At 29.8% G+C, this 72,089-nt stretch overlaps 7 protein-coding genes across 9 annotated transcripts; 2 read left to right on the forward strand and 5 right to left on the reverse strand.

The window, feature by feature from the left end:
- Positions 1 to 21,018: 21,018 nt before the first annotated feature.
- LOC116769040 (WD repeat-containing protein 36) lies at positions 21,019 to 25,437 on the reverse strand. The gene is made up of 8 exons (XM_032660017.2): positions 24,370 to 25,437; positions 24,106 to 24,275; positions 23,793 to 24,029; positions 23,449 to 23,631; positions 22,820 to 23,015; positions 22,626 to 22,704; positions 22,133 to 22,289; positions 21,019 to 21,721 (listed from the first exon to the last, which is right to left on the reverse strand). The coding sequence occupies exons 1-8, from the start codon at positions 25,314 to 25,316 to the stop codon at positions 21,024 to 21,026; spliced, it is 2,667 nt and encodes an 888-aa protein (XP_032515908.2). The 5' UTR covers positions 25,317 to 25,437; the 3' UTR covers positions 21,019 to 21,023.
- A 2,470-nt stretch (positions 25,438 to 27,907) lies between these two features.
- On the reverse strand, positions 27,908 to 31,623 carry LOC116769122 (splicing factor 3A subunit 3). Its single transcript, XM_032660140.2, has 11 exons — positions 31,390 to 31,623; positions 31,245 to 31,292; positions 31,016 to 31,174; positions 30,664 to 30,736; positions 29,933 to 30,024; positions 29,550 to 29,771; positions 29,307 to 29,467; positions 29,099 to 29,227; positions 28,655 to 28,847; positions 28,222 to 28,423; positions 27,908 to 28,088 (listed from the first exon to the last, which is right to left on the reverse strand). The coding sequence occupies exons 1-11, from the start codon at positions 31,483 to 31,485 to the stop codon at positions 27,955 to 27,957; spliced, it is 1,509 nt and encodes a 502-aa protein (XP_032516031.2). The 5' UTR covers positions 31,486 to 31,623; the 3' UTR covers positions 27,908 to 27,954.
- Positions 31,624 to 34,611: 2,988 nt separating this feature from the next.
- Positions 34,612 to 36,682, reverse strand: LOC116769011 (glucosidase 2 subunit beta). The gene has a single exon (XM_032659984.2). The coding sequence runs from the start codon at positions 36,571 to 36,573 to the stop codon at positions 35,002 to 35,004; it is 1,572 nt and encodes a 523-aa protein (XP_032515875.1). The 5' UTR covers positions 36,574 to 36,682; the 3' UTR covers positions 34,612 to 35,001.
- A 277-nt stretch (positions 36,683 to 36,959) lies between these two features.
- On the forward strand, positions 36,960 to 40,201 carry LOC116768958 (ATP-dependent RNA helicase DDX18-like). Of its 2 annotated transcripts, none has more exons than XM_061529480.1 (9): positions 36,960 to 37,446; positions 37,521 to 37,670; positions 37,849 to 38,013; positions 38,087 to 38,225; positions 38,457 to 38,619; positions 38,803 to 38,955; positions 39,259 to 39,423; positions 39,652 to 39,829; positions 40,114 to 40,201. In XM_061529480.1, exons 1-9 carry the CDS (start codon positions 37,197 to 37,199, stop codon positions 40,143 to 40,145), a joined length of 1,395 nt encoding a protein of 464 aa, XP_061385464.1. In that variant the 5' UTR covers positions 36,960 to 37,196; the 3' UTR covers positions 40,146 to 40,201. The 2 variants fall into 2 exon arrangements, with proteins under 2 accessions (XP_061385464.1, XP_032515783.2); XM_032659892.2 differs by having other exon boundaries at positions 36,961 to 37,446; positions 40,111 to 40,201.
- Positions 40,192 to 45,647, reverse strand: LOC116768959 (probable ATP-dependent RNA helicase pitchoune). Its single transcript, XM_032659893.2, has 11 exons — positions 45,417 to 45,647; positions 45,174 to 45,260; positions 44,960 to 45,100; positions 44,383 to 44,643; positions 43,887 to 44,036; positions 43,608 to 43,772; positions 42,786 to 42,927; positions 41,801 to 41,960; positions 41,372 to 41,524; positions 40,845 to 41,015; positions 40,192 to 40,610 (listed from the first exon to the last, which is right to left on the reverse strand). Exons 1-11 carry the CDS (start codon positions 45,517 to 45,519, stop codon positions 40,287 to 40,289), a joined length of 1,857 nt encoding a protein of 618 aa, XP_032515784.2. The 5' UTR covers positions 45,520 to 45,647; the 3' UTR covers positions 40,192 to 40,286.
- Positions 45,648 to 46,212: 565 nt separating this feature from the next.
- Positions 46,213 to 49,271, forward strand: LOC116769251 (probable ATP-dependent RNA helicase pitchoune). The gene is made up of 9 exons (XM_061529479.1): positions 46,213 to 46,660; positions 46,791 to 46,943; positions 47,091 to 47,252; positions 47,449 to 47,590; positions 47,770 to 47,932; positions 48,019 to 48,171; positions 48,536 to 48,703; positions 48,864 to 49,038; positions 49,119 to 49,271. Exons 1-9 carry the CDS (start codon positions 46,417 to 46,419, stop codon positions 49,211 to 49,213), a joined length of 1,455 nt encoding a protein of 484 aa, XP_061385463.1. The 5' UTR covers positions 46,213 to 46,416; the 3' UTR covers positions 49,214 to 49,271.
- LOC116769008 (zinc finger and BTB domain-containing protein 43-like) lies at positions 49,194 to 53,429 on the reverse strand. 2 transcript variants are annotated; one of them, XM_032659979.2, is made up of 5 exons: positions 53,308 to 53,429; positions 52,998 to 53,225; positions 52,751 to 52,896; positions 51,351 to 51,930; positions 49,194 to 49,974 (listed from the first exon to the last, which is right to left on the reverse strand). In XM_032659979.2, the coding sequence occupies exons 2-5, from the start codon at positions 53,200 to 53,202 to the stop codon at positions 49,676 to 49,678; spliced, it is 1,230 nt and encodes a 409-aa protein (XP_032515870.2). In that variant the 5' UTR covers positions 53,203 to 53,225; positions 53,308 to 53,429; the 3' UTR covers positions 49,194 to 49,675. The 2 variants fall into 2 exon arrangements, with proteins under 2 accessions (XP_032515870.2, XP_032515869.2); XM_032659978.2 differs by lacking the exon at positions 49,194 to 49,974 and adding an exon at positions 49,996 to 51,038.
- Positions 53,430 to 72,089: the final 18,660 nt, after the last annotated feature.

Here is a 72,089-nt window from a genome sequence, read left to right on the forward strand (position 1 = left end):
TTTTGGGTTTAATTTTTTAATAATAATCCCAATAATAGTTTTGTCTCGCATATTTTCAATGTACAAAGAGCGGTTAGTTTAATTACATTATCAGAGAATATTATATTCTGATAAATTGATTAACAAATCAAAAGTGACAAGAGCACATATCAACAAAGTTTATACAAAAGTTTTACCCTTAATCTGTATTTGAAATTATTTATTCAGAATAAAAGATTTATTTATTTTCAACATAATATATATGAGTTTATACTATAATTAAATAATAAGTCTCAACGCGAGAATGCAATCTCTGAAGAAAATTTCAGTATTTAAATATACTATGTTTAATTAAAAAAAAGTTTTTGTGTTTCAGATTTTTTTTTAACAAAGTATAACGTATTGGATTTAACGAAGAGATGCTATTAATGATGCTTTAATTGCCGGTTTAACAAACACCACAGTCGGATTTTCCAATTTAATTGCAGTTGCGGTTTGACAGCTATCAGAACAACCAAAATTATTGTTCAGCAATTTTAACCCAATAAAGTCTGTAATTCGGTTTACATTTGTGTTGACTGTAGTTATTTTTTAATTGAGTTAAAAGTGCTAAAGTTATTATCGTTTTTAAGTACGCAAAGATTGATCTGTAAAGACAAATGAAATAAAATTTTATATTTTACGGTTTCTTTGTCAATAATGTTGTTGAAATTCATATGTATGTGTAGTTTCAAATATGTGGATAATTCATATTCATATAGTTGCTGTTCTGGAACAACGTAAATATCCCTTTTCCCAAGTTTTTAATGACGTATGACTTGAAATAAGTAATTAATATTTAAAATGAAGTCCTGTAGTTATAACCGATTACAAATATTTATTTTATAAGACTTTTAAGCTTCAAAAAGTTTTATATATGTGCAATGCAAATATTTAGCAAGAATTTGAGATAATTTTTTTTACATATGACCAAAAAAATCACGTATAGACAGAAACAATTACCCACAAAATGTATACAGGTATTAACTTTCAACATTTAAATAATATAGATTATACATAACTGTCTGAACTTATCAATTTAATGAACTTATGTTTAATGGAAGCTATGGCGCAACAAATACGTTTTATATGACAGCAGTTGGCTATATAAGTATGTTATTTTGTTCATAAAAATATATCAATATCCTTACAATTATTCCTGTTATGCTGCAAAAGAAGTAGCAGTAACAGATTTTGTAACATTATTCATATATACTCGTATTTTTTAAATACTACTGCTACTTAAATATGGCAATCTTTTTTTATTCTTAAGGCCTTAAGGTATGAAAATTAAATAGTAATAGATACTATTATAATACTAGGTATATTTGAATTCAAGTTTTATAATAAAAATATAAATTGAATTGTAACCAGATTGAGTCAATTTGTTGCTCAACAAATTTTTCCGAATTCTAACGAACAGTTATTTTTTTTTTCAGTTACCAATTTTATCGCCTTAATAAATTTTTCAAACTTATAAAAACTGATACACATTTCAAGTTTATTCAAAGAGAATAAATGTCGAAATTCTTCGTAACGTTCTTGTTGTCTTTTTTAAATATTCAATATCCGAAAAAGTTTATATATCACAAATAAAATATATTTTTATAATATATGACCTAAAATGACTTCAAAAAATTATTTAGTCTCTGAAAGGTTTCATCGTAATATTCGTAAACTACTAAACTACTAGGGTTTGGGTAAATTAAATATACTATTATCATTAATCACCAAGACGACACTATAAATAAACTCAAAGTCACAGGTTAAATCTAAGATAAATGTTTTTAAATAAATCTTGCGTGTTTCATTTATCAAGCTGTATAAAAGCTTTTTATATTCCTAATAAAATATATTTTCATGATTTCTAGAACATAAAATGGGTTGTTTAGTCACGAAAGTAAGCCTTCTAAAGAAAATTAGTCTTTTCAAGACCATATCGAATATAAATGCTTTCCTTAAATTTTATGATAATCATTTCCTTAAATATAAAAGTATACAAAATCAGTATAAAAAATATATACTTATATTGATATTCAATGACAATCTTAAAAAGTTTCCATAATAAAACAGAACATGCTTATTGCAGGCCCTATTTTTAATATTTCCTTTATTAAATAATAAAACGTTCCTCTGCAATAATAAGAAGTTAATTGTTTACAAAATGCGGTTTTAGGGACATAATGGATCCCTGTTCTTAAATCAGAATAAAACATTCACTCAAAGAATCGTGTATTTTAATTGAAATAAGTAAAATAGATACAATAAAATAAATTTTTCACGTGTTATCATTATGATAAAGGGCTCCAGTGCACGTATTCTAGAGTAATCAACACACATCGAAGTCCATATCCCAGGTATCCTAATCCATATCCCACATAAAAAATCCGAATCCAACTTAAAAAAACTTCTACACATCTCCAAATATTCTACACTCTGATTAAGTCACTGCTTTTAACAGAATTAAAGATCGACTGACCTGGAACACTCCACAGTTTTTCTCTTTTTAACGAAATAAGAAAATAAATATCAATAAACCAAATAAATTTTATCAATGCTAATGTTTATAAGGTAAAAGGATACTCAAAATTCCCATGAAGAGGTGAGTTTTTCGTATAGAAATAACTTGATGAATTAAATTAATTAACTTAACAGTAATATTGCTGTTACTGTGAATAATATAAGAGTTTTACTTTATTGTTAAAATACGTATGGTTGTCTAGGGAACATAGGATAGCAGCAGTAGTTTTTTACAAAAACAAGCACATTAGTAAAAGTTTCTTGCTGAATCTTAAAAAGAAAACTGAGCAGGCTCAGTCGCTATTACAAACAAGTATAGAAATAAAACAAGAAAAATATCATTAACAAGTATTAAACTTACATTGGATATAAAAACTATTTTACTTGTTTTTTATTTTATAGATATTATAATGAAAAAATATATTTAAATATATACAGAATGAAAATTAATCAGTATCGTAAACATATATATGTATGTGTAATGTATATAGTGTAAAATATATAAACTCACATCTATGTTATGAAAAATAGTCAAACAAAACGAAAATCTTTTAAAACTTATAGAAACTAAAAATGATTTACCAATCGTTTCATTGACTGTCCGTATTGATTTTGAAAATCGTTTGTATACTAATATCCGCTAGCTGTAATAACTTCCAGGAAAACGTTTGAAGCAGTATTCAAATAAATAATGTATTTATTGTATATACATATGTTATAAAGCCAGTTAGTGTTTTTTCGCAATATGTTTCTGAGACAAACAACAGAGACTTCAATCGTCTATATAAATTATAATCTTGTATTTTATAACATCATCATATGCTATTTTAAGACATATGTAATAGTTAAAGTCTGATTAGGTCGTCTCACGAATTAAATTGTACATAAAGTACCACATCTATGTCTTCCTCCCAAAGCCAATCTAATCCTACTCCCATTTAATCACAGTGGAATGCTGGCAAGTATTGTAATTGGTTTCAATTATCAGTAAAATATTACTTCAAGAACGTTATCCGTGTTAGCAAGTCCGTTCTTAGCAAGTTACGATTTTCAACTTACTATACAAACACAATAAGGTTTATTGCACTCACGAGTATGAGAAATGACGTATTTTTAATTAAAAACTACAACCACACAAATATTTTATTTGTAGTAGGCTTTGTTATAAATAATTTAATTGAATAATGAATGAAAAAAATAAACAAAAATACAATTTCAATAAAATTTTTACGATCAGAAATTAAGTAACTAATAAAAACATTTATAATCATCATTTTAGTTATTTCTAATGAAAAAAATAACGTTTATACGGTAACAATATTAAGAATAACACAATAATGTACTTAGCTTTGGCTGTCACTAGCGTGTATGTTTGTATGTGTGTGTTTATCTGAAAAGCATCGTAACTCTCAAATGGCATGACCGATTTTGATGCTGTTTTTAATATCGGTTCAGTAGTGTACTGTTGGTTGTCCAGATAGATGTAAGGTCCATAATCATTCTATTAAGTGCTTCTCACATGTCAATATAATTGTTTATTCACATTATCATTCTACTTTTTACGTGTTATACATATTTCTTTGTATGTAATACATCGTTACCATTTCATATTTATAATAATAGATTTATAAATTCTAGGGACTATATCGTATGGACAAACAAAAATTCTTGCTGAATAAAGAAAACTAGCTGTAGTAACGTGATATCTTTTATATTATTTTAATTCACTTAATTTAAAAAAAACACAGAAACTATCAACTAATCGTGGCAAATTGCTTACGCGGAATTTCATACCAATTCCTTAGAAATCATTAATTAAAATTAAAAAAAAATCAGCAGCCCTATATTTTAACGGTTAATCTTTATTCTTATATTGCGTGTATGTGATCTCATTTTAAATGTTATCCTGTCCTGCAAAATAGGCGACTGGATGCTTCCAACTGTGACAATGTAAGATTTATTTTCAATTTAAAATTTATATGTACCATAAAATTCCTAGAACAACTTTTTTTAAATCACTCAAAAAATATAAATGACTAGAAGTCATTTCCAGTTTTTACGTGTTCGAACACAAACTTCAAGTATTAAATAAAAATAAGTTTAAAATAATAATAATATTAAAACTCATCGCCAAGCAAATCTTTTTAATCCAGCTTATATATTTTAGTTCGCTTCTTATGTAGTAACAGTTCTCTCCTGAATATTAATTTAAATGAAATATTAAGTTCCAGAGATTAGCTATACATATATCGTATAGAAGCCGAGATCCCCGTCTTCGACTTCTTACCTATAATTGTATTGGATTAGTTCCCAGCATTGTAAAAATTGATTCACAAAAATTAACGACTAAATTTTACATTACTTGCAGTTGCCGCCCCTTAACACTAAGTTTGTTGAATATATAGGCTTTTAAAACAATGTATTTTCATCTATAAAAGAAATACAATTGAAATTATAACATTATGATGGATAGACCACTGTCCATTGAGTAGTTTCGCTTCAACTTAATTCAATTTAAGGTAACAAGTAAAAGTAAGAAATAAATCTGGTGTCCCGTTATTGCCAAAATAACTAATAGCTTTTTTTCATGTAGATAAAACAGGGAACCTGTGTATGAAGACAGCAAGATAACGCGCCGACCGATGTTTAATGAATCAACTTAAACCAAGACGCAAATCTTGGCTTATGTTGTCTTTCAGGTTAATATAGTCGTCAGTCCTCAGTGTCTGTAGGAAAAGACTATCTAATATATATAACATGATAAATTGGGCCCTCTATATTACAAGCGGGAATATATATATGTTTTTTATCTAGTTTCTCCAAGCCAAGTCAGTACTGACTGACTTGGCTTGACTGCTGAGTCACTTCAAATGGCTATTGTATCTGCGCACGTTGTAAAATATATCCAGATAGTGAATGAGTATTTGTCAACAGACTTTTTATTGGTTGGGTTAGGTAACCATTAGGTTCATTACAGTAATTTTTCCAGAATATTTAGAAGAGTTCATAGCTCTGATATGGAGCGAAGATCTTTTAGTTTAATCAATCTGAGGGTCGTGTCTAAAAGCCGATCTGTATATGTGAGATGAAACTCGATTGAGAACTCTAGACGTTCGCAAATTTGGTTCAAAAAGCTGAAGTGAACGCTCAGTAATTGACTCTGTTGCGTGCGTTTGCGACGTGTGTTCTCTCGAACTTACAAGACGGTTTTCAGTATCTACTAAAGAATCCCCGTATTCGTATTTTCATTGTTCTAGGCAACAAACTATTTCTAGAACGTGAAAGCATTTAATTTTTTAGATATTTTTAAATAATAAAAAAGACAAATACTACAACAACTAATATGAAATTATTTACTTACGATTTGAGTAGAAATTAGCCTGATAAGTAGTGCGATCTGTACATTACAGCGATTACTATTTTGTTTTTTAAATTTATAGAAAGGTATGTAGGTTGGTATGAAAACCACCACACTGTGAAAACATAGAAACACACATTCAAAATTTCAACCAAGTCGGTCAATGTCCCTGAAGTAGTTGACATAACGATAGCAACGCCACCTATTGGGTCCAGAAGTAAAATGTAGTCTATATTTACCAGGGATACTGTCGACTTCAATTGGTAAAAGATTTCTTCAAATCGGTCTAGTAGTTTCGGAGCTTTTCATCCAAACAATCAATTACCTCTTTATAATATAAGTGTCAATTAAGCAACTTATGTTATTATAAATTAAGAAGCTCTTTATTACCAAATTATCCTTTAAATTTTAAATAAATAATGTTCATTATATAGAAACTAGATTTCAGCAATGTTGTAAAATAACCCTCCAGTAGCGCAGCTTCAACCTTTAACGTTAATGGGCTTCTCTGGAGAACATAGCTGCAATTAGGCAAAATGGATATCTTACTTCTTGCAAGAGGTATTTTTCTTTCCGTGCAGGTTGAATTAGTTTTATAATAATAAAATACTGTATACATTTCGATTTTATTCTATCAGAACAATAATTAAATTACAATATAATCGAAGAGCTTTGCAGCGTATCGTGTTTTGCTAATTATAACGTAATTAGTGGTTGTTGAGCAAAAAAGCGTTTGTGCCAACTGTTTCATATTTCTTTGCGTATATTCAAATTCCAATAGCAATTACAAATACAGAATCTAATTGATTGATAATAGAAATTGGAAATATGACGGAGGATACTATAACAACTCGTCACAAAATTCACAGTTCAAGTATTGAAGACAATTTTCGATAATATCATTAAATTACTTGGAAAGATCTGATTCCATAACAGGATAAATTATAAAAATAAACCAACATTTATGTCGCAATCTTTATATTTAAATTATATCGTTTACTTTACTTAAATTTATATGGCGCCCAAATATATTAACAAGTTACAGTTGATTTGTTTTTTATATACATTTGTACTTATTCCAATAAAAACCTTAATAAATACATGACCACATAAAGTTACGAGGTTGAACACTTTGAAATCATTTTAAAAGTTTTACATAGAAAATATTTCTTACGAAGTAGGCATAGCAAGTATCTGACTTTCGTGTTGATTCTTAGTATTCAAGTTATTGTTAGGTTGTTATAAGATATAGTAAGCTAAATTCTAGCTCCTCCTAACTAAAACCGGAACACAACAAAGCCATTACCACTGCAGAACCGCTTCTATAGCAGAGTTTAGGCAGAAATCAAACTATTGTTACTTTTGACATGAAATGTTCGTTGTTTGTTTTTAGTCAAATTGAAATATTTTACCTTTCACTGAGTTATACGTTAATTTATTTAACAAGTCAATGACACTATTGATTGTCAGTGATTTATATTTTGCTGCTTAATATAGATGATTCAATATCTACACTGAACTTATCTATAAGTTACTTGTAATAAAATGTAAAATTTTGCGTCATAACATTATACAATTTTATAATCCATTCATTAATAAGACATCATTACGGTACAATTTGTGGTGATAATTTAATCCTCTTATTTTACGAAGTTTTACAACCAAATAAAGTTTCTGGATACTGCGACGCGATCCAGTCACCTCGTTACTCGTTCATTTGTAAAAGTCGATCAAACGACTGACTGACAGATAAGAACGAATCAGTCGATTTGACTGATTTCTGTTCATTGTTTGTGCATCTTCACACAAGCTTGTGTTTATTCAAATTAGTCCTTTACAAATGTTATTTAGATATACGTATATACGTATTGAACAATGTACAGTATACTAAACAGGATTCTTCATTATAGGCTTTATTTTTTTGTAAATAACTGTAAAATTTTATATAAAATTTACAACAATACGATAACTAGGCTTTTTACTATCACATGACTAGCAATAACTTCTGTTCAGATTTACTAGAGAATCAAATCGAATATCATAAGTAGATGTAAGTAAAGTTCGTTTTATTATAAGCATGTGGTAATAATGCAATTTTTAAATATTCTTAAAAGACTTGCTGCTAAATATATACTTAGCTCACCTATACTAGGTTACAGAAAATCATACTATTTTAATATGTAAAAGTTCTCCATTTCTGGAACTTTTGATTAAGAAATTTCAATGAAGGAATTGGCAAATTTCACCTTTAATTTGTTAAAGTGTTATTATCGTCAAAATGACGAACAAATTAAAAACATATATTTATTTTTTAATTAATATATCAATTTTTTTACATATATTTTATGCTCCCGATTGAACTATTTTTACACTTTTAATAGTTTCTCACCACAGCTTCGATCATTTTACCCACAAGTTGAAAGAATTTAAAAATACATTGAAACACTTGTTTAAACAAGTGCCATGAATGTACTTTGAGAGTCAGAAGATCAAATAAAAAAATACATTGAGGTCTTTTTCAGGTTTTCTACAATTATCTCTTAACTGAGATTTCTATACATAAAATACGAATTTAAATAATTTTATTTTCATTAATACACATCCCATAAGGAATGTCGCAATCAATAAATTTAGGTGTCAGATTTTGCACGTAGTATCTTTCAATGAGTTATTAAAATTTTGATATTAATTAAAAATAACAACAGACTTATACTGTACGTACACGTACTTTCGATATAAAAAAAAATATGTAAAAATATTTTTTTATTACTAACATCCAAACCAAAAAATACAATTTTAGTAAAAAATGGACAGAGGCATTTCATTTATACAAATCCTAGTCCGAACTGATTCTGACACCGGTAATTAGGTTAATGAGATTATATTTCAAGTATCGTTTATAAAACGCTTGAAAGCATTGTTGTTATTGACAAGCATTTAGTGTTTGAAAATATTATTAACGGATTAATCCATGGTTTATTTTACGTCATCTAAAATGTTTGATTACAAAATCCAACTAACGCACTGAAGTTTTTTTAACATCAAAATTGAGGGACACGATAAAATCTTATGTTAATTCGTCAATCTTCCTTATAAAAACGAGCTGAATATGAAGAAGGACAATTTTTTTTATTTTTTATTGATTTTTTTGCTTGGAGATGAGCTCTGGTTTACTCCTATGAGTAAAAATGTTAAGAAACAATGAGCTATATCTATAGCCACCAAATGTCTAAACAAATACAACCATAAGTAAAAAACCAAACGAAGAATTATAAATATACTTTTTTTATGAATATCACTCAGACGTTGCGAGATTACAATTTAATATTATTCTCGATGCGGCTACCTGCGGTTCTGTATTGGTAGAACATATAACTACTTTTTTAAATATTTAAATGAAAAGGTATACCTATTTGAGTTTTTAACAAGGTCAAACAAACATTTAGACATTCATCCATACTTGCAAGCTTTTTTTATAATGAGATCTAAGACTTTCGCGACTATTTATTTAATATTTATTTATATTATCACATATTAAAATTATTGTGTCACAATTAATTTGTAAGCAAATTATGAGCCAGGAAAATTATAGTATTAAAATATAACTTAATATAAAGTAATATATTGCATACAACATATTTACATCACTAAAAGCCTTGTTAAACCAGAGAATTATTAGCATACGTAACACAGAACACATTTTCGAGAACTCGGGAAGTCGACTGAGTTTAATGTTTTTCGAATCATACATATTTCATTGAAATCTCTTTCATGCTGAAACATATTTAAAAATGATAATTGGTTTACGCGGGACACAAAAAAGCCTAAAAAGTTATGTATGTATAGTACGAAATGATATTAAATAAAAATATTTATATTTTTTCATATTTTCACTATTTATGTTATTCTAACACAGTAAAGCTTTAATGTACCCTATTAACAACAAATTTCGCTTACAAATCGCTTATTTCAATATTTGGTTCAGATTTTAGTATGCATGATTCATTACAATTGAAGTTATCAGCCAGACTATTTGCATATCATGAGATTTACTGGCATCGGCTCACTTCCACTATACCCATGCGTAATCAATTTCCAAAAAGCTTGCTACATTATTGTATAAAATCATTGAGTCGGCGTATACACGAAAAAGTACTATAGCTTGAATGGTTTCTCAATCCTGTCAAATATTTTATTAACATTTTGATATTAATTATCTAATCCTTTTATCATTAAAGAAAGCTATGCAACAATTATGAATGTATGAAAACTATTTATCTGAAATATTTTATCTAAGAATGAAAAATTAAATAAAATTATGAATCATTCTTTACTAGTTTACTTAATTCGAGATTCAACAGAAACTTACATCTTCGGAGAATATTAATGCAATTTAGTAAACTCAAAGTCTTGACTTCTAGCAAGAGTACTTGGTATTTGTACCTATACAGCTATATTCATATTGGAATTTGGTATTACAAGTTCACTGTGTATACTCGAAATGTCAGCACGTTAGCGTACAAGTTAGAAAGAGGCTATTAGTCTACTTGTCTCAATAGAAGCCGCCAAGCCTCGTATTTCAGATTTAATCAAGGCAGACAGCGTGATTAACGACACCTTTTGTAATCGTGGAAAATATAAATGAGAACATTTGAAACTGTTTCTACCATACAATTAGTGCTCATTCAGAATTTCATACTACACGTTTCGGCTTTTACATAATACATTAAAAATAATAACATAATCAACAAATATTCTGGGTTATTCTACAAAAGAATATTTGCAGTACTCTAATAAATTATTCTTAATTATACGTCAACAGGGATGGATGACATATTACATTTTGTGTAACGTTTTTTCAAAAAGAAGAAAATTTTTGTTCAGATGTGCTTACCATGTTGGTCGAACTTGTTAACAATTATTTTAACAGTCCTTTTGTATTTTGTAATTTTTTTTATATTTTAATTCATTTACTGCAATAAAAATGGGCGCTTTATTTAATAAATTAATAGTGATATAAGAGCACTTTTTAAAATAATTTTAATGAGACTACAATAACTCGCTTCCTTTTAGAAATTTACACACATTTTTAAATGTCACTAAGCATTTATAAAGAAATATATATTCATAAAATATATAACATATGATAAACAATAGTTAATACTAGATACAGCTAAAACTATATACTTTTACTGAGCAACTAATTTTGAGAAAACAGATATTTTCAAAATTTCGATATAACGAAACATTAAAAAGTTTAATCCTAGATGTTTAATCATTAAAACTATAAAAATATTTATATTTAATTATTTAACGTCGCATGAAAAATAAATAGAAAAAATGTCCATGAACTTGCTGAAAAACCTGAAGACACAATTAGCGCGTTCTGTGTGCATCCAAATGACAAAAACCAAGACTGTCAGACACTTTTATGTCGTCTTCTCGGGATCAGAATTGCTTTGAACAGCAACGTTTATTTAATAATATTAATAATGTAAAATAAAAACATACAATCTCTTTTATATAGACGTAGTTATAAAGACTTATTAAAAATTTATCACATAACACACAAAACTATTTGTTGATTGAGGAGTATTTATGAAATCTGTATTAACACCAATTTATGTTGGTAAGTAATATACAGCGCATTTAATACTACTGTTCTATTTATTAAGTTATTCGACATTAAATCACTATATACACTGATAATTGAAACCAATTACGATACTTGTCAAGCATTCCAATGTGATCAAATGAGAGTAGGATTAGATTGGCTTTGGGACGGAGCCATATCCGTACCCTAAGCTGTACCTTAAATACGATTTATCAGATCGAACAATTTATGATGGACATTTTATTTATTACGATCCAATCGGTTTAATTTAAAGCCGGTTTTACTGTTTCTATATATCTATTTAATAATGCAATTAAGATAAATGGTAAGCACAACAGTGTCCGTAAATATATAATGTAATAGAAGGTAAATGCCACACATAATATTACGTTGAGCGCCTTTACATCTAGCTTATCAAGCTATGAAATTACATATTAGCAGCATACATGGCATAAATCAAGTCTACATTTACGGAAAGTCAATAGCGTGCTTTGATGTTTATCAGAATTCGCATTACAGCCTTGATATAACCTTTGGTATATTCGTCCCTCTGTCTGTCCATCTATCACATATACCTTACAGTGATAAATTTGACAGATAGATTTCGTAATAGAAGATGTTCTACCATTCTGTTTTGTAGAAAAATCTCTCCAAATAACATAAGCTATTTTGCTACTGTAAAAACTTTTGGTTAATAATGCTTACATATGTTTGTTAATCTTCCATAATATCCATCATATAGTTATACAGAGATATTTTACGAGTTATTTTTAGATAACAATTTTTCACTTTGAAAATTGTATTTTTATAATCTTCCAACATTTCAAGGGATTTAAATTTTAATATTGAAATGGATAAAAAAGTTGCTTTAGGAAAAAAACAATTTTCCCTTTTAGGAATTATTGTCCCATGAATTTTATTGTTGCTTATTTTAATGTATTTATATTTTTAAACTTTGCTCGCATAAATACTACGTTATCTTTGTTACATTTAAACACTGGTAGCTTTTTTTTAACAAATTTAGAAATTCGCGATTTATATTCAAAAAAATTAAAATCACGACAGTTTGCAATATTGCAATTTTGTATTCTCTCAACATTTCCCCCATCAGTCATTGGCTGGTTCCACAGTTACGTGCATGGCCGCCGGCAATGTGTCCGGTTGAAGGAATTGTATTTAGACTGAAGGTATGTCACTGCTGGTGTGCTGCAAGGAGGCGTATTATCTCCCCATTTATTTTCAGTTCTTATCAATACTGTTTGCTCAAGTATTACTTCTTTCTACCACGTATATGCCGACGATGTCCAGATATATCAGCAATCAAATCTCACTTATGTTTCCAATACCATAATTTTGGTCAATAAAGACATAGTGGGTATTTCTGAACGGAATCAATGTTTTGGCATTAAAACCAATTTTAACAAGTCTCAAGTAATTCGGCTTAAACTTATTGCTCTAAACTTATTTCCTCTCATCTCACGGGTTGTCTGAATTTACTCTATGTACCTCCCGTCTTTGTTGATGTCACTGTTGTTCCCTTAAGTAAAATACTAAAGAACCTTGGAGTCATTTTTGACCAAATTTAGTCCTGGTGTCCTCGACTAAATGAACTGAGCAGGAGGATATATGCGTCCCATAAGAAGTTTACTTAATTTGGTCCCAATTACTAGCAGGAAATTGCTATCTGGACCATAAAGAAGAACAATTAATGAAACTAGAACACTTTTGAAACCCTTTATTCGTTTTTGTACTTCAGAAATGATATATCTGTTTTTTGCATAAAATTAAAGCGGCTACTTATCCGTTTCCATCGGTGCTCTTTACTCTTCTTCTTCTTCTTCAACGGTTCTTTACTCTTTCCTCATCAACAATTCAATTCCATATTATTTAAAAAAACTCCTTAAATTTTTTGTGATTCTCATAATCGTTCTCTTCATTCTGAACAAAACTTCACTCTAAAAGTATCTTCCCGCTCTTCAACGTTTTACACAAATTCGTTTACTATCACCGCTATTCAACTTTGGAATGAACTTCCTTTTTATATTAAAGTTGCAAAGTCAGTAAAGCCAACGCTCAAAGCGTTTGGTAAAGAATCACTGCCTCAACCTTTGGCAATTTGTGACATAACTTAAAACTATTTAATATATATGTAATATTCTTATATTATTTTATATTACTAGGTATAAGATTTATAGTGTATCATTGACGTATCTTAATTTGCATTCAAGCTATTATTTGTTCTTTCTTTTATGTTTACGTCCAACAAATATATCATAAGTATATTTTACTTTAACTTATTTTCAGGAAGAGGTCGCTCTTTATCGACGAGGTCGCCAAGATTGAACATTTTTGTCTAGTATAACTCTAACAGTTGTTCATTTAGAAATGCACAATAGAGTATATCACTTTTATAATTATCATTGCGAAGATTCATAAATAATAAACTGAAAAAGCTAAGTATTTTGTTTGACAATTAAACTTGTAGTATTGATACAGAACTCACTTAGCTGCAATTTAGTAAGGATTCTTTTGTCGTCGGGAGTATGTAGTTTAACATATTAAAAAAACGGGTAGTTTGATGATATGTAATCCGTCTTATTTTAAAGTTTATATTCTTAGAAACTTGCTCTCGTGGAGTAGGTTTAGTACACTTTATATAAATCTTCTTTGCTTTCTGTTATTATGTACTCTTCGTTTTAACTTTAAAGATAATTAAAGAAACTCGAGAAGCGAAATAAATGGAAAATTGCTTACCATGATTTTAATTATTAGGTCTTTCTTTACAGATTTAGACAATGTGCTATAGGTATTAAAAAAAGTATTAAAACAAATCCAATTTCTAGATAATTTTTCTAGGGCGCTCTTGCAACAATTTCTAGAAATTAGGTACCATTAAAATACATTATTAGAGTTTTCCTCAACTTTAATATACATATATATAAATGACAGTTTATTTTTATAGAAAAGAATTAAAGTCTTAATAAGCTTATTTACTTTGTTACTTTGATTTAAACAGTATAGACAGACAATACGTATACTCATAGACCTCTTACAGCATTATGAAGCATATATAAATTCAGAAACGGTAGCTTTCTATAAGTCTATCCGAACTTTGCATTAAGATTAGAGGAGCCTGTACTGATAATGGATTTATTGTGTACTGTGGCTTTAGTTTAGAATGTATTGAAACTTTACTTTGAAATATTCGTGTACTTGACAGATTTATTCTAAAAAAATCTATATAAGATACGCTCACTACACTTATTATAATTAGAAATATTATAACTTAGCTACTGATGATTATCAACAAATTAACACCCAAAAGACTCAAAATACAAGTCACTTAGAAAAAAGTTGTATTTTATTTTATAGAATTTTGCAAATGACTACAAAATTAAATAAAAATTAATGAAAATTTATAGTGCTTTATTAATTAATGCAACTTAAGAAAATTTATTTCCGTTCGTTATAGTTATTTCCGGTTCAATATTCAATAATGTTTAATAATGTTTTAAAATAAATTTGTTTAACATATTTTCAGCGATTTATTAAACATTTACTCATACTAACCAGTAAAATGATAATCTCTTTAACTGTTTCATGCACACATTTTATATTGCCCTGAAAAGCAACACAATCATTTGGCTTGTCCGGATAGCACTGTCAAACCGCAGCAGCGATTAAATGGGAAAATGTAACCGTGATATATTACGCTGGTAATAAAGCCTCATTTGAGCATTATTTTTATATTAAAATAATTGTCAGAAACAAATATGGCCTATATTCTTTGTATCAGAATGTCCTTGTAGGCATTTATAATTAATATCAAAACCATGATAGTCATTGGAACAGTTAAATAATAAAACTATAAAATCAATAATTTCAAGATAAAGATTTATATTCTCTGCACATTTTAGATATTTTGAACCTTGTAATCACAAGGCAACCAAATCTATAGACTTCTAGCACCATTCATGTAATTCGGGAACAAAAAATTACGCAATACAAATATAGAAAAAATACGCAAATATTTACTCATATGTTATTGATAAACTCGCCAATCAACGATTTCTCTCGTATTCCAAATAAATCTTGAATTTATACTTTTATTTTAATCGAGAATGAATTTAGGAAACTGGAATATGGGTCAAACATATTTCCATTAAAAGCTCAGCAACTTTTAATACAAGGTCCTTAACATATTATTTGCATAAATATCGGATCTCGGTAAAATGCTTTTCGACATTATAAATATTTTGTTGAAAATCCCTGCTTCTGGTCCAACACCAAAACGTTTTGTGTACGTAACGTTGAAGTTACGTATTTGGGGTGTGTATTTTTTTGGGATATCATACATTTTTCAAACTCCATGCTCAATGGCTTTGCGTTTTCCTTAAAATTACTTTGGATGATTTAACGAAAATCTCTTCAACCATTTGATAGCAGTGTTCAGTGTTTTTACTATCGAAGAATAATCATATAAATTGACAAAAACATTGATCTCTTAATAAAAAAACAAAGAACATTGTATTAGATATATACATAGTACATTATCAATCATCAATCAATAGATATTATAAAACAAAGTCCCTCGCCGCGTCTGTCTGTTTGTCTGTTCGCGATAAACAGACAAACAGATAGACTGATAAACGGAAAAACTTGTTTGCACTAAACGAAAGTTAAAACCCCTGGACGAGACTCTGAAATGAATAACTAAAACATATGAATCCGTTAATGCCAAACTACCTCACCGTAAGGCACTTTACAGGAAGGTTGATAATTAATAAAAGGGGCTGGAGAAACTTTACATCTCGTGTCTCTTGTTGCCACCTTAGAATATATTTAGATGACGTTGGAAAAATTTTCAGACAACAATATTTACAAGTTAATCTCGAGAGTTATGATGAACTCTCTTTCCGATAAATAAGATGAGCGCTAACCTTTTGATCAAGCTTGAATTTGAAAAGAAAACCACTAACCCATTGACAATTGTTAAAAGACCAAGGATTATAACTAGCCAATATGTCTTGTGAATTGTGCAAAAGCCGTCAGGACCTTTGACCTGGGATGTTCCGGAGGGTAAGCAAAATGCCTTTTAGACAATGAATATAAGTGTAACATATGTATGATAATGCTGCGATTCCCTCGATGTTGATGAAAACTACTTGACATTAGAGTACAATGCTCCAACTATTTCATAAAGGTGGTGGATAGCGATTGGATGCCGTTTGTCCCGTACCGAGAGAATTGGGTCATTTTGAAAGAGCTCTAAACTCAGCAGCGGCCGGCAATAGACCGTTATGACTGATTGATATTAAAAACATGTAAAATTAAAATCTTAGAATAAAACAGGGCAAAAAGTTATTCCAGATCTTATTTATATCGCTATGCAAATCTAACCACTGACCACAACTCGTAGTTACAAAATTGATTTCTTTACTAACTTATAAACTGTCGTTGAATTTCAGTTTAATGGATAAAAAACCTGATATAAACATTAAACGTAAACGTACTTATTTTTAATAAACGTTTATGTCCATACAAGTTTAATACATTTTTTCATTATCGTTTTAATATACTATTGTTAAGTCGTATCTATACTGAAAAAGATATTTCAATTGTGGTTTATATGGTGAAATAAATAAGTCGACTACGAAAGTGAAAGTGCTTTAAGTATATTATGATAAATGATATAATAAAATTTTACTCAATTAACGATTCAATCATTTCTGACTGAATATGTTTAAATGGGGCAAAAATTGGTTACATTCTTTTTAGACATTTTTTTTACTAGTTTCAAACAAGAAACATTCGGTACTAAACTCGAAACATAAATATCAATTCTATGTTAAGTTGAATGTGGCTCGAAAGAAAAGGTAGACCTCAAATTTTCCAGTGAAAAGTCAAAGTTCTTCATTATAATAAATGTGAGAGCAATGCTTTTACGTAAAGTAGGTACCTACCTAACTTTTGAGGATTTAATGTAAATACATACATTTGTACATTATTATGTACCAAAATCACAGCATTCAGAGTACGTCGGGCCTCATTTGTCTAACAGAACACTCATAAAAAAATCAAAATAATGGTTTATAAAAGATAGGTGTTTAGTTTCACGTTGTAAATTACAATTATCTCGTTGTGGTAGGCAGGTACCTGTATTATATATATTAATAATAATAATAGTGTCTTTGTATGTTGTGTAATTTCATTAAAAAAGAAAATTTTGTTACAGCATGATCAAGTTGTTACCTCAACCTATGAACATCAACAGCTGACCGTAGGCCAGTTGCGTGCACAGAAATTTGGCTTAGGGTAAGCAGAATATGTTTGAAAAAAAATACCAAAAATGCAAAAAACCAAAACGTCGGGAGTATGAAGTTTTTAAACATACTAAAATACACGAAGTAATCCGAAAATATTAGTTTAATTTTTGATACATTGATAATATTCGCGCATAAAGTGACAGCAGTGCGATCAAAACGAACATCTATATAATTTATGAATATCTCAACTACATACCTCTGAGCCACGAAAGTACCTTAAAACGATTACAATTTGTTCATCACCGCTTTATAAAAGTTATTTAAATCGGAATATCCAGTGGAGATCCAAACTTTCTTATTATTATTATTTGAAAACAACAAACAAGGAAAACAAAATAACTTATTTGTGTGTACACAACCTGCTAGCTAATTAAAACTATCATAATACTTTTTATTAAAACGAATAACTTTACCTTTCTTTTAGTTCATTCTCAACTGGTCTCAACTGGTAATTTCGATAAACACACATCACCAGCACAGTACTGAAAGCTGTAATTTTCCATATTCGCTAATAAATTAATTCACTATTTACTAATTAAAACTTATTCACTTGTGCTTAGAAAGACAAATGACAATATTCAATAATAATAAAATGGCGAAAAAAATATATGAACAGTTTACCGACCAATCAGAGAGTCCCGTTTCATCTGACAATTAACGACTTTCTACGAAATTTTAAACGAAAAAAGTATACAGTGCTTCTCGAATACAACTCAACATAGATTTTCGCACACATCCATGCAAACATTTCTGCATACAACACGAGATTTGTAGATCGCCCTTGAGTATTTTTGTATGGAAAAAAAGCACCGAGTGGTTGTGCATATCGCCGCTCTGGCTGCATAGCGGCGCTAGCAGTTAGCAGCGGCCACTCGAAAATGTTAGTTTTTATTTTGATAAATGGCACTTTTAACAATTTTTCTATATCGAGACTCAAAAGATATTAAATGTCTGTAAACATTCGTTTTGCGTAATGTATAATTAAAAGTATGCAAGTAAGAATTAAACAATATACGTTTAGTTGTTATATGGCTAGGGTATGCAGTGCTTATTTGCATCTATGGAGTGCACGCCACTGCCGTAGGCCTATCTGAAATCTGCTTGCCGTGTGGCGCGGCGTCCCTCTCCTGGGCAGAGGAGTATAAATACCCAAAAAAGGAAATGCTATTTTCGTAAAACCGCTTTACTGAGCCAAACGATATTTTAAGTTTTGTTAGATCACAATAAAAATAAATAAAAAAAATATATATATATTTCATATATTTCATACTTTTCAAAAGAAAATCACAAGAATAACAATACTAACACAGATTTATAATTATTATTTAGTGCTATAATAAAATCAGAGTTTACTCTCAACAATATAGGGTTGACTTTTATTAGTATAATATTTGATTAATAAGTAATCTTATTAATATCAAACATAAAGTATATAATATATATATATATATTAAGGGACTCATAATCATAAAAGTAGAATGATATTAGCAACATATGATTAAGTAAGCACAAAATGATTTGTTAAATACTATCTGCAAACTTAACTTATTTTGTTAATTTAAATGAAATATTAATTTAATTTCGTTCTACACTTACTTAGATTCAAGTTTTAATGCAAACCTATTTCTCCCGAGAACGTAAATGCAATTTGATAAATTCTACGTCTTACTACTTCCTAGAGATCATGTGTATCCTTAGCTTTACAACTCGAATTCGCTTTTACAAGTATAATACGCATAGTATATTTAAAAATATATATAAAAAAAATAAACTATATAGGAATATGTGAAGCGTTATTTATATATTTTTTTATTATTTGGGGACAGAGCAACTCACAAAAGAGGTTCATTACTTTGGGACGATGACAACAAAAATTACAATCACACCTAACTGAGTGTATAAAATGATATATTTTAACCCACACCTCTTAGTTATTTTCCACTGTAATCTCAGGTTTAATATAGAACGTTCATTCCCAACGGATATAACGCCGACCACGCAATGGTCGCTAAGCTCCCAGTTCCACTCTATGAAGTCGACTTCCAACTGAAAAAGTTAAATGGCTTGGAATGAGGAACCCGTAATAGAAAATGAGACCATTTTATTTCCTCGATCGTGTTTAATATCAGATTAAAATATTATATTACAGAGACATTTTAATATTATAAAATACTGAAGTCTTTTAACTGTATTTTGAATTACGTTTCTCAATGGGACATTAAAACGTGATAATGTTCTTTTTTTTAACCCCCGCAAAACCACGGGGTGTTATAAGTTTGACGTGTCTGTGTGTGTAATGTGTCTGTCTGAGGCAACGTAGCTCCCAAACGGATGATCCGATTTTAATGCGGTTTTTTTTTTGTTTGAAAGGTATATCCGCCGAGTGTTCTTAGCTATGTTTGGTGGAAATCGGTTCAGGTCTTCAAGGTCCTCAGGTCGTTTGTTAAGTGTGAGAGGAATGTCACACGCACAGTTTGCTTACACAGCATATGTGGGATTTAACATTTGAAACATTCACCTTTTGTCATAATAATTACGTACATTTTTTTGGGTCAGCAATTTTATAAAATGAGATCTAAACGAAACGTCGGGATTATGTAGTTTTTAAATAATAAAATCCGCGTAGTAAATCCGAATAATACTAGTTTCATTTAAATTTTATAAAATTTTTAATTTTGTTATGTAACATTCAACCCAAATAAAATTATTTAAGGTTCGTGTATAAGTAAGACAATAAAAATAATATAAAAGATACTATATTCTTATAATGATATACACATTCACAAGATAAGGGAGCGAAATCACATTTTCGTTTCAAAATGAGTTTCCATTTCAAGAAATGAATACTTATTGACTATCGAGACGCTATTAATGAATCTCGGGTGCTGAGCAATAGCATCTTAATTCCTTTGAAAATTATTCAATAAACGTCTCAGAGCGGCTCCACAAAAAGGTAGGTGAGAGGCTACTTATTGGATACGCAAAAATCTTATTAAGATCTGAACGAAAATGAGAACATTTTTTCTAAGTTACGGACATAACCCACTTATTTAATTAAGTTTTTTCCCAAAGCTATGGCCACGATTCTCACGCTAATATAAATTATTCTTTATTATAAAGACGTCAAATTAGTGATGTGACAGTTAATTCATAATTATTAAGGTCTTCAATAATAACAAGCGTAAGATTACATATCCTTTAATGCTTTAACGACACATATGTTATACATCAAATGGTTCTGTAATCTGGACCAAGCACGAGTCGCCGATTCTTCGACCGATTCCAAAGGTTTCATCAGTTCGTCCTCCTGGGCGATAAGTTTAGTGTGCATTTTCAAAAATATACTCAAATAGGATTGCGCCAATTCGAAATCTCGGTTGCTCCTTATTAAAATGTCTAACATTATGAGGAACTTCCTCATAACATCGACAGAACCGCCGGCGTCAGGCGCCATGCTGGTTACTTCAGCTTCGATCGCCGACGCGGACATTAACTTCAATTTCTCAAGACATTCCTTATAATCACTTTCGTTTTCACATGAATTCAATTTTTTTGCAAATGGCGTTAAAGTTGACAATGTATCCGGTATGAGCAACTTTTTCGTGTTTCCCGCCTTTTCCTTTTCCAAATCGAATTCAAGGTCAAGACTTGGGATTGTTGGGAGAAAGAATGGCGCCGATTTGGGAACCGTCAAAGGTATTTTGGGTTTATTCCTACGTTTTATTACGTCCAAATTGAGCAAATTCAGCCATCTTGATGTAGGCTGGCCAGATAGTGTTAAAAGTTCCTCGCTAATTTGTTCCGGTGATTTGTATTCGTCATCGCCCAAATCAATTGTTCCTATATCATCTATATCAGGTTTCTCGGCTGCAGTAGTTGGTAGTTCTGTAAATAAAATTTCAAAACTATAGACTCATCCATTAATTTTTGTTCCTTAAAACTAGACAAAAGTCTTAAAACCCAAAATTTAAATTACGTGATTGAAGTAAAATTTTATGTTATCAATAGAATCGTCTACTCATTCACGTATGCAGAATTTCTATGCATTCCGTACATATTTCGGTATAATGACCATATGATTTTAAAGTAGTCTTAATAAACACAGTTAACAATAATAATAAAAATAATGTAATATTTTATTTAGCAAACAAACCTTCACCCAAAATAAATTCAACGAAAAAAAAACTTTATTTTAAGGTAGCAGAAAAAAAAATTACTAACATATAATAGAGGTAGCTACTTTTATGTTGTCATTTATAAAAATAAAAAAAAAAAAAAAAATATAATTTTTCTTACTCAATCGCGGCACATCATTTCTATCAACGGGCTTGAGGAAGACTTTGCTATACAACAATCTGTTCGCCCAAAGACAGATCCCAAGCTCACCCACGTGGGACGTCGCCAGATAATCACCGGTTGGTGACATAGTTAGAGATGTACATGGCTGTTCAACCTGGTTAATATACACTATATATTACTAAATAATTATTATTATTATTAGTACATAATAATAGAACATATACAATTAACAAGTGAGCAATTTTTTTAACATATAGAGATTTAATGAACATAGGAACAAAAACAAGCAAGATCAATGTCGGTGAAAATGGTGTTGTTGTAGGTGAAAATATGTTTATTATCTATTGTTCTTATTGTTTTTTATCTATAACAGTAGAGAATTAAAAAATAACATCCTTATTTAAAAATTACTCAAAAAGTTTTACAATTTCAGCCTATCACTTCTTTTCTTATAAAACTATGAATTTAAAAATCCTTCAAAGATACTCACAGAAAATATATCAACCAGTTGTGAAGTCGGTATATCCCAAGTACAAATTGTACAATCCATAGATGATGACACTAACCATCTATAATAGATAATCAACATAATAAAATAAAAAGCAGCTCAGATTCACAGATTACAAACAAATTGACAATTAATTTAAAGAATATTTAATTAATTTATTTATTAATATATTATACCTGCTTTGACAATCAAAATCAATGTCGTTTATTTTACCAACATGACCTTCGAAGTTTCTAACAACTCTCATGGTGTCTATATCAACCAGTGTAATTGTAAAATCTTCATTTGCTAACGCCAGCAAACCACTTTCCCTGTGGCATTTTGTCATACTCACAGATTCATCCAATCTCAGTACATGATATGGGGTGGTAGCTAGAAATTAACACAGCCATAGATAAAATAATATTGTTATTTTCTTACCCAGACAGTTGTAAATTAAACCTTCTTAAAGAAAAGTAGTTTAGTTTACTCCTTTTCATTTATCTTTAGGTATCTGTCATTGAAAGATACATACATTTAGTAAACAGTGGTTATTTTATAATAGGAAACAGTCATCCAAATTTTATTAATGTGCACAGATCATATAAAATAGAAACAATTATTTTTTACTCTGCCCGATATTACCTATTAAATGTATATTTTATATAAACTAAATAAGTAAAACCATATATTTGAATACATGAATTACAATTTGTTACAAAGTGTTAGCTGCTGTGAGAAATCATCTGTATTTTTCTAAGTAATGAAAAGAATTATATATAATTTTAACTATTTATCATTTATTCCACTGATTGCGATAACTCACCAGTTTTAAAATGCCAGAATTTAAGTTTATCGTCAGCACCAACAGTAATGAGCCTTTGATTACAGATATCTGTTTCTACGCCTCTCAGTGCTCCTTTGTGGGCCTGTTTGTTTTCTTTGCCATAATGGCCTCGGTAAAGGCCTGACTGCATATTAAACTTATGCACTTGTCCATTACTATAACCTAAAAAAAATTTAACATTTTAATGCTACAAAATATTTTTTTATTACTAAATACAATACAATGTGATGATTTAATTCCACTGTTTCTATACATAATATTATATATATCTTTTTAATTGTACAATTAAAAATATACTATTGCACTTCTTAAATACTACTTACCAATAATAACAAAATTGCCACAATGTGTTACCGTCAAACAGGTTGACAGAGTACTTTTTTCCATATCAGGTGGCTTTAATTTGTGTGTTCCCATACACATTCTATTATATGACCAAGTAGTAGCCAAGTACTTTCCTTCATGCAATGTTGCAATACTATCCCATTGCTTATCCCTTTGCATACAGGAGCTTATATTAGTTATTTGTGGTAGAATTTTTGTATCTATCTGATATCTTTCTGCAAAGAATTATACAATTAAAGTATTTAAAAATTTTAACATTAAGTTTTATGGAGAATTATAGATTCTATTTACTTTTCTTTTTGGATGCTTTCCTGTTGTATGAGGCTTTACCCATGCTTTTGTTAAAAGTTTCTGTTACTGTATTCATAATATGAAGACTGCTATCACTGCCTGCTGCAAGAATGTTTCCACCAGTTGGCTCACAGTAGCGCACTATAGTTGGAGGTAAAGAATGACCTTCCCTATAATATTTCAAAGCATTTAGTCAACGTTATATATAAATTGTATCAAAATATTCATTATTTATATATTCATAAGTAAATAGATCCAAATTACCTTTTCTTCAAAAGTCTAGCCCCTCCATCTGGCATATCAAAAATCCACATTTTTAATGAATTATCTTGGGAATTGGTAACCATTAGTGGTTCTGAATTTAAACATTGTAGGCCAGCTATTTTAGCAAAATGAGCTGACTGTATCTGTGACTTCACTCTTTTCTCTTCTAAATCCCACATAACTAAATGTCCTTGTGTACTTCCCGTTACCATTATGGGTACTCCATCCATTCTAAATGTCAAACAACTAACTCTGCCCCAATCATGAATAAACTCCATTACCTCTTGATCATAACGGAGATTATGAAGAATAATTTTTCCATTACCCAAAGCAATAGCTACAACATCAATTGCTGGAGCAGCTTCTGTAACTGTCACAGGTGAGTCCCAACCTTTAAATGTGTACACCAATTTTGAAGTTCTAATATTCCATATCTGGAGTTGGCCCTGTTTACTGCCAAGTAATATTTTATTAAGATAAGTGGGTGGATGACATAAAGTTGTAATTTTGAAATGAGTTTCATCGAACTTGAGATCGAGAAACTCTGATCCCTCTTTAATGTCAAATATTTTAAGGACATTATCTTTATCTATTGATATGAGATGAACTCCAAATGGTAATAGCTGGTGTATCGGTGCCTGGTGTCCCTTGTAAACGTGCTTTAGCTCGCAGCCTCGTCTCCATGCGTATATATCGTTTTCGCTGGCTGTATAAACGTGAAAACTATCACCAGTCATGCATGTGATGGGACCAGGATGTTCACCACTGACACTCAAGAGGCGAAATTTATCACAGCCATAAGTATGAAACCACTTTCCTACACTAGTACATAGCAATGTTTCACCCCGTCTTTTAATAAAACGAGCCACAAAAGGAACATGTGTACTAACATAACCTAGTACTCGTGCACCCGTAAATATTTGGCTACTTCGTCTCTCTTCAGACATGTTGAATTTTTCTAAAATCTCTAATTTATCAATTAAAACATTTCATTTTTATAATATACGAAATTATAAAATATATTTTGTTGTTTTCTCCACGCGTGTCTGACACATGACAATCTTTGACATTAATTGTTAACTTTTGTGACAATTATTGTCCAGAAATTGATGTGACATTAAAGTTTTTTCATAGAAATAAGATATATTTTATATGTTATTTCAATAAAAAAAAGTATACCACTGTATTATACTATAGAAGACTACAAAAGCAAAGTAAATCATTTTTTTAAATAAAGAAGTAACAGTAAAAGTATATAGTTAATCTCTTAGTACAAACTTTATACTTCGTAAAATTTTTATAGTTTTTCACGCTACATTGATGCTATCACATGCGACCATTTCTTCCTACTAATCTGCCTCACTGATATATTAGAGGTATTTTTAAAAACTGATTGGTTCTCGATTTAAGTTCCATATAATTCCTGTCTACCTGATGTTTCAATAATAACTTCACGACTGATTGTTTTAAGTACCAACTACTAACTTTCATTATGAGTGTTTTGACAAGAATAGATGGTTGTTTAAGAATTTTCTCACTTAAAGTTTTTTACTCATTTTGTTAAGAACTTTAGTGGATGTGGCGAAGGGGAACAGTGGATCATATAAATAATTGTCTTTGAATAGTACACATTTTTCTAATACAAAATGAGTGATTTAACAGCAACTTATCTGGCTAGGGCTGCAACCATGATCGAGGAAAAGCACATTTATATCTCAGTAAGTCGATTGGGCGTATCGACATCAGTGATTAATCGCGTCGTCCGACGTTTTAGGGAGACTGAATCGTATGTGCGCAAAGGAGGACAGGGCAGAAATCGAGCAACTAGCGCCGTAGATTACCGTTTCTTGGACATACATACATTACGAAAACGTTGTCAACTAGCCGTTAGACGACGATTTCGTATAATATTTCGATTCGATTTCGGAAATCGTTTGGCAGAAGTCTGTAACGTCGACGTCAGTGAAAGGACTGTTAGAAGACAGTTGAATGAAGTTGACTTAAACTCTTACGTGCCTGCAAAAGCCCCAAAATTCGAGATAGCTCATCAAGTAACAAGATTAGCATTAACTCGAGAGCACCAGAGTAACCAGAGCCAATTTTTTGTAAATTTCGTATTTTCCCTCCCCTGGGAGGGAAAGAATGTGGAGACATCGAGGGGTTATCGCCAAGCATATTTCACTAAAACTGTTTTGTATGGTGGAAGGTCTGTGATGGTATGGGCCCCAAACATATGTCACCCCATAGTGAGGGGTGACACATGTTTGTGAGCCTGCACGAAGCTTGTGATGGTCAGTAATGGGTCGCTAGCTGCAGAGCGGTATATAACAGGAATCTTAGAATCCTATGTCATGCCTTTTGCCCCATTCATAGACAAAAATTTCATTTTCATGCATGATAACGCACGGCCTCACACTGCGCGCATAGTGAGTGACTATATCTTAATGAAGTAGGAATCACTCAGATGAACTAACCAGCGCGATCAATGAATATGAACCTTGATATAGAACATGTATGGGACTACCTGGGACGGGAAGTTCGATAAAGAAATCCAATCCCTAATAATATGGAAGAACTTAAATTAGCGTTAGAGGAAGAGTGAAACAATTTACCCAAGAACTATTCGACAACCCCAAAGCTTGAGAAAGGGTATACGGGCTTTAATTAGAGCCTGTGGCGGAGAAACCCGACATTTGGATGCTTTTTTTTTAATTTTTACAGATTTCAGTTTTAAGCAAAAACCAAGGAAATATTCTGTAAATTACTCGTAACATTTATTTTCGTTAGTTCGAGTGCAACTAATTATTGTGTAATTAAGAATAATATGTACAACACGTGTGTTAAGGAAACTTTTTTTTATTAGCTAAATGAAAAGACTGTCGTCTAAGAACCACAGACTTATATAAAACAATGCACAGGAAATCTCTTATGTTACGTGGTCAATTGAAGCAAAAAATGCGATATATGACAATATATTAGAAAAAAACGTAAAGCCTTCAGTTACTCTTTATGAAAAAGCGAATAGGTATGTAGAACAATAGCATATGCTTATTCTATGGGCAGTTCTCGGATTATGTCTCCAGCTATCTTGGATTGACTACGATACATTTTCTATATCAGAGAGTTCCTACAACTTACAATTTTAGACACGGATAACGCAAGAACGATATAGGACGATACTAATCTTAACACAGGATTTTTTAGGTTGGTTTTAAAATGAGAATTAAGTCAGATTTTTTTGGAATCAAGAACGTAGCCAAATTTCGAATAAATTGACTATTTTAAGAATGCAAATTAAGCATTGTAAATTTTGTTTTCTGAGACGAAATGGCAAAAACTTTCTCTGCAGGTGGAGACCGCTGACAGAATAGTAAGCTCTGATAAAAAAGGTTAGCATATTTTTGGTTTCGATTCAGTAAAACATAAAAATAAAAAATACCTATACTCTTAATATTTTTCATATTTTCTCGAATCTTTTTGTCATAAAAATAATATATCATTTTATATTAATAGTGAAGATAGAAAATAATCGTACAAATAATCTTATATATATTTTTATTAAAATAAAATCATATCTAGAAAAAATCACAGAAGACCTTGTCGTTTCAAGTCTTCATATGTTTTTCGATTTACAACATTTCCCTGTGAATCTTCAAATTCTTCATCATTTTCAGCCACAAATCTTTCATTTTCCTTTTGATTTTTGATTTTTTCCCACACTATAATTAAAAAAAATAATATTAGGTTTGTCTATATTTCCGTCACCACGCATCATTGTATTATTTTTCTTCAAGTAATTGATTTTATACTATTTATACTTCTTAAATTGTTGACGTATGTAAAAGGACTTACAAGCAAGCGCATCTTCTATTTGAGTGACATTAGCAAAGTGGGCAGTATTCGGTATACCAAGACATCTCATGCCGTGAGCATGACGCCACTCCGCAAAGTGACGTTGGAAAGCCTTCGGACCCTTATACGTGTAGTTACCACAAATCTCGCAGGAATAACTAATGTTTAGCCCATGCAACTTGTATAACCAGTATGGAATTGGCTGAAAATATAAAATTTATATTTATTAAAAACCAAAAAATAATAAGTTTCTTCTGTGTAATGACATAAGTGGCTTATTTAATGGTATAAATTTTTTATAACAGTCAATTACTGACTGTTAGTCCCGCTAAAGGAAAATTTTAATTAGGTCAATGTTCTTTTGGTCCCAGCAAAAGTAATTCTTTTCAAAAAATGTCAAAGCGCCACAGTAAAAGGTATAAATGTTTGCAACCTTTCCGTCCCACCCTAGTGGTAAATTCTTGGGATTATATGGCACTTCATCATCATCGGAATCCAAGTCTGCTGCAACCGAACCCTCACTTTCTTCATCACTCTCATCTCGACGTTCACCAGCGGCTCTGGCCGCTCTACGTGTCACGTTTTCAATTGTAGAAGCTCTTGTGCTGCTTACTATGTTTGAGAACCTAAAGTCATTATTATTATTATTATACATATTTATGATTTTTAAATACATAGTTTCGGCTCTTTATACTATAAATATTAGTAAATAAGGACAAATATATTTTTCTCAATCAAACACTGGTTCTAAGCAATTAAACAATGTACTTAGAGAAATTTTATCTGATACAATTAATGTTTTACTACTATGAATTATCAGGTGATGTTATTGTTTAACAGAAAATAAGAAAAACAAAATTTGTTACAAATAAATTACCGGTATACTTGAGCTTCTATAGCAGCTATATCTTTGTGACGCTGAAGAGTAGAAGCCTTAGCCTTGTTCCCACCTTTTTTAGCTACCAATGACTTATCAAGGGCTGTTTGACCTTTTGTACTAAACAATCTAAAATCACAGATGTATTAAAAAAAATAACCAGTATTTAATACAAGAAATCATAATTAATGAACTAGCGGTGCTATACCTTTGTGCTCTTTCTTCTAAAGTTCCACCACACTTTAAACCAAGAGCCATTAGAGCAGACTTCAATCTATCTAGTCCAAGAGATGCAAGCTCTTCCCAAGATGAAAAAGCTGATAAATCTAAATGAGCTCCTATATTTGTAAGTGCTCCTCCAGTTTCTTTCTATAAACAATAATTACCAGTTATAACCAACAATTTAAAATAAATTTGTAATATGAAAATAAGAAAAAAATTATAAACATACTGGCCAACCAGGAAATGTTCCAGATTCCCATTGCTTCAAGAAATCTTGATGTGCTGTAGCCATTTCCTGTGCTTGATCCATCAATGGTTTCACTCTATTGACGAAATCCTTCAAGTAAGTCAGTAATGCTCTTATATAGTTCCTATAGTCACTGTTTTTACGCTCCCTCGGTATATCAAACAAGTGGTCGAAAATACTCAGGTATGTTATGTAATCGATTTTCTGAAAATAACTTGTAGTTAACAACAGTTTTATATCGATAATAAAACAATAAGGTATTACGTTGACGAAGGTTGTAAAATTTTGCTCTTGTTAGAAATATTGTGGGGTATGTAAAATAAAAAATATAACACTTAATAAATGTAAAAAATATCTAAACAAACCTCTATTCCCTTCAAGTTAATATACTTTTCATAACACTCATGCAAATCCAGGTATTTTCCATATCCTTCTTCATCAGTAAATTCAACAGGAGCTACAAAAAACAAAATGACAGTTGCTTGGTGGTAAATAGTAAATTAATCTTTGATGCATTACTTATGTACATTGTATACTTGTACTGGCCATAAATACTGTTACAATTAAAAATAAACAAAATATTACTTATGAATTGGAAATCCACCATATTTATATGATTTTTTAATATATTTTCTTATTTTCGAGCTAATATATCGTAAAATATTGGTGATATTAAATAGAGTGGGAGTGATAAAGAGAATAAAATCCCAAAATACACTATATATGTATATAATTTTGATTAAAGATACAAAAAATACCACTATTTTGACCAATTAAATGACTGTGTTTATGATGGAAGCTTTAAATAAACTTCCCAATTAATATACAGATTGCCTTGACATGAATATACTTATATATATAAAACAAGTACTCATTTAAAATAAAAAGTATTTAGTTAGTTAAAATTAATATAGGAAAGTATGCAATGAAAATCTTCAACAAGACCAGAGGTTCTGGAGGTTGCATGTATAATTGTTGCTAGTGTTTATAAATTTTCCATTCCATATTTTCTAATTAAACCTTTAATTTTACTACTAACTCAAAATTGTATTAATGTTAAAAACACAATTATGTGAATTTTAGTTAGTTTACTTACTTGTGTAATCCTCTGAAGGGTTTTCCCTAATCTTAGCTAACTCTTCAAATTCCACTGACATGGGAACACAGATCTATAAATAAATGTATAAATGAAATAAAGTTATAAAACTTTTAATACATAATATATATTATTCACAATACTATTGCACACTTAAAAATAAATCACTATTTAAAACAAGTGATTAAACTTAAAAGTAACTTAACTTTATCGCAATATATAATAATTAATATAATAAGTTGTTATAAGATCCATTCTTTGAACAAAAATTCAACCCACTTTTAAGAACAGATATTTCTATACATTTATTATTATTATACAATATATTGAATGTTATTTTTTTTTTACTAACCTCATTAGGATGTTTTCTGTGAAATTCTTTAATTTGTTTAAGTCTTGCATAAAATTCTTGAAACTCATTTGGTCCTGATAACGCCGCTATTTCTTCTTTACGGATTCCATCTTTGTCCTCATATAACTCTTTCAATCTTATAGAAGATTCTATATACCGCTTGAAAATTAAAGTTAAAATATAACAATTTATTAATTACTATTACTTTATGAAGGTTAAGCAAACTTACATCGTGTAAATTTTTCAATCGGTGATCAGCGTTGATTGTTTCGCGATGCTGCAATAGGTTAATTTTGGAAAAACATATTAAATACCCAGAATAGTCGTGTGGTTTAGAATTATTTATGTAAAAAAATATTTATTCCACTACTTACTCCCGTTTTTTTATTTAGAATTTCCTTCACCATAGCATCCATAGTACGTTCTCGTTCTTCATGATAACTCCTCTGTTGTTCCAGTATTGTTTCCATTTCATAAAATTATCTTATTTATTTGCCCTTAAATTTTTGTAATATCTGCAGAAAGAGAAGATATGCAAAATATTTAATTTATATTATAATAAACAGCGTCCACCGACCGTGTATTCGTTTGACAGTTTAACCATAGAGCAATAGAGACACAAATAGACTACATATTGTAGACTTTCATCGCAACATAAAGTATATATTGTACCGGTTTATTATGATGAATAATCGTTTTTTTTTATTCAATTGCACATTAAACAATTAAGTGCTATGATAATACAAAAAACTTCAGAAATTCTTATTAAGCATATTAAAATCAATTTAAAGTCGAAACTTCCACAGACAGAACCTTTGTATAAAAAAAATATTCTAAAAAACTTACTTATATCAAACTAAGAATAATATGGGAAACTATCACGACACTGTACAAATTAAAAAACTTGAATTGAAGTTTTAACTTAGTGCAATACTCATTTACTTAGTTCCATACTTTTGCATGAAAATAATCCCAGGTTCATATAATGTTTTTAATTATTAATTTCGATTAATTCAACTGTTTGAACTTGTAACTAACTCCTTAGGAATCGATTTTGACACACTTTAAGCTTCTGATTTAATTTAAACTTTGTAGAGTACCTAGACATATCAAGAAAGGTTGACAATACTATAAGTTGATAGAAAGTCGATGATGCCATTGTTCTGATTAGAAATGCCACGATTAATTATTTTTATGTGATGTTTAGAGTCAGGAGCAACATTTTACGTATCTAACAATATTTCCACTTGCTTTGAACAAGTACGTGAGAGTCTATATATATACTCTCGAACCGAGTACCTTTTCAGGGCAAAAATTTGAAAAAAGCGTGAGACGTTTCATTTTTTAAATGATAGATTCCAAATAATGAACTGAAGACTGAACATAACAAGTACATAATTCTTACATAAAAGAAATAATATATATCAGTTGTTTAAGGCATATAGAATTGTTGAAGTCCGAATTCCAATTGCCACCATATACGATTATAATGCGATTATATTATTATGGAGTTTTGTGAACATACAAGTGACAGCAAAGAACCCTGACGTCGAAGAATTATTGCCAATTATAAATGAAGGGTTTCGTAATATTACTGCAAAACCAGGAAAAAAGAATATGATTACCTGATTCATGGCGAAACATATATTGGGAACAAGAACGTTTGATAAAAGATATGTATGTTAGTCACATTTAGAGTCAAATATAAATAAATAAGGGACTTTTTCAGTGTTCAAAATATACGATACATATAAATAAAATCGGAGTGTCTGTTTGTAAAATTAAAATAATCGTTTTTTACTAGATGGACAAACATATGTATATGCCTATATATATATAGGGTACTCGTACGGTAAGGTACGGTATCTTTGGTGTATAGTGTATACCAAAGAATTTTTTAAATAATTTTTGTATGTCTTTGTTTCCGCCTAATCTCTGGGCCTAAGGCTGTGCTTTGATTGGCAGTTAGCTAATGTAATAAGGAGTAAGGAGTGGAAGGCGGGGCGCATGCGGTGCTAAAAAGTTTTTTCATTATTTTTTACGCAGACGGAGTTGCAGGTAACAGCTCGTTTTAAATAAAATTTCATTTTTTTACCCTAAATTTTTATACTTATTAATTCAACAAATTTATTATATTTTTAATTGTTTCCTAGCAAATATCAAGATATTTACAGTCGAACTATAATAACGATACTGTAGGTACCTAATTTGTCAATATAACAGAAAAAATAATAAGCACAACTGCGATATCAAATTTTATGACATACTTGCTTAATACATATAGATATCTATTAATGTTTTCTTCAACTCGACGGGTAATTGTGCATCGTTACGTCCTTTGTATTATAAATTTGGTTATTATATTAAGTTAATTTTTAATAAAAATTAATAAATTGAGGCAGAAACATCAATATACGAGTACCTATTCTCTTTAACATAATTGTCTTAATTCGATTAAATTTATTAAGTCATATATAAATTCATTATATCTTCGAAAAAATTTGTCCTTTTAGCCGAAAAATCTTACAAAAGCTATTTTTTGCTTTACAGTAACAGCTAACAGATAAGTCCAAGACTCAAAGTCGAATCTATGTACAACAGTCACCATTACTTGCGTTGCTGTGGATCATTGCTGTACAAAAAAGTCTCTTTAAAAGTTTCCTTTTCTTCCTAAGTATCTTGGCTGCCTCATAACATCTCAAAAGTTGTCTTGTGCTGCAGTTTAATACTCTTCACTGTACTTTTTAGTACACTTTAAAGTGAATGACAAATTAGGTCGATTAAAAACTGGTCAAAAATGTCCTTTCACTTAAAATTCCTCTGAGTTTTCTTATTTTTTTTAAAACATTAGATGAAGATCTATTTGGATTAGGACTTATAAATATAAACCTAGTTGTAATTGTTTTCCTACAGAAACTAACTACAAACAGAAAAAACTCAGCTACATTCAAATCTCACCATTTTTCGTTAACGAAACCGCATAGGATGTTCAAAACTAATGTAGCTATCAAAACCATTGTGATGGATTTCTCTTGTAGTACGGTCATAATTATAATATTAATAGAATCAAAACATTAAGAGTATCCGTTTTCCTTGAAGTGGTTGTTTAGCTCGCATTCCAACGTTTTACCAAGACAAGATTCTCATAACTATTTTTTTTTTGTAATAGTTGAAGGCAAATTTCATTTTATATTACGTCTTTTTTATATTCATTTGCGTACGAATCGATTAGTTAACGGAATCTTTACTCTTAATTTAATAAAACCTTAAACTATTTGTCTTTATTCTTATAGGATGAATACTACGAGTGCAGTTGAATTGACTTTTTCTCACTCCATGTACCCATTTTTCGATCTTTTCGACTAACCCTCCTATTAGAAATTTTACAGAAAAATAATTTATATTGTCGCAAGATCTAGTGCTATACAGGTGTTTCACTACTTTTAATACTAAAAGTAAATGTTACCAAGTTCATAAAATGTCACTAATCAGAATAAAACTTTTATTTCACATATAAAAATCAATCTGTCTGATATGATTTTTAATAATAAAAATATGTTAGACATTTTAAGTGCACATTAAATAATGACAATAAATCAAAACAATATTTATTTATTTCTTAAGAGTTTTGTTCATATTATGATTTCAGTTTGAAAACTTACAGCCTTTACTGATAGGAATGTGTGTAACAAGATGTTAGCCAGGTCAGTCTTCATCAAAACATTTTCATATTATTCAATAAATATTATTATTATTACTTAACCAAAACATGTTGATAAATGCTAATGATGGTGGACATTTAATATTATGAAATTTACACATATCTTTCACACCGAAAACCATCAAATGCAAGGAGGAACCCTCTCATATTTTATAGTTATAATCAGGACCTGACCATAAAACATTTTTGCTTATTGTGACATTAGTGTACTGAAATTAATTAAGTCTAATTAGTTTACATCACAATATCTAATAATCTATCACTCTCACAGTTCATCGTGCGATGATTGCTGTTGAGTGTAATTTGAATCGTCACATGCGGCTGGAGTGATTAAATTCATTTTATATTCACAACGGAATGGTTCCGTAACTGATGTAATTTTAGTTTCCAAGCCACAGCTCACATTGACTATTGTTAATCTATTAGGACCATTCCAGCACGCTATTCCATTTGTGTATTTCATAACAGAATATTTATTGCCATCTTCACCGACCCATTCACCCCAATCCCCGAGTCCTATTTCCATGCCGCCATTCTTTGATTTCTGTGTAACTTTCTGGAAGAGACACAGCTTGTAAACATATTCTTTGTCTTCATATTCGATACACTCACCATCAAGGGTAGCAAATTCTTGTTGTAATCCATAATCCTTTTCCAGATTCTGCTGGAATGTCCTTATATTTGATTCTATTTCCCTTACAGCACGCTCAGCTTCAGCTAATTGACGTCTAGCTTCTGTGGCTTCATCAATTAGTTTCTGAGTATCATCGTCATATTTCTTTGTATCATCAGTTTGTTCTTCATGGTGTTCATCGTCTTCCGGAATGTCGTCATGGCCTTCATCATCTGCTAGATCTTCCATATCTGCTATCTTAGGCTCTTCCTCATCTTCATGTTCAGATTCCTCAGTTTCTTCTTCATTCTCAGCTGGACGGAACATACCTTGTTCTAACATGAGCAATGGCTTTAGCAATGGGTATGTTGTATCAATAAATTCCTCTTTTTCTATGCTATCTTTTTCACCTATAAAATATTTAAGTTCCTCTGAATCAACTTCTCCATCCTTGTTCTTATCAAATACATTGACTACTTTAATTTCATCAGCTGATAAGACACCATCATTATTAGAATCAAATCGGATGAACTGTTCATTTGCTTCTTTTTCTTGTTGTTGCTTTTCTAACTGTGCTTTTTGTTGCCTTTCTTTTTCTTCGGCATCTCTATAGACTTGTAAGGCTTCATTTTCTTTAGCTTCAAGATCATTTTTAAGACTTTCCTTCTCTTCCTTCATTTTTTGAGCCTCATATTTATCTTTTTCTAATTGGGAAAGTTGTTCTGCCATATCATTTCGTTTTTTGTTGCCCTTTTCAATGAGTTCTAATCGAATAGAGTTACCAGCTTTGTGAAGTTCTGCCAACTGTTGTGCTTTTACCCTTGCTTCTTTGCCTAACTCTTCGCAAATGTCTGGACATGTCTCTTGGTTTGCATATTCATCAGTGCCGTCACAGCAATCACATACACCGTCATTGACTCGGGAGCTTGGAATGTTCTGTGGTCGATGGCCTGCATTAGTACAATGAAAAACTCCATTTAAGCACGCCGATGTTCCAGGTTCATCGCTACCATCAAAGCAGTCGCAATAATCGTCATTTACGTAACTGAAAGGAATAGTGCTGGTTCCATCGAAACACGTAAAATCTTTAGTCGGCAAATAAAGGGAAGCTTTTGATAAAGAAACGCCGCGCGGCCTAGGTACATCTGATTGAGCCGATATTACTAATAAAAATATTATAAATATAGATGATCTTAATTGCTTGTCCCAAGCAGAATAAAACATGATTAGTTTTAACAACGCCGGTAGTAAGAACTTGTGAAATACAACTTGATAAATAGAACGTGTATAAAAATGACAGCCAACCGCTGACGAGCTGACCAATGACCGAATGACATTCATAAACGAATGACGTATAAAATACATTTATTTCTTGCATTCTTGGTATTTTGCTTTAGGAAAAAATGAAAACTATCTTTTCAAATACTATAAAACATTATTTACTACATTAAATTTATATATGCATATATATATATATATCTAAATTTTGTTTACATTGCAAGTCAGGAATAATATGATTACTAAATATATTTTAATCGTTTAGTACTCGATCTCAAACTAGCTAAAAAATTTAAGATTAAAAAGTATACCTTTCATATGTCACATATATTTATTATTAATAGGTTAAGTGTTATCGTCTCATTTGTGTTCCAAATCGTTGAAACAACAATAAAATAATTATTAAAATCTACATAACAAAACAATTAATTATAGCATAAGGTCAACAGAGATTACGTAAACCTTTTATTTCCATAAGTATTCGTATTGTAGGAAAAGGGAAATACCAAACAAATTATTTACAAGTTAATGATTTTAAGGTGTTATCCATCCTTAATAGGATATATATAATGAGTGTGGAACACATAATCTCTCAATCACATTTTTCCATGTTAGAGGGTAAAATAGACTCTCGAATATTACGAAATTTAAAAGATATGGGTTTTGAGAAACCAACACAGATACAAGCAATAACTTTACCCCATATGCTGCTCGATGAGGATTTAATAGGAGCAGCAAAGACTGGTAGTGGAAAAACTTTAGCCTTTCTAGTCCCAGTTGTTGATAAATTAATTCAAATGAAATTTACAAGAGAAAAAGGTACATTTCCTTACATAATAAAGCAAACAAATCATTTAAATACTATTACTATATATTATTTATTTGAATTTCAGGGGTTGGGTGTATAATTATTTCTCCAACAAGAGAATTGGCACTACAAACTAATGAGGTGTTAAAAATGATACTGAGAGATATTAATTTGTCATATGGCTTGTTTGTTGGAGGTGAAAAAAAGTTGAAAGAGGCGCTATTATTGCAAAAAGGTTTTGTAATGTAATTTTTATTTACTTTTATTGCAGTATATATACAGATCCTTATATGAAAAATTACTAAATTAGTTTTAATTCATTTAAATGATAGTAAATTTTTATTAATTTTATAACTTTGATTATATACAAAATTACATAAGTTTAACTTAGATCAATATTATAACTGTTGCAGGTGTAAATATTGTAGTTGGTACACCTGGAAGGATCTTAGATCATTTAAAAAGTACTGAGAAGTTTAAATGTGATAATTTGAAAATCCTTATCTTGGATGAAGCCGATAAACTTCTTGAAGCCGGTTTCCAGAAGCATATTGAAGGAATTATTAAAAAACTACCAAGTATGTTTGACTTAAATTAATAAATTCTATGTTTGGTTTAAGATAAAATACTAAATTTCATATTATGTTGTAGAAAACAGACAAACAGTTTTATTTAGTGCAACCATAGATGACAAGGTAGAAAATCTAGCTCGGTTAGCATTAAGAAGCGACCCGAAACTCATATGTGTACAGGATGACAAACAATCAACAGTGAAAAATCTTCAACAAGGGTATATATAATGTTATTATAACAAAAAGTTGGAATTGGTTTTACTCAAACAAATGTATTTGAATTTTTTATTATGGTATTTTACTTCAATAGATAAGAAATTAATTTTTATTCTTAATACAAAACATGTGATACAAATCTTATTAATATTCCTGTTATTATTTTTTTTATAAATTTAAATAATTACTTTTTTTAATGCCATAATAATTTGTATTACTTCAATGTTTTTCAGATATTGCATTTGTCCCGTTCAAAACAGAATATCTTGGTTGTATAAGATGTTGAAGAAAACGAGAAAATTAAAAATTATAGTATTTTTTTCTTCTTGCAAGTCGGTCGATTTTCATTACGAGTTCTTTAGAAATCATTGTAAAGCTTCAGTTTTAAGTTTACATGTGGGTATTGCAAAAAATATTTATATTTGTTAACAATTACATAAAAACAGTATATGTGTATGTTATAATTCTTTTTATATAATCATATTATTTGCAATATAAATAAATTATGCTTAACCTTACTAGTTAAGATATTTATTAATAACATATTTATTATGCTGAAATGTTTTTTTTTTGTTGAAGGGTAAACAAAGTCAACCCAGAAGGAAAGAAACTTTTGAAACATTTGTCAATATTGATAAGGGTGCATTATTTTGCACTAATGTAGCAGCTAGAGGTTTGGATATACCGTCTGTGGATTGGATTGTGCAATATGATCCTCCTACCGATATTAAGGTATAACTGTAATATTTAAAAAGAAATTGAATTATCCACCTAGATTTTCATCATAAACAACAAGGCATATACAATACTGTGGCTAATAAAGTTAGTTAAGACAATTGAGAATCTTCACAGAGACTTTGTTACATTTTATAGTGGAACCGTTATTCAAGTTATGGCAATAAAGTTGTATTAATGAAACAGTCTGTAGGAAAATATTTAATTAGTGTCACTTAACACTTTTAACTGTCAAAATATACTGTCTTAAATTCACCTAGCTATTTATGGAGAAAAAAATGTGTTGGTCTTTTATTTTAGGAATATATCCATCGTGTTGGACGTACAGCTAGAGGTCTAAATAGTGGTAACGCTGTCATATTATTAAGACCAGAAGAAGAACAATTTGTTGAATGTCTAAAAAGGGAAAAAGTGTACTTGGACAAATATAACTTTGGTGATCCCGCTTATGACGTGCAAGTCATGGTTAGTTAGCTCATAAGCTTAATTCTTATTCTATTTTAGAAATTTTATTGCATATTAAGTTAATACTGCCAAGCATTCACATATTTATCCAGGCAGTATAGATGTATCAGGCTCCAATAGTTCACATCTACGTAGTTGAAATTTTGTGGGACCATTCAAAACACCATTATCGTGTAACTATAGACTTAACAATTCAAATGTGATTAAATATTTGTTTTATTATTGCAGCTGGAAAATATAATACAAACAGATGGCACCATGAAAATACTTGCCCGTAAAGCATATTTGTCTTTCCTTAGATGTTACAGTAAACATCCATTGAGTGAGGTGTTTGATATAAAGAACTTGGACCTGAAATTGTCATCACAAGCTTTTGGTTTCCAAGAACAACCCCATGTTGACTTCTGTATCCTTTTCAAATGTACAAATTTTATAAAGATATATTCTTTTGAAAACATTGTAGTCAAGTGACAGTCTTTACTTCTATACAGTAATATTACATGAATGTATTATCTTACGTATTTTGAATTTTCAATTCGTCATTCTAAATTAATAGCAAATTCTTAATTGATTGGACTTTTTTTATCTGTCACAGATAATTAAATATCGTTTTATATCCAAACACATTTTTGTATTCCAGATATCGACTTTTTTGCACAATAAGAAATCTCCTTATATATAGTTCAGTAGCATCAAGGAAACGAAAATTAAACAACAATTAGTTGAACCGACAACGGTATGGATCAAATATACAAATAAAATAAATGATTTAAAACAATTTATCTGTTTTATTGAAAATTAAAATGTTACATCACATTGACAGTTTAAATTACATTTTAAACGAACGCATTTATTAAACATTTTCAACTTCTTTGTTTTTGATTGTTACCTTTTTGTCTGTATATCTTTGTTTTCTCTGCTTTTTTATGTTGTGGAGCGTTCAATGTTTTGAAATATCCGAAACCGCCGCCACCTTTCCTCTTTTGCGTCGGACCTTTGCTCGTAACTTTTAACTCGACAGCTGGCGGGACGGTGAAACCAAAGGATTTGGACACTTTGGCCAAATCGATCGTATCGATGTCGAATATAGTCTTTAGATGGTGAGAATCATATGCTCGCAAATAACTCTTGAACGCCTCCTTGGCAGACTGGTTCAGGAAGTAGTTTCTTGATATCAATTTTTCTAACTGAAAAGTATATATAAATTAATATTAACACTAAAGCCAAACAGTTACTTACACTTATAATTGATAAAAGCACACATTTTTTTATAATACATTTAAAATAAATGTACATACATAAATTAAACTAATATTTTTGGATTACAACGCGTTATTTTATTATTTCCAAAAACTATTAGTTATTAGTTTCATTTAGATAGAAACTCGTCTACTAAGTCTTAGACCTCATAATATACGTACTTGTAATTGTATATCTGCTACTTTGTTCCATGAGAACTCAAATTCATTAAGTGTCACCTTGGACTGTTTCAAATATCTCAGGAAGCCTAACTCCTCAGGTCTCAAGAACAATAATGCATGTCCGCTTGTACCGAGTCCTCTTGCAGTTCTTCCTACTCTGTGGATATATTCCTGAAAACATTTTTAAAATAATTAAAAATTATATTAAGAATAGAAATCAATATGAAAAAAATTTCAATATTTATCACAGGTCACCGTATTTCAAATTATAATCTAGTTATTATTAATTATAGTTTATAAACATAATAATGGTACTATCCTTTTGCTTTGCCTAACATAGAAGTTCAAGATATTGTTAAAAAATATATGGAAATATTAAAACAAGTATATATTTCAGGCTTACACCGTTAATATGGATGTTTAACACAAACAGGATTATTAAATAACTAGGTTTCTGGGCAAAACTTATTAAATATATATATAAGTTAGCAAAAGGAGTATAGAATGTAATAAACAATATTGTATACTTTTGGATCATCCGGAGGGTCATATTGAACGATCCAGTCAACAGCGGGTATATCCAAACCTCGAGCGGCCACATCAGTACATAATAATATTCCACTCTCGGCATTGCAAAACTGGAAAAATGTTGTTGTGCGTTTTGCTTGTTGTTGTTTGCCCTGAAAAGGAGTTAGGAGAGGAAATAGTTACATTATTATAAAAGAAATGTGATGCATAAAGGACAACTTATCTCTTAAAAGAGATCCCAACCAGAAACCAGAAAATTAATTATGACAAGAAATATATAAACTCATCTTTAATTAAATAACAAAAAAATGTGCATTATATAGGTATAATAGTATCTCGATCAACCTTTGACTTTGTTAGACTTTTATTATTATATAAAATCGTGTTAACAAATTAATAAAAAATATTTAAAAACTGTAAATACTCACATGTATAGACATAACTGGTAGATCGATATAGTTAAAGAGCTCATGGTGGTATTTGACGGACATACAAGTTGACAAGAAAACCATAACCTTCTTTTTTCTATTCTTCTTAAGGAATGTGAATAGGACCATCATTCTTTTTTCTGATGGGCAAACTATATAACTAAAAAAAAAATTTTACTACATTAATTATTGCATTTTAAAGGACAAAGAGTAGCATCTGTTAATCCATGCAACTTAAAAAATAAACTGAAGCTGTACAATTTAAATTGTTTCTCTACTTTTAATGTGATAAATAACTAACTTTTGTATTTTTAATATAAGCAAAGAACAAATTGTTGGATGTAAACAAAAAAGGTCTTATTCTGAATTTTAAACCTTTGGTCAATAGCTATTGTCTTTGTTCAGTGGGACATGATGATGCTCGACTGTTTAAATTGTCCCATATACTGCTTATGAGTATTTTTTTTATATATTATTTATTTAATAGAAAAAAATATTTTTATCATGTTATAAGCATCTCTATTTTGGTGTCATTTTATAATTTGGGAGTGTAAATGATCTTTTATTTAAATCGAAGTCTAGGTTTCACCTTTAAATGGATATACAAATGTAGAACATGTTATAATCAGAACAAGATTGGTTTAGCTATACGAAATTTTTATATGTATATGTATATCATTATTAAATTTTAATCTATAGATTAAAATTGATTGTTCAAAGTAGCAGGATTTGAACCTATGACTACTGTGATATTGCATAGCAATTTGACTAAATGATTTTTGTAAGATAAAACATTATGCATGTTCTATAACTGTTACATTAAGATGCAAGCTTTGCATTGAACTCAAATTGCAGGTTTGGTTACTGCCTTAATTATTCTATATTACTTGCATTTAATTTTGTTTTAGTCATTGCTATATGTATAAATAATATATATCTTCATATAATATGCTTTCAATATAGGAATAGACAACAATATTATTACCCTTGTTCCAAAGAATCTACTGTAGCCTGCTCTCTATGGTCATCAACACCAACATACACAGGTTCATGCTTAACAGCCAAAGCTGTTAAAGATTCTGTTTTTTTTGTCTGTGTAGCACTGAAAAGCATTGTTTGACGCCGTTCTGTAAGAATAATATTATGCCAATCACATCCATATAATTTCATCAGAATCATTAAAATATTTGTGCGTCGGCCTCCAGACCGGACATATTTATGTATTCGCGAATTTTAAAGCGCGTTGTGATGATAGAGCTTACGGTTTCTTGGGAAACCAACACACCCAAAGACCATACCATCAAGGTCACAAGCTCACTAACGAACTCACTCCAAATAGGTTCGTCGTGGATTTATACGCGGTAGAAGTGGGAGCGAGAGGTATAACGGCTAAATCTCTCTACAACCTACTAAAAGACTTCGGCCTGTCCAGAACTTACATCAATTCATTCTTGGAACTTACGTCGAAGGCAGTCCTAGTAGGTTCTTTTCAAATTTGGTTAGGTAGGGAGAGGAGCTTGGACAGTGGAGGTGAGGGTTTAACGCGCGTTAGTTAAGGGCCCCCTAAACCTACACCTGGGTCGCAAGTCCCAGGCATGGACGCGATGGACCCGGCACCCGCACGGTGAATCCATTGAATACTAAGAGGTTTCGTGTCGTCTCTTAATAAATAACTTGCTATTACATAAGACATACAATTTGCAACCCTTTTTCAATATAATATTGCATATCTTTTTATAGACTGAATAAAATAATCTTTATATCAATAAAATAAACATTGACAAAAAACAATGTTAAGTAAACTCACTTGGCAATAATCTTATTATTTGTTTAACTTCCTCTTCAAATCCAATTTCAAGTATTCTGTCGGCTTCATCAATGACAAGGCACTGTAAATTTTTGTACAAAAAGTCTGGCGTGTTTTGTAGGTGATCTAAAAGCCTGCCAGGTGTTGCTACCAGAATATTAATACCTTAAAAACATAAAAAAGGTTGTATTAAACATAATTTCTTGATATTAAATATATTTTTGGTAATAAGACCACTTTATATGAATAATATTGTAAGAAATATGCCTTTGTTCTTACCTTTGGAAAGCTTCTGTGCCTCTGTACTTCTGTTAGCGCCACCCATGACCAATCCGTAAGTGTGATGATGGTATTTCATCAATTCCATCAAAACACCAAAAGTTTGCATTGACAACTCTCTAGTTGGAGACAAAATAATGACACCAGTACCTGACAAAAACCAGCTTAATTTTTTATCATATTTTAAGAGTAATTTAAATAAAAATATATGAAAATCAATCAGATATCCATTCTTTATTCATGAAATAACTCTAGACATTCCATACACAAAAGTAATATAACAAAAACCCAAGTACCTCTACAGTTATCTGGAGGTAGAATGTGTTTTTGTTTTATTAGGATGTGTGTGGGTGCCCAATTTTCATATTCGCCTTTTTTTGTCATCATAATCAAAATACTACATTAAGAGCATAATCTAGCAGATTTTTTTTATACATTTTTAATCAACTTTTATGAAATGGATATGAATGCAAAGCATAATGAAAAAAAATCATACCATTCCTAGGTTTAAATTTCAATTTGTAGATCAAATCAATAGCCGGTATAAGAAAGGCTAACGTTTTTCCTGAGCCGGTTCTAGCTGCTCCAACGAGATCTCTCCCTTCTAATAACGGTGGAATTGCCTTAGCTTGTATCTCAGTCATAGTTGTGAAACCCATATCCTTGATACCCATGAGTGTAGCTTCACATATTTTTCCTTCAAGTGCTGTGAATTTCTGGTCAGACAAAATTCCAAGACATAAACTGGAGCCTGGCACTGTATAAAAAACAAAATTGATTTAAAAAAAAAAACCAAATTACTAACAATTCTGTTAAAGAAATATCTCGAATATGAAATTAAAAGAATGAACAATATCACATAAATTATCATAGAAATTTTGGGACATAATTTATTTACAAATAAAATAACTCAAACACAAAATTAGGATAGAAACAGAAGTTCTTGCATAAACATAAACAAATATTTTGTTAATAAATTATATTGATACCTTGTAAATTAATATGATCTAGAGCAATTATTAAGAAAAATTTTTGCTTTCTTTATTTTATCTATAAAGATATTGTAAGCTTACATTGACTTTCCTCATTGGTTTTAATTTCATTGTTTTCAACATCTTCTTGGCCACCTTCATTCGTCTCACCATCTGTATCTGGTTCATCTTTTATTTCTTCTGATTCTATTTTTTCTTCAGCTTTAGGCTTCTTTTTCTTTTCTGTTAGAAAGGTATATTTTAATATAGAGTAATTAGCATAAAAAATTAAGAATAAATATTTATTAATACTAACTTTTTGAGGTTACGCCATTGCTTTGTTCCTTATTATCAGAGGGCCTCTTTAATTCTTTTTCAGTACAGTCGTCACCTTTAGCTTTTTCTAGATAAAAATATATTTAGGTTTAACACGTAAACAAGGAACAGAACATTTTGTAGAAGTTGAAATAGATATTTCAATTCGTATATATTTAACCACACAGGTTTTTTTAGGAAAAAAGAAGTAAGCATGTTGTATTATTTATATTATTGAGGTTACCTGTGGTGTCCGGATCGGCATTGGCTTTTTTGGATATTAGTTTTAATTTTTTCTTTTCCCGTTTTTTAATTTTCCTCATCAATATTTTGTCCGGAGTCGGCATTTTAGAATGCGTTTACTTACTAAGTAATTCAATTTCAAGAAAAGTTTAAATAAAATATTTTAATTAAATGCTCTTGAGTTGTAACTTCTAGGCATGTTAAATTCAGCGTGGTAGCAATGTCAAAATTCAGAATGTGACATTAGTTACAATTACCACCGTCCAAAATTGTGTTAACTGTGGAACTAGAAGTCGTGAGTTAAAGAACAATTACGAAAAAAAAAGTATCCCTTATAAAATTATTATATATTTTTATTTGTTTTCAGAATACTTTTGCAACCTTTCGGTTATAAATTCAATGGTTTAAAAAATATATATATATTTTCGTTGGGGAGGCAGCTGGAATCACCGATTAAAACTTACTGAAATACTTAAAGTTTCAAGATTACATATGATTTTAAAATATCGTAAAATATCTAAAAATGATAGATTGATTTTATTGGAATAATATATAGATAGGACGTTTCTGATCATTATTAAGTGAAAGATATTATTTTAAGAGACTCAGATTTTGGAAAAAAATAAAGTTATTGTACTCTACGATACTTTTATTTATATTATTGGGCTTACCATGTAATTTTCATGATTTAAGGAAATCATTTCTCTCAAATTGCTGATTGATTGCTAAAGAGTAAGATTACAAAATATAATAAAAACATATATATAGTTTCCTTAGTTCAACAATAATAATTAGAAAGGATACCATTTATTCTTATATATTAATATAACTTTGATTAAGCAAACCATGTGTGATATGTCATTACCTTGTGGTGTACCTAAATGTCAAAACCTAAAGCTATCTGGAAGTCTTGAAAAATAAAGTATAAAAACGTTTAAATAATCGGGGATTATTGAACATTTTAAAAATTAATTACTGGAGAATACTTGATATTTCGAAATATGGATAATTCTAAGGAAAATCCAAAATTTAAAATGTATAAAAATAAAATATCCAAGGAAACGTTAAGTGCTATTAAAGAAATGGGATTTAAAACAATGACTGATATACAGGCTGAAGTTTTACCAAAGGCTTTAGACGGAAAAGATGTAGTAGCAACTGCTAAAACTGGTTCTGGAAAAACTTTGGCATTCTTAATACCAGTAGTGGAGTTAGTTTCTAGTCTTATAAAAGAACACCAGAAAGGTAAATAACATATGACATAGTCATCACAAAGAAGAAAATTTGCTCAATTATTTTACTACTCAAAGTTAGTAAAACTATTTTATCATTACTTGCTTTAATTTGAAAAATATATTAATTTCTTATATTCTAGGAACTCTAGCTATAATAGTATCACCAACAAGGGAACTAGCGATACAGACTTTCACAGTACTACAAGAAATAATCACACATCATGAGTTAATGACTTCTCTATTAGTTATTGGCGGAGAAAACAGAAAAAAACAGAGCTCTGAACTGTCAAAAGGTATTATTTATTTCCAACAAAAATTAAAATATGTATATCAATTAAAATATATAATAATACTTTTTTGCAGATACTCAAAACTTTAAAATGTTTTCTGTATTATAGATTTATTTCATTATAACTAAAATACATTTTTTAATTTTTAAGGTATCCACATAGTAGTTGCAACCCCTGGAAGATTATATGATCATATGAGAACAAAAGAGTTTGACTATAGCAGTGTTAAGTGTCTGGTATTAGACGAGGCAGATAAAATATTCCAATTTGGTTTTGAAGAAGACATAAAGCAGATTGTTAATAGACTTCCAAGTAAGTTTCTTTACAAGCATTTTATCAGAAACTCGATACATATGTTTCTTTTTGTCTCTGCTTGTAAATTGTTAGTTAACTAGATTGCTATAATAATAGTAGAAAGCATATTAGTAAAAGAGGTTCATTAAGTAATTATCAACCTATTATCTGTACTGGAAACCATATTTTAATTCTAAACACATAATTGTTTTAGAAAATAGACAGACAATGTTGTTTAGTGCAACACAGTCAGCGGCAACAGATAATTTAATAAAAACGGCTATGTGTGATGATGTACATTTAATTAACACAAATGAAGATGATTATAAGGCTACAGTTGAAGGGCTCAAGCAAGGGTATATATTAATGAGAAATATGTATTAATTTAAATTAATAGAATTTTATTTAGAATTGAATTATATGAATGGTTTAAAATATTTATTTACAACTTATTTCATTTGTGTTATTGAATACAATATACATGAACATAAGAAACACAATGTTAGAAATCTTAAACCTTTTTTGTTTATTTCAGTTATGTTATCTGTGAAACTGAATATCGTCTACATTGGCTACACAAGCTTTTAAAGAAGACACAAAATTCAAAAGTAATGATCTTCTTTTCAAGTTGTAAATCTGTTATATTTCATTATGAATTTTTTTATAAATACTGTGATATGTCGGTGCTTTGTATACATGTGAGTTCATATAAGAAATTTCGTTTTCATTTATTTCACTATATATTATAGCTTATTTATTATAATTTACTATCGTTTTGTTTCAGGGAAAAATGAACCAGTCAGACAGAACTGACACTATAAACAAATTTTATAATGCACAAAAAATGGCCTTGTTTTGCACAGATTTAGCTGCAAGAGGACTGGACATACCAGAAGTTAATTGGATTGTTCAGTTTGATCCACCTGCTGATACTAATGTAATTATATATACTTTTTTTATTTTATTGATTACATACAATTTATGCCCATATAAAAATTCCCATCCACCTATTTCTTGTAGATGTGACGAAATTCTAAGAGACATTTTTAAAAACATAATTTATAGTTTGTTTTTTAAAAAAAGTTTTGAACTGTGTTATTGATAGAAATATAAAATTTCAAATTATTATATATGTTATATATAATTAGTTTCACTTTAAAAAAATACAACAGACAATACAAGATTACAATTTCTCATCTGTTATCTATATCAAATCTTAAATAAAACATTAGAATATTAGGTAGTATTTTAAATATTGTCCGATTTATTTTTCATTAATTTTTTTTTAATTTAAATTTTAGGAGTATATTCATAGAGTTGGCAGAACAGCGAGAGGTTTAGGTGCTGAGGGACGAGCAGTATTGTTATTGAGACCAGAAGAGAGTGAATTTGTTAATTATTTGCGAAATGCTAAAATCTATTTAGACAAATATGAATTATGGAATAAGTACAGCGATCTGCAGTCTAAGGTATTTGATAATGATTAGGTAATTTCAATATTATAACATCAATTGTCAATAATGAGATAATAAAAATGACGATTTTTTCTCTATAATTTCTAAAATGACTAAGACAATTCCATAAATGTACCTATATGTTCATAACTTTTATAGCAGAATATATTTTTAGATAGAGGTCGCTATGAAAGACTCGGAATTCCATAATCTTGCAATCGAAGCTTTTGAAGGATATACAAGGGCATTTGAAGTGAAGAAATTAAAACATGTCTTTAATTTACTCAATATGGATTTAGATAGTGTAGCGAAGTCGTTTGGTTTAAAAGAGAAGCCAGATGTTGATATTCGTAAGTATGAATTCAATAAAAATATGTATATCATTTGTCGTTTAAATTATTAAATATTATTTATATTTAATTCATTTCAGGAGTGGGTTTTAACAAAAAACATAGACCTAGGAAGAGAATGGCTGCGATGTTGGCTAAAAATAATACAGCACCTATGAAATTGTTAAAAACGTAGTTATTTATTAAAATAATACATGTAAATACATTATATAATTAAATTTTTTTACATTTTATTTACAGTCTACTTTATTACTTCTTTATTTTAATGTCGGTTCAATGACTAGATCTTTATATATAGGACATGGACTTAAATATGACGTTTGAGTGATGAGTAATTTTTTTTTTTTGAATATTTACAAATAGTTAATATATTAATTGTTTACGATACAATAGATTCCATGTTACACTACTCATTATAATATACTTAAAGAAAAATATAGGAACTTTACACTTTTATATATTAATTAGTATGTACATAACGATTCTTGCAATATTAAATGGGATACCATGTGTTTTGGCACAATTTTAAAGATATGTAAGGGTTTTACTGTAATTCCCAAGTTTTTTCACTGTCTCAAGTGTTAGGCTATCATGTGATCATACCAGTATCTGTAATCTCGTTATATTGGTGCATAATTTATTTGGCTGATACATTCATTTCATATATGTTATTTCTCGATAATTTTTCATAGCAATCTTCATGGTTATGTTGGTGATTGACGGCGTATATCATGGAATCAATAGTTTCCACCGTCGCCGGACATCTATTCAGTGAGAAGTATTGAACGCATCTCCATGACGTTTTACCGTGCGTTGTTGAATGCTTGGTATACACAAAGTTCATATGTACGAGTTGTTTGTGTCCTTTCCTGCTGTATATATATTTGTATCGTACTGGCAGTTCGCAAGATCCATTCATGACAAGTGACAGAGCATCTGTAATAGATGAGATTAAAAATCAAAAAATTATTGGTTCTTCTTGCTTATAATTATAAAATAATATTAGTTTTATTGAAATATGGTTGCAAAGGAGGAAATTAAAGATTGTTTTGAATACAGTTTTTTAATGTCCATTAAAACACTCAAGCATATGTTAAACATCACACAAGAATTACGATAAATAATAATTCACATATCATTTGTATCAAAAACTGGACCATAGCCAAATAAGGCTATTTAATTTGGAATGTAAATATAATTTAGCTTCATCACAAAGTCATCACCAATACAGAGATCAATATACGTCACAGGGAAATTGTGTAACTTTTACAAAAATAATTTCGAGTATCTTATGTTTATCTTATATTAAATATAATAAATAGACTAGAATATGAGCAATAAAGTCTTTTGAATGTATGGCAGAAAAATGATGGCACTTTTAGGAAATATCAGTTTAAAAATATATTGGCACAGATAGTTTCTAAGTATCACAGCTTACCAATATTTTTTGTGCAAATATAACTCTTACAAATTGTAACATCTTTTTAGTAACAACTTCTTTAAATTTAGTGTCGTACAAAAATATAACCTTTCTTCGTTTTGGTCCCACGCTAGATTGAATCTTTGATTCTATGTTTCTCATGAGAAGTACTTACTATCACTTGTGATTACAAAAATATACTTTAACTCTAACTAACACCTATAAAGACATCTTAAAACAAAAAGCCTTTAATTTACTCAAGTTGCATAATAATCTCCTTGCATATGAGGTGCCTTAAACATATCATTAAAATGAATTTCAAAACATGGAGTTTTGCAAAATGGTAATTCACAAGCACTACACATAAATCTAGTATCACGCCGTTTGCCTAGCCGCCAACAAAGTCTACACGATCTTTGGGGATATTTCTTTTTCCCATCTTCCTTTTGTGGTATTGTAATAAGACGATGTTCTAGGGAATGTCTCGGAAATTCCTCACTCCTCAAAGTGTTATTAATTTTGCCATTAACTAAGTTTTTGAGATCCATAAAAAATGCGTTCAAACCGTGTACCGGTTCATCTGAAATCACGATTGGCATTTTCAATATAATTTCACAATTCAACAAATTTAAAAGGGAACTTGACAATGTTGAAAATGCCATCGTGTTTTCATAGCATGAAGGATTTGCAACAGAAAACAACATGTGCTAGTGAAATTAACAAATGATTGCATTTTCAACACAATCGCTATTCCTTTATAAAATGAAAAGCGTTAGTACAAAAGCGAAACAAAAATATGATGATTCTCATGAAAAATTAATGGTGTCAAGAAAAAGGAAAATAAAATAAAATTATAAGATTGTGTTATGTAATACGAGAGTAAAATACTCACTTTCCTGCGGTGATTGATATTCCAATGGTATTGATAATCCTTTTTTACCGTCTCTGGAACAACTGAAGTCTTTTGTTGTGCAAACAGCCGGATCAATGACTGTGATATCGCTGTCATCACACTCAGTTTTTAATTCTATGGTATTATCGGCAGCTGGATTTTGACCACCATCTGATAGTTCCTTATCAGAACCAGAATTTTGAATTTGATTTAATGTATTAGTTACTTCTGTAGGATTGTTATCATATACATTCTTGTTTTCATAATTGCCGCTTTGCAACAAATGATTATTCACTTTGTACAGTTTTTTATCAGCAATTTTTGCTCTTTTCTCTGTGATAGGATCACTGTAATAGTTTTTTTGTAAAAATTCATCAGATTTTCGTTTCAAACTACTCAGCCTGTGTATTTTTTCTAATAACTGTCTTTTCTTAATTAAATCTTCATTGTTGTCTGTTACTTCATTGATGTTTGGGTCATAAATGTCTGAAGTGTATGATTCAGCATCAGGACTATCATTTTGAGGTCCTAGGCTTTGTTTTGTTGATTCCTTTTCTGTATCAAACACCTCTTCATCAGTCTGTAAAATATAAAAATATGAGACAAGTTAATATTGTTAACGATTTTAATTTAAACTAAACTCATCTTTGTATAGTATACATATTTTAGTAATCTATTATGCAGTGACTGAAATATGTTCACCAAACTTTTAACTTTTTCATGTTTATGTGATAAATATTAAATATTATAAAAGGCAATAAAAATGAAAAAAAAAAAAGTTAATTTGTGCTTTAAGTATAAAACTATCTGAAATTGTTGAAAATATATTAACATATCAAACAGCCACATCATAATATTTACAAAACAGGCTTTCAAAATTTTTTTTTTATTATTGTTCATTATTGCTCAATTTTAATTTAATTTCATGTTTTATTAGATTCAAATGTAAAGTAATGAAATATGCTATTATAACCAATTAATGAATACTTAAAACACATAGAATTTCAGCTAATATAATAAAAGGAACAGTTTGTGATGACATATGGATGTTTGTTGCTCTTACTTCCAAAACCTATTTAATGGATAGATATTGCGGCCAGTTGTTTACCATATTTATTGCACACACAATACAAATCTCTGAACACAATTTTATTTAAAGAAATAAATTGCAATAAAATATAATGATATCAAACTAATGATTTTATATTTTATTTTACAAACCACTTAATTAGCTTTAAAAAATATAGATATGTGAATATATATGATACTTATAATATAATAAAAATCATATTGCACATTATAAAACTGTGTTTGAAATGATTTTTTAAGTCACTTATATTTAAAATATAATAAGTAATAATTTATGGAATACACATGTATACATAATCTTATTTGCTTACCTCTTTAGTTGTTAATCCTTTTATTTGCAGAACTTCAGCTGTACCAATAAAACTAGTGAGATCTTCTCTTTTCACACTTACTTCACCATGATACATGAATTGTAATAAATCTCTCATGGCTTTATGAGTGACATCTCTTAAAACTACTGTAAAATTGTATATTTGTGAGTTAAAATTAAAAGCACACTCTATATGACAAACAGAATAGAGATTATTAAGAAGATGAATATATATGTTATATACATACCAATAGGATGCTGACATGGATTCAATTGGAACATTTTTTTGAAATATGGTGAGCATATTGATAGAATAACTTTATGTGCTTGCAGCAAATGCCCTTCGACAGCAATCGTTACATCAACAAATTCACCATTGCCTAATAAACCGGCGAATCCCCTGCTCAGGTTTCCGTGGAAATTATTCCAAGACAATGAATATTGTTGGTCCATTTCTAAACTCTTTTTTGTCGCATCTAAAATATTACATTTTAAGTAGTTTTTGAGGCTTATTGTAAATGAATTATTTTCATAGTTCTACAAACTACAATTACTTACTATAGTAGCTTAAGAATATTAATGGTTGTTTTCGCTATAACTAAGATGAAAGCAAATTGTGACAGTTCCTTGTAGCTCGCGGCGCGTCGCGTAGTGTTGGTCCTGTACTTTATGATATTAAAATATCATACCGATTTTTTCTACTTTTTAACATTAAAGTAAAAAAATCACAATAAAAATGCTGAAAAGTAAATAGTTATAAACTTTAAACAAAAACTCATTAAAATTTCTCAATAGTACACTAAAAGTGAAAAATACTATAATTTTTTTACTTAATTATTTTGTGAATATTATTATATTATGTAAGCAACCACAAGAATTACAATGAAATACGTAAGAGATTTCCGTAAGAGATTGTAATTTGTCATATCATGTTCAACAGTTATGAAAAACTCAATGATCCAATCAGAATCAATTCATGTTTGACAATACTTACTCATAAATGTATTATGTATGTCATATCCATGTATGTAATATATAGCGGTAAGTCACCGAAACTTAAAAAGAGACAAATAAACACAAGCTATCATTATTTTAGGCGAAGAATAATAAATGAAGAGTTTTTTTTACCGAAAAATTAATAACTACATGTTGTTCAAGGGTTCTGTGTGGGACATACTAAGCAGGTATGTAAAGTTATTTTGATTTACTTTATCCCAAACATCTACTGCAAATCTACCATCCGAATGTATTTTTTTCAATGGAGATATTATTAAACATATTTAAGAAGTGTGAAAATTTAGTCGTGTTTGTTTGACATATAATGGAGAACGAAAGGTACTTTTTACAATTTAATTTTTAATAACTTTTTCGATAATTGATTTAATTGACTATGTCTGTTGGTATTTTTTGTAAATGTCTGTTACACCAATAAAAGATAATAAAGTACAGATCAATAAATTTATAAGTGACGAAATATTTTTAACAGTTTACGTGAAGTCATATACTTGAATGCGGCTTGATTTACAACAGACTCGAGTTTGAATGATTTTTCGTGATAAGTTTTGGGTTAGTAGAAAATACCACACTAACGGTTACTAGTTCAGGCATTTGGTGCTTCTGACACTGACAGTAAAATTGCACAAATTGCTAGAGTTGCACGACTTCTAATACCTACACTTCTAACAGAGTTTCCAGTGATTTTGTTCGCTTTTCATTACCTACTATAGAGCTCGCTAAAACTTTTCACTGTTAGCCGCAAACCAGTCTGGCTAAATTAAGTTTCACCAAAACTTTATAGAGTTGTAGACACACATCCGAGGTTGTACTTTGACCAAATATATGAAAACTTTGTTTTAAGTATCTTACCTATTCGTTTAACGGTAATATATTGCCAACGGTCAAATCATTTATTGTACTAATTTTTAACTCTTAAAGTTTTATTAAAGTTTTCTTAAATGTGTCCACCATACTTGAGGTGCCAATTAATTAAGCTCTGTAACAGCCCAGTCACCCTATTTCTTTAGATAGCCAAATCGTGACGGAGCACTTTTAATTTTCTGGTGACACGAGTTATAGCGATAAGGCCGATCCCCTTTTCACCCTCTGACGAAAGTATGCAATGAATGGCCTTCTTATTAAAAGTGTAGAAAACTTTCATCATCAAGATAAAGTCCTTTATTGTACTGCTAACACCGTTATGAATCTCTGTACGGTGTCTCCCCTGAGGAAATGAAAATTACAATATGTCGCATTTTAAATTATAATTTTGCAAAGTATATTTGAAGGGTAACTTGAGACATGAAAAGTAAGTCATAAAATATAATAATAAAACATTTTAATTGGACTGTAATAATCTATCTACATTTATCTTTACATTTTCTCCTTAAAATTATAGTTTTAAACATGAAATGTATTAAACGTGTTTAAATTTAACGTAATATTATATCGTTCATAGTACCTCGGTCTCAGCGGCGGTCAGAAAGGCTGCTAGTGACAGGTAATCGATGTGGTTTCCTAGTTTATTTGGCTATCGGACAGTTTTAGACATGTGTATCTATGCGATATAATCGATGTGGATAAATCGATATGACTGTGTAACAGAGCGTTTACTGCCAATTCATACAATATGCCTTTGAAACCATAATAGAGTTTTGATTGGTGAACTGAGCCGAATATTCACAATTTTTATATTTAGTCCGATATTGCTTTAGAAAGATGTTTTTTCTAAAAATAATTTCAAACACAAACCTTGTTTGTCGTAAACGTTAAAATTTTATAATGGTTGTCAAGCTCCTTGTAAGTTCGATAATTATAATGGCATTGAAATATCTATCCCTGCAAGTTGTTGTGTGCTTCGCAACTTCTAGCTATTTACTATAGGTAACTTCGCACCCTATCTATTAGATTGTCGATAGTCTGACAATCTTCTGTTGAGAAACTTTACTGTTTAACATTGTAGTTACATACAGGAAAGTAAAAATGTATAGTAAGAAGTAACGTATCACCTTTCCTTAAAATTAGGACACTACTTGTGTTTATGGTTTTGTATTGATCATATTTGTACATAAAATATATTTCGTCGTAACAAGACTTTTTTATATACTTATCGGACTTATGAATCTAAATAATATTCAGTAGCACTGATAATTTTCGTAAAAGCAAAAGTATAGTTCTAATAACATGAATCGGTTCTGTTAGTCTTGAGATGGACTATTGAACGTCGACAATGGGGCCAATCACCAACTCTCCAGACCCCTGAAAGCACGTCCCATACTTCCGAGTTGAGGTCGGATTTAGCGACCGTAAAATTTGCTAGTAATTAACGTTATTGTTATAACATCCACTCATTTTTTTTATATACATATATATTTTTTAATATCTTAATACAACATTATTTATATAATAAAAAAGAAAGATCTGCTTTAATTAATCCAATCTCTGCGTTGAATAGGGTCCAATTAAAAAGTAAGCACTCTGGAAGAATCTGACTTCCTTGAAATTAATCCTTTTGATTTGATAATCGACGAAACGAAAATTAAAAAAGTGATGGCTCTCACTTTCTAAGAACAAGCAATTCAAATCGTTTTCTTATTTATGTACCGTTTAAATAAAACTGGATTTCTATAAGTACTTAAATAAGGATTTCTTTTTATGTATTATGTATATGTTTTTTTTATATATGTAACTGAAATACGTAAATTGGTATACAATATATAAATTGAGGCAATTTCAGAGGATACTGTAAGGACCCTAAAGTATCATGAACACATATGTCGTATTTTCAACTATTTGAAATCTGAGTTAACAAAAACTTCACCAACTTTTCGGTTCACTAAACCATAAGGCCTTCAAAAGTTTGCAGTTCGTGGACGCCTTTCGGGATAATTGCTCTTCAATTAAGTTGGCGATATTTTATTTTTTGCCTTTCCAATGTGCAGTATTAAATGGAGATTTATGTTGTAGATGTATAAGTAAAGAAAATAAAGTATTTTTGAAACTAATTATCTGCCTGATTCTTCATTAGGAGGGTATTATATTTAAGAGATTACAATATGTTAATAATGTTCTATGTAAAACTTTATAATTATTTTCTTGAATGAAACGGAAATCTTAAAAATAATATTAAAGTATACGACTGTTGTTTATTACAAATCAAATTTAGATTTTGATTTAATAAATAGTTTAAAGCACCATCTAGAAATTGAAATTTTGACTAAAAACAATATTCTATACTTTATAAGGCTATGTAGGTACGCCATTGTGTATGGTGGATTTTGAAAACGTAACCACAAGGAAAAAAATATTTAGATAGTTCTTTTCATGAATGGCTATTGTCCGCTTACAATGTAAGCAATGAAACAAAAAAAAAAAAAAAACAAAAATATTCATGTTCTAGGATTTTTGTCATTCGGCCGGGATTTAAAATATCTAAATGGTTGGCATTGCTGCATTTTCTGTTTCCAATACCTATCGCGATCACAGTAGTTAGTCCTCATATGTTTTCTGACTTAAAAAAAAATATTCCGAGAATGGTGCTTTTAGTAAAATGAAAAAGACGTCTTTCGGAATATCCCTGTCATTTCATTTCGAAATAAATATTAAACATGCCATATTAATAATACAAAATAAATCATTAATTACAAATACTATTGTATAAGTAGATTTTATTTACGTCTTGACGTTAATAATACAGAATTAGGAACATCTTTAAGAAATAATCTTTGTGAAGTATGAAGTAAACAGAGTACTTATGTATCTGAGGGCACTCTGGAAGTGCTTACTACTGTCTGCCAGTGGACCTCTTTGTGAGATAAAGCTTGCCAGGATGGATTAATCCTCAAAACGATTACGCTTATCACCTGCTACCTCGTAGTAGTAAATTTAAATAATTTTTATGGTTTTGAGTTGAAAATATTACTGAAGTATTAAAAATAATGATCATTGCAATATTGGTCTTCTTAAATGTTAACTTGTTATAAAATTACATATTAAAGTCCGACAATAAAATATTTCATAATTTACATATTATCATAACGAGTAGATATTATTTTATTCCTAATACACATTTTAAAGTAAAATGTTTTCGTCATTACGTTGAATGTATATAAACTTAAATCTGCTAGATGATTTATTCATTTAAATATAAAGTTAAATCTACAATCTGTCTAAGCTCTAGAATAAGAGCATGACAATGCAACGAGATCGCTAATGCCGGTCGGAGAGGATTAGTTCTGAAATGGTTCGTTCCGCTGAAAGCTGTCGATCCTTGCACTCAATACAATCAAGTGCCTACCATTCGAATGAGATATTTAGGCTATAGCTTTGTTTCGGGTATTAGCAGGACTGGAGTCCACTGCTATTTTGGCATAATAATTAATTGCTAGCATTTATGCTATGAATTTGAATAATTATTACATTTACTATAATTATTTTTAGAGTAAGTACGTGATTCAAAAAGTGCTCATTAGTTTGTGGAGTTAAATAAAACTGTTATATGTACTTATGAGAAAATAAAAATTTGAATTCATTTGATCTGGTTGTGATATATAGTGACATTGATGTAAATATAACAATATATAAATAGTGATTTCAAAACAAATTAAGTCAACTAAATAAAAGTAATGGTTTATGCAATACCTCATGTAATATACGATATTCATTTTATATTTTATTTACCGATATAAATAGTCATTTATATATCGTAATGTTCCTCATTTAATAAACATTGATTTCAATTATTTCAATAATGTCAGCTTTGGCATCAAAAACTAATTCAGTTAAAAAGGTTTTCTCTTTTTTCACTCGAACAGCACAATTAACCGATTACTAGGTTTTTCTACTAGTTATCCAGTTATTTATTTTAGCTAATATAAAAATTAAACACGGCTTTATATTATTAAAATTTTGAATTTTAATCTTAAATTTCGTTAAGGATCTTTGTTATGGATGTCTTAAAAATAAAAAATAGTCTTCACAGTTAAAGATTTTTAGTTCTCTAAATAGTATGAAGGGACAGTAGAATATACATGAGTGGAGGGATAAACCTTTTCACTTTTATTACGAAATTTATACTACACTACTTTTCATTTCGATAATATTAATGTAAGTTAATGTAGGGGTAGATTCGTTAAAGGAAAAATATTTATTCATATTCAAATAATAAGTGTCATATGAGAATTTACTTCAATGTTTCAGTTGCGTTATTCCAGTGATTGCATTGCTGATAAATTTTTTATTCTACATTTTCTGTTTGAACATTGCTCTGTTGTTACACAAAAAATTATATAATTATATGTGAAATGTAAGTTTCGCATATACACCATGCATGTAAATAGGATATCAGGGAGGAGACGTAACGATTGCTGTGATCTCGCGTAATCCGGGATTAGGTCGGATTTAAACCAAACTCCGATCCCAACTTATAGGAAAACAAATGTAGAAATATTAATTAACGTACAACCGAAGTACACGTATATTAACTACGTTCTAATAAAATTATAATATTTGATTTTTTTTACCGTAAATTTAATTTAATCCGATAAATTAGCAATATTTTTAACATAGAATCGAAGGTAAAAAATTTTTTACATCGAAAGAAAAATTGAAACAATTGTATGAGTCTGTCAAAACGATTGTCTAAAATCAGTGGTTAACTTCCAGCCGCGAATATTACGAAACATAGTTATTTTAAAAGGCTTGCACGGCGCGCCCAAGGCTACCGCTAGGCTGAATATAATAATAGTCGACGGGCTGCGAGGAGCGGAGTATCATCTCGGTACATTGTGAAGCGCAGGATGCTCATTAGATGACGCCTGAGGCTTTCACCGCCCCACCTTCTATACCAGACTTCATAAGCAGTCCAAATTAGTTTTATTATAACCAACCCTTAATCACCTTGATGTTTTAAATACCCAGCTCGGAAACATATTTTCTTGTTACTGTATTTGTATCACGTTTTCGTAATTTGTTTTCTTTTCAGCAATTATAAGTGTTTTTTTTATGTGTCGTAAAATTATGATCGAACAAAATTTTAAAGATATTTCTTATACTACATTTATACATATATTGAACGGGTTTAAATAAATCATTTTAATTGTTAATATTTACACCTAATCGCAGTTAAATAAAAGATAAGTATAGTTTCATTCAACCAAGATCCTCATAACTTAGGTATCATTTCCGTGGAAAAGCCATTAAGCGTGCACATCTGCATGATTTTTAAATTATAAATACCCATACTTTAATACATATACATATTTTTTAAGCTCTTGAGAACAACTTTTGTTTTATTTATCTTTTGTTGTTCGAAAATAAAAAAGCAAATGATTCATACAAAGGAAAAACTGTTGTTTCATTATAGCCATACAAAAACTTCTTAGCCTATTTTGATCTTTTTGAGAATTGTAATATTTTTCAGTGATTTTTATATTTAAGGTATGGGTTATTCTTACATATTGATTGCTTGTTAACTTAAGCACCACCACCATCAGCACCTTAATTATTTCGTTTGATAGGATATAAAAAATTCTAGAGAAATATCGAAAATATTTTCTCTATTCTGACATTTCTGTTTATTGTGTTACTAAGTTCAAAAAGTACTTCACGGATTCGTGCTATAACTCCATAAAATACAAACTTAGCAAGTAAAACTCGATGCTAGATGATGTAACAATATTAATAATTATATACTTATGGTAAATATTCTTTATGTATCGTGATAGCAATAAGGCTTCAATATATAATGGGCTTTGTATGAATGACTGTATGAAGAGGATATTTGTATTAGTTAGTCATTCTTGACTCTGTGGTTTCAATTCTTCGTGGCTATGAAAATGAATCATTATAAATTTAGCGGCGAGTTAATTACACACTTTATTTATCTAAAATAAAAAAAAATATCACATGTAATTAAAATTACATATATATATTTTTAATATAAAAACGTTTTCTTATACCCCAGAATTGGGGTCAATGTATGATAATTTCATATATGATTATAAGGAATACATTAAAATACAAAAAACAAATTTTAAAACTACATACATTTTAAATAAAACGGGCAGAAATAACTAAATACAATATTTTTAGTCTAGGAGGAAGCGATCTAACAGAAATCTGAAAAATTATATATATATCTTTTTAAAACAAGTTTTTTCAAGTTACTTTAAACAAGTCATGCTATTTGATATTTTAATACTTGAATTAAAAGTGTCTCGTTCGCCGCCTTGGATTTTCAAACATATTGGATCTAGGTCGTTCGTTACACAAGTATGAATTGTTATTTACACTAAAGTTATTTACAAAGCTTCAGGACAATCGGTTAAGGGTAACTGATTTAAAGTTGAGTTGAGAGATTCCTTCCAAAAAAAAAAAAATACTTCACACACTTTCAAAAATTTCAAATTAAATAAAAAGCTATTTAAAACAATAAATAATAAACAAGTGAGAGAAATATTATTCACAACTATCTCCGTTGTAACCGAAACTTTTCTCTCCTATTCTAATCATAGCTCTAAATAACAGAACAATGAAGTGTAACTAAGTCAATGAGATATGGCACCGAGTTTCTGTAGCCAATGTAATATTTTAATCTTATCATTTGAGTCAAGTCTCGTGTCTCATGAGGAAACTTTCGGAAGCGGCTCAACTTTCAGGAGAGGCTCAGAACTTTCACCTACTTCCCTTTACTTCGCAATGGTGAATGAGGTTTATATTAGAATCTTCTTCCAAGAACTTTCGTGTCTTTCCTTCCTTTTATGAGCAGCCCATTGTGCTTTTATACATTTTTTGGTTTCTGCACCTCTGAAGAAAGGACGAGAACACTTTTAGAATGATCACATTAAATTTTCTGTACGATCCTTTACATAACTGAATACATTTTCCAATATTGTATGAAGATGTTAGTGATGGATAAACAGAGGTTCAAGAAAAACTACATGCTTAAACATATACTATATTTCATAATAATTAAGCCTACGTGTTGAACCTACATTTGGATTACTATAGCATTATGTTACTTATATGGCATCAGAAATGTTTTGGTTCGCACGCCAAGGAATTGGTAGCTTAGTCTACAATGTCAAACGTTATGGGATAATTTGTCCACACAAGATTTTTGCTGCGGCGATGTTTTCGTTTTTTTTATCCTAATATCGAGTACTTAACAGATATTATATAATAGTGCAGTTAACAATATCTGAAAAAAAAATAATATTAATTATAATTAAATATTGATGTCTTCAATGATGTTAACCATTATCTATGGATATTTTCAGATAGTTTTAAAATCTTCACTTTACTTCTTGTAATTAATAAATCATTATTGAATACTTTTAAAAAACAACAAAATGATAACATTTATGTTTGGGATATTCGATTTACAGCCGTACTTAGTCCGAGTACTGCTTGTTTGTTTTGTGTACAATATTATGAATATTGTAATTCTATGCTTTTTGTAAATAACTTTTGAGTGGCAGAATTTGTTACAGTAGGGACAACTGAAAAGCAGCCAGAAGCTGAGTTTGCTTACTTTTCACTATAATCCGAAATCCTAAATTAATTATTTTAACTTTTAAGTTCGTTTATACTAATTTGGTGAATGTTGGATCAGTGAAAGCCTTTTATTCCTGAGCAAGTCCTTATAGTAATTTAAAGCGAACACAGTCATAAAAAAATTTGCTATTTCTAGGTAATTTGATATATCTGAGCGGAGACTTATGAAACATTGCTTAAATTATAGAAAAAGTTGAGATGAAATGACGTCTTAGTAACATTTTGTTTAAGACATAATGACTAAGTCAAAAAAAAAAAAATCCAAAAATTTAATTTATCCATTAAAAGAAAATAGTTACAATCAATATTATAAATTTGAATTGACTAAATATTTAAAATTTCATATAACACTTTGAAAATATTGAGAGTAGTTCCTTGTATGGGATATACAAAACATTTCCGAAGTATGGATCCATTGGAAGCGGGGAACAACAACTTCGTGTTTAAAATAAAAACACCCTCTAGCAAAAAAGTAAAAAAGTTGCTTAAATGGAACATATAGGAAGGTTTTTTTTAAATTAAAGACGAAACGTTCAAACGCTATATAACTATTTTTCGGAATTCGCATTTCCATTACAACCACAATGACTTCGACTGGAAATTCTACATATTTTTTATAACTTTTGTTGTGAATGTTCTATTTATAAGTTTTAGTTTTAACTATTGTATAGTTCTGGTTCTGGAAACCAGGCTGTTATAATTTATCTATGAATACGTATGATGAATATATTTCTCTGATTCAAAAATTATGATAAGAAAACGTATACGTACGAATACGAAGGTATATCATCAACTCACCTTTTTCTTACTTTGATTTGAAATTAGTGTGACAATCGCCTTACGTTATGTTAGTGGGACAATATGTATTATAGGAAAATATACATGTATATTATATAAATTATATTATAACACCCATAGTGAAGCATTTAAAAATGAGTAATAGGTTATATTGTAGGTTTTACCTTAAGTTTCCGTCCCACGGCTTTCTCGTTGTAAAAAGTTACATATACGCAATTAAGTTACAAAAACTGACAAACAAAGATATACAGAAACATATATTTCTCGCATTTATAATGTTACAGTAAAAAGATATGGAAGTTTTAGATTTTTCTGAAAGCAATCCTTTTATAAGAATTACATATTAACCACGCCAGCTTGGGTTCTTTTTTGTGAGCTAAATTTTAGTTACTTTAGCAATAGTTTTCTCGGCTTTCAATCGTTTATATTGCTACACATTTATTTTATACTACATTATAAGGAATAGTTTCTTGCAACGAGTTGTTGAGTTGAGTCGAGTTTCAATGAGCTTTGCTTCTCAATAAGTTTATAATATATAGAATATAAATATGTATTTTTTTTTTATTTCAAAGGAGGCAAACGAGCAGATGGCCACCTGATGGAAGGTAATTACTGTTAGCCATGGACTTCTGCAACATAAGGGATGTTACAGATACGTTCCCGACTTTGACTGTGGGAGAGGGAGGAAAGGGTTTTAAAAGGGTTTAAAAAGGGAAACGTCAAATGCCTCTGTCAATCATCGGACGTAAGGCAACCATTAAAGACTGTTTCACGACCATCTTCTGTAAGAGGGTGATACTTCTCCGCTCGAACCAGTTCATGTCCATGTTACTTGACTAGAAGTAGGCTTTACCACCTACAATGAACTCAAATGAAAAATCAAGTCAGTGACTTTTTGTTGTTTTTGAATACCTGAAGCAGGGTGGTGGCTACTTGGAAGACAGGCAGGATGGTGGCTAGGCGGAAGACGAATGAGAGTTTGAAACGCTTTTGTGAATCCGCAAAAAAAGTAACTGTAAATTCACTTTATTCCATCATCAGTAATGATATTATTTCTATCAAATCAGACTATTTAACTTGTGCACTTGTATGACTACAACTGCCATTACGATTAGTTGGATTAACAAAGTTCTATTTATACAAAATAACATGGTATTGTCTGTATATATTATTTCTATTTTTATTGAACAAAAGTTTCGCTTTTGTTTTATTGGTCCTTAATTTTGAAATAATTGTGTTTTATATCAAATTATTTTGTTTTATTTGGAAAAACAAATGATTTTTTTTGTAAATTTTTATTCTTTTACTATTTATTTTAACTGAAATAAAACGAATATTAATATTCGCCGCATTTTAAAAATTATACAATAAGACTTATAAATCCTGTTCAAAGTTGGGAAGACTAAATGAAAAACATAATAAAAGAAAGGTACACTTTTCAATTAAATTAACGTCATAAAAGTAAACTAAACTGCTGTCCATTGATACTTTAGGAAAATATGAAAATTATTCATCTTTATAATTTTTGTTTTCAAATCATCATATCAGTGACGTACGGTGCTCCCAATGGATCACCGTAGCCTATGGATGCCTGATATGCCAGGAATATTATTTGCGAATCTGTATGCGTATTGCGGATATTACTTCCCACCCTTAAAATACTTGTTCACTCTTCTCTCGAAAAACCGCCTAAAATGTGGTTCTTTCAGTTACTGGTATGTCATCAGGTTCACTCGATTTATGAACATTTAGACGAAGCAGCTTTAGTCCGACATCCTTATACGAGATACTTTTCTCAAGAATAGAGTAACATATACTATCATGGGATAGTAGAGGTCCTGTTGCTACCGTTGTTATCAAATATCCAAGCGAGGCAAAAAAGGACCTAGTAGACCGACTTTCTCTTTGGTAATATGATGTCGTCGGTTTTCCATAGAGGTGTTAAAGACTGTAGATCAAAACATCCCTAGGACCATATATCAACCTACCAAAAGTCGTAATTAGCAGAGGGCTTTTGTCAGTCGAGAATCAATTTTTCGGCTTGTTTTTAGCATAGGCTTTATGCTAAACTAATTGAACCAGGATCGTTGTCATCCTCTCACAGCTACTACAAAGTTCAGAATAAAGTATTCTATTTCCAGACTCACTTATGTGATAAGCGGTTCAGCACTGATACCGCCGTGGAATGTGTCTTGGTATCAGTTCGACTAAAAGTTATTGTGACTGTTATTATTCATATGCACCTAGAAGTTTATTAAATTCCTGTCTTCGAAATGAAGGAGGCGGCGATAGCACACACCTCTCAGAAATTTATGTTCGAATTTTTTGCCGGGGTCCTTTAGATAAGATGCATCAGTTGAACAAGTCATCTGTGTCTTCTTCTAAAAACAAACTTCGATTTCGCAGTCCCCTGAAATTTATTTAGGTTTGAATTAAGTCCCATGAAATTATAAAAATCCACAATTGAGGCGGTGAAATCCTTGTAAAAACTTCTTTCTTTTGACGTTAAAACATATAATATAGATTATGTATTATATACTTCTAAATATAAATTTAATTACCGTATTGTTCCGTTGGAATCATTTAATTTTAACATTTATTTTAAAAGGTCACGAATTGGCAGCCCTCCGGCTATACTGGGTATTCAAAACGATGATAAATTCATGGAGTTCCATTATCGTAAACATTCCGTTATAGTAAGTACTAAGTTAATCGACTGGTAGTATTATTATTTTGGAATTTAATCGAAAATAAATTTAAAAGATAGTAACCGTTTATTTTTTTTTATAATTATTAAAATGATCTTATATAAGTTTACACTAAACTTTAACTGTGCTAAAGGGTAAGTGTATAAATCTTAATTATAAATTTGAAAATTCCTTTTATTTATTATTATATGTAAAATTTTTTACAGATATTAAAAAAAATTGAAAATAAACAGTTTTGTAAAAATAATATATACTCGTATAAAAAGGATTGTACTATCTTATTATTTTCGAATATGAATAAAACTTTGAACATTAGATGAAGTAAAATGAGCTGTTTAACATTTACTAAATATTCAAATACAGTTTGAAAATTTTCTTTGAATAGATATAGTCCTTTTTTGGTATTAGGGGAAATGTAATTCTCTCTGTTTATTTGTCAATTCAAGAAAAACAAATGAATTGATGATATCTAGCCTTATGCCCTACTCTATTCTTGCCGTTACTTCCGACAACACTCACTGGCCTCCTTAAGCAAAATCTAATGCGAAATTAGACCATACTGCAAAGGAGAAAGCAACATAGTTATCCTTTCTCCGCACAATATCTTGACCACAGTACTAGAATCCTATTTAACTAACCTAACTGAAGTTGAACTAAATGACAAAGGTTTGTATCATTAATAGACAGGTACTAAGATATCTGTGAAGTTTTGATGTAAAAAAAGAGCTACCAAAGCTAGCGGCCTGGATAATATTCTGGCATACATATTTAATTCAGTATATGGTTGAAACGTGACCATTCGAGTTATCTTCTGATATGACACTATTTCCAAAATAGTTCTACATTTTCCCATGTTGTACTGAGGAAAGAATCCCGTGTAGACCTTACTAATTACTACTTGATTTTTATTATCTTTGCAGGATTATAGAATGAATATTGAACGGTTGCCTACTAGCACACCTAGAGGACAGTGATTTTTTTACCTACATATAATATTGGTTTTGCCGAACGGGGTAAAGCTCTAGAAAATAATGGTGAAGACCTTGTAGTACTTTACGCCGCGATGTCTTTCGACAAAGTTTGGAATGATAGCCTTATCGCTCAACTTTCTACCTTCTAGTATGTATTCTGGGATGGATTTATCAGCTTACCAGTGGACAACCAGACTCATGGCGAACCTCCATCCTTACATTGAACATCATTTCGTCTACAAAAGAAGCGAAGGGAAATACGAAAGGGATTATAATAATTATAATTTGTTTGTATTCCCTGCTATGGATATTTTGGAGGTCTTCAAGGAAAGAGCAATTGGGCTTTTACTGAGGTTACGCTTACCATCGACGGCTAAATTTCTAGTTATTATCTGACGGGTTAATAGTCGTGTATTATCCAGTTCTAATAAAAAAAGATAAGAATAAAAGAAAAATATGACCAAAATAACTACCGAACACTAAACAAGCATCATGAAACCTTTAACACTCGTTTGTTGGGTTTTGGGTTTAAATTTACATATTCATAAGTGTTGTATTTGAAAACATTCAACTAGGTTGTCGTGACGGAAACAAACTTTAAGCGTTTTCTTAGTAAACAAAACACGGTTCCTTTATTTTGTTAAATTAGTTATAAATAGCATTAGAAAATTAAATATATAACTTCAATTGTTTTGTTTGATGTGGGATGTTAAGTAAAATATGTTATTTACTTTAGTGGCTATAAGATTTTAAATAATTTCACAAAATATAGTTCTCTATTTAGAGAGTAAAATAACCATAACATTTTATGTACAATAACGTTAATGTAAATATGCAGTATATCTGTGTGAAGTTAAGGTATTTTTAATTAAGTAAAACAAAGATTGCAGTGAGAAAAATATATTTATAGTAATACAGTAATAAAGAGAGCATTCTAAAGCAGGTTGACAACAAACACGACAGAAAGCATAAAAATAAAATATTGCGATCTCAGCGCTTACTTAACGGATTGAGAAAAAACAAAGCGCAGTAGCATTCTTTCAGACGTAGACGTACTCTTGGTATTATATTAATTAAAATACACAACGGGAACGATGTTTCAAGACCGCATTTGGATGCAATGTAAAATATATTTCTGGTTTAAAATTAACTTGTAAATGTATTATTTAAATTTCACATACTTGATATGTGTACATATATGTACGTACATTTAAATAGAAATTTAATTAAAACTTGGGTAGTAAAACTTAAAGGGAGACATAAGAGCGCAATAGCAACAAATTAGTCTATCATATGCAGACACTCTAAACGTCTGAGAGTCATTTAAGGTAACGAGACCATAACTCGGAGCTTGTGTCTTTTAATCCTACATACGAAACTCCAAATACAGAATGGAATCACGATTAGTTGGGTTTATTTAGTTTGATTGGAGCCGCTTAAGCCTGTATTACGGAGAAATAGCACGATTTCTTCGCGTCCGTGGTTGATAACTTCAATTTTGCAATAGGATCGGTTAATCTTTAAGCCGCAGATTCACACGATACGGATCTGAGGCTGATGTTGTCTGTCTTGCTTAGGACGGAGAGAGGGTTAATGATTCGGAAATCATTCGGGTTAAATTCCCGGCTCGGATTGAAAGATAAGGGCCCACAGATTTGTTGGTGTCAGTTTTGGTCGACTTTCATCGTATTTTACCATTTTTAGGCACCGTGAAATCAATAAAAGTTACGTTTTTGTAATTTATTATATTTATAGGTATTCTCATTGTTCTACTTTTAAGTGCGTCATTATTTATAATAATGATAAAACATTCCGCTAATAATTGCGAATTTATTTGTTATTTTTTACAATTGAATGAAAATTGCTTTTTCATGCATGTATGTATCAACATATAGAGTTTAGTTTTATTTTCCAACTTGATCGTTTGTGCAGTTCCATTTTATTCGAATGTGAAAATAAAAATATTTTCTACCAAAGAGCTGGTTTCTGCTGCTTTCATATTTTGTAAGAGAAAGTTATTGCGCATATTGTGTACACGTAAGACCTAGATTTCCGGATCATTTATCTGTTCCCTCATCACAGCTAGCAGCCGGATGCAGCCGGTCAACGGTTAATTGATTATCCGGCAGTTAACCGTATAAAGCAACTGCCATCAGGGAGCTTTTCATCTTATAGCGTTTGATTCATTTAAAGGTTAACGATGTAAACTTTATATCATATATAAGATTTTATTTAACTATACTGTGACGCGATAGTAAGGAAATAGGATTGTGGAAATTAATGTCCGTGACTTATGCAGTTTAACTTACTTTAAACAAGTTTCTTATGAAATATGTTATTATTAGTGTGATTTTTATAGTCGTAAGGACTTCAAAACTAGTACTAGTTAGTAAAGAAAACTGGTGAGTTCATATTTATTTATAGTTCGTTCATAGTTTTATACTTGTAGTAATATATATTATTAAATACCCAAATAGTAACTATAAACAACCCATTATAATAATAATTTATTTCAAACTGTTATCAAACCTTGACGATAGGCCCTTCACCGCGAACCGTCTTGATAATAATTGACGCTCGGGAAATTACATGTCGGGCCGCAGACAGTTGTTGATGACGTCAGGACACTTGATTATAAACGATTTATTTCATAAATGACTACAAGCTTCGACTGTCACTTATAACAATTTTAATGTAGGTACTACAACTGATAGCTAACGTTCCGAATTGTTCTAATGCAGTCTATTATAACATTTGTAATAATGTTTCGTGAATAAATCGAAAGATGTGTACTGTGTAGGTAAAACCAATGACGAGTATCATAATAAAAATTTAAATGAAACTAATATATTTCGTATATACTACGCGGATTTTATTGTTTTAAAACTACATAATGTGTTCACATCTCGTCTGCCCGTGATCACGGTTGCTGAAAAGTAATCGAAACTTCGGGATTATGTAGTTTTAAAATAATAAAATCCGCGTTGTATATCCGAAATATATTAGTTTCATTTAAATGATTTAAATTAAATGAAAGCCTTAGATCTCATTATAATACAAATTTTAAAATATATTGTGAAAATTATTTTATGAAGTATTACGTTGAGGTTTCATATAATAAAAGAGATATATGAAGCACCGTAAAGTATTAACGGTTTTTGCGATACTTATGAATATATGTATGAAAATATGAGCAAAATTGATAAAAGCCTGGTTCCATTATTAGCAGGGGCGCCGTATGGCGAAGTGGGTTATTAATTTGGCCAAACGAGTGCTTCCGGATATTCCGGATGCATCCGGTTGAACCCTGATTATTGCATTTAATATTTTATGGTTTTATGATACCTTATTTTCCAATAATGTTTCACAAGTTAAACGCTACTTACATATATATTACGAAATATTATAGCAACTAACTTTTTGTGTATATTAAAGAGATTATTAAACAATACTTTGTGTATATTTTATTTGAGATGTTTATTTAAGTTATACTGCTGGGGTATATCAACAACCATCAAAATTGGCCAAAACGGAAACGGAACATCGGAATTCAATAGTGACGCGACTAATAAAACCGGTGGCCTGTTGACATCAGTTCAGTTGAGACTTCATTTCGGTCGGTAAATTTGTTGAACGTTGGTGTGCCGCTTATTGCGTCCACTCGTTTGTTTTGTGAATGCTTTACAAGCAAACTGTATAAATAAATGAAATAAATGTTGACAAGTGTCGGAAGGCTTAAATTCATGTTACAAGTATTACTTGGATTTTAAATAAAATGCTATTTACTTACGTATTTAGTATATTAATTAAATGATATATCATTTAATTCATCTTGTTAATATACTTAATACATAAATCTTGTATGTATCGTTTATTGCTACCACTTTGAGAGATACATTTTAAAATATTTGTAAGGAAAAGTTATTTTATATAAATTAAAATGTATTAAGACTTTTCGTTGACAGACAAATTGGTAAAAACACAGTATGTATACAATTTTAAGTGTACTTTTTGTATGATATGATATATTACGAACTACTTTTATTATGGGCAATTCTTGTTTGTTTAAACTCTGTGACAGCTGCAAAAGAAACTTTAACGTGCTGTATTTACAAATATCTTAATCACATAATGTCAAAAGTGGATATCAAAAGACAAATATTACCAATTTATACACTCTTATATATAGTTTATAGTGAAACAAACAATCTAACCATATATTAAATTAAGAAGAAACTACTACGTTGTTTTATTCGTAGTAATTAATAAAAAAACAAATAACCAGTCATTAATACATTTACATACACTTATTATATATATATATATATATATATATATATATATATATATATATATATATATATGTATGTTACATATAGTATAATATACTGAAACTATACATGTCTGACAAACAAGTCGGAAAATTTTAAATGCTAAAATTATACGTGCATAAGTGTAAATGTCTTATCTAAAATCTAAGTAACTGTGAAGTAACCCAGCCCAAAAGATAAAAAATCACAATTGAAAAGATGGCTATACATGAAAAGTCTGTATCTGAAGGTGCCTTAATTATTTCTAACGTTAATCTGAAATCTTAACCAAATCACTCTTATAAGGTCACAACAACTTTCTATTCGTAAGAAAATCTAAATAAAAATTTGTTGCATTTGTATGAATAATAAAAGAAGAATCATCGAGACAAATTCTTAAAAATATATAAGCAGTATAACTACACATACTATTCAAAATATACATTTGTTTCGTATGTAAATTTATTTTTTATCTTCTACATCGCTGCTGATTGGCTTTTCACAGTTGATATAAATTTAAACAGGATTAAAACAGGCAACAGTTTTTATTTATACAAATCGAAATTCCATTAGTCTTTGGTATTCTGTATTAAAAATGTATTTATGCTACGCATTTTAAAAAACAAAAAGCATATATGTTTGAATTCATTAGTCACTATGAATCTCTTTATTCAACTATAGTGAAATAAATAAGTTTATGTTCAAACTAATATGTATATTTGTATAAATGTGATTGTCTTTAAAGTTTTTTTTTATCTTAAAAACGGGGCCTTAACCCTATTTTATATCGTCTTAGTGACATACTAAAAATCAGACATTTGATTTGGTGAGTATTCATTTCTATAGTGGAAGGTTTTGGATTTGCATTTAAACTTCAAGTTAGGTCTTAAAATATTTTTCACATTTGTGCCCAGATATTCTTTATGAAACATCATTATAAAATAGAATTTTGGTCTCTCATGTCAAAACAAAGAGATATTACATAAAAAAACTGGGTCCTA

The sequence above is a fragment of the Danaus plexippus genome, chromosome 5, assembly GCF_018135715.1.
Source record: "Danaus plexippus chromosome 5, MEX_DaPlex, whole genome shotgun sequence".
NCBI classification, from domain to species: Eukaryota; Metazoa; Arthropoda; class Insecta; order Lepidoptera; family Nymphalidae; genus Danaus; species Danaus plexippus.

Excerpts from the sequence above, each read along its gene's own strand:
- LOC116769040 (XM_032660017.2), bottom strand. The coding sequence starts at position 25,316 with ATGTCTGAAGAGAGACGAAGTAGCCAAATATTTACGGGTGCACGAGTA. Across the intron at positions 23,016-23,448 it reads ATTCTGGCATTTTAAAACTG|CTACCACCCCATATCATGTA; the intron begins GTGAGTTATCGC and ends GTTAATTTCTAG. Across the intron at positions 21,722-22,132 it reads AAATGATGTGCCGCGATTGA|AACTACCAACTACTGCAGCC; the intron begins GTAAGAAAAATT and ends TTTTATTTACAG.
- LOC116769122 (XM_032660140.2), bottom strand. The coding sequence starts at position 31,485 with ATGGAAACAATACTGGAACAACAGAGGAGTTATCATGAAGAACGAGAA. Across the intron at positions 31,175-31,244 it reads GATTGAAAAATTTACACGAT|CGGTATATAGAATCTTCTAT; the intron begins GTAAGTTTGCTT and ends TTAATTTTCAAG. Across the intron at positions 30,737-31,015 it reads ACAGAAAACATCCTAATGAG|ATCTGTGTTCCCATGTCAGT; the intron begins GTTAGTAAAAAA and ends ATTTATTTATAG.
- LOC116769011 (XM_032659984.2), bottom strand. The coding sequence starts at position 36,573 with ATGTTTTATTCTGCTTGGGACAAGCAATTAAGATCATCTATATTTATA.
- LOC116768958 (XM_032659892.2), top strand. The coding sequence starts at position 37,197 with ATGAGTGTGGAACACATAATCTCTCAATCACATTTTTCCATGTTAGAG. Across the intron at positions 37,447-37,520 it reads GAAATTTACAAGAGAAAAAG|GGGTTGGGTGTATAATTATT; the intron begins GTACATTTCCTT and ends TTTGAATTTCAG. Across the intron at positions 39,424-39,651 it reads CTTATGACGTGCAAGTCATG|CTGGAAAATATAATACAAAC; the intron begins GTTAGTTAGCTC and ends TTATTATTGCAG.
- LOC116768959 (XM_032659893.2), bottom strand. The coding sequence starts at position 45,519 with ATGCCGACTCCGGACAAAATATTGATGAGGAAAATTAAAAAACGGGAA. Across the intron at positions 44,644-44,959 it reads AACCAATGAGGAAAGTCAAT|TGCCAGGCTCCAGTTTATGT; the intron begins GTAAGCTTACAA and ends TTTTTTATACAG. Across the intron at positions 43,773-43,886 it reads GGCACAGAAGCTTTCCAAAG|GTATTAATATTCTGGTAGCA; the intron begins GTAAGAACAAAG and ends TATGTTTTTAAG.
- LOC116769251 (XM_061529479.1), top strand. The coding sequence starts at position 46,417 with ATGGATAATTCTAAGGAAAATCCAAAATTTAAAATGTATAAAAATAAA. Across the intron at positions 46,944-47,090 it reads GAGCTCTGAACTGTCAAAAG|GTATCCACATAGTAGTTGCA; the intron begins GTATTATTTATT and ends TTAATTTTTAAG. Across the intron at positions 47,591-47,769 it reads GTTGAAGGGCTCAAGCAAGG|TTATGTTATCTGTGAAACTG; the intron begins GTATATATTAAT and ends TGTTTATTTCAG.
- LOC116769008 (XM_032659978.2), bottom strand. The coding sequence starts at position 53,202 with ATGGACCAACAATATTCATTGTCTTGGAATAATTTCCACGGAAACCTG. Across the intron at positions 52,897-52,997 it reads TCCATGTCAGCATCCTATTG|TAGTTTTAAGAGATGTCACT; the intron begins GTATGTATATAA and ends ACAATTTTACAG. Across the intron at positions 51,039-51,350 it reads ATATCAATCACCGCAGGAAA|ATGAACCGGTACACGGTTTG; the intron begins GTGAGTATTTTA and ends TCGTGATTTCAG.